Consider the following 53341-nt stretch of genomic DNA (forward strand, 5'->3'; position numbering starts at 1 on the left):
AGCTCACGCCAACGAGCAAACGCTGGCCCAATGTTGATCCTCGTCCTGCCTTTAAGTCGATCACTTTCTCGTTTTCTCTTTTTGCTTTCCTCAGACAAAACCTTTGCTTTCTTATTTTTCTGTGCTGCTTCGGCCATGACTATAACATTCGGCAAACAAATGATTTGCGAGCGATTTTTTTCACGCACGTCCGAATTTAAGGAAGTGGGGATGGTGGTGGAAGTGACGTATATGCCGTAAAGCAGTCTAATTTTGTAGTTCTTTTTGTTCTCGGGTTACTACCCGAAACCCGAAGTTTAAAAGTACGATTAAAAACGATACAGACCCCGTCAGGCTATGGCAGACGTGTCATTCAACCTATTGTAAGTCGATGTATCATCACAAGAGTTTTGAAAATATATTATGAAGGTTGAAAAGTTACCTAGTGCTGCTTTAAGGGAATCCATCCTGAACCTGTTAGTGAGCTGGTGGTGCAAAAGCCCAAAACAGTGGGCAAGAACGGTCTGAGGTCCACACTGTACAAGGCATATACAGGTGATACATTTGTTTAACTGTTTGATTTTTGCTTTGTGAGAGTAAGTTTTTATTTTATGTTATGACTAACATCATTATGGTTACCACTGATACAATAAAGAAAATGTAAATGTAGTTAAGCACTCATGTCTAACTTTTCTTTTGTGTGGCCAATAATCTTGTGCATCTCTTAGCTCTTTTTTTCTAGGACCACTGCCAGATCCATATATGATGGCATCTGGAAGCAAATTAAGCCAGGTGCAGCCCCAGCCTCTCATGGCTGTTGTATTGGATGGGGTTTCTGAGATGGAGCTGACGCCATCTAAATTTGGGTCTGTCCCTCGTGGATCCCCCATGTCCTATCACTGTCCACCCAAGAAGTCCAGTGACCTTATCCTACACCACATGGCTCCAGAATTTCCATCTCTTCCTCTGATGCAGCACACTTTTCCCAGGTTGCATTTCGTCCCGACCTTACATCAGTTAATGCATCTCCAGTCTCTTGAAGTGTCACCGCAGCTGTCCAGCGAGATAGCAAAAGAAACTCAGCAGCAGTCCAAATGTCCTGCGTGGACACTGCTACGGCGACCAAGGCTGACTGCCAGTCGTTTTTGGGATGCATGTTGTAGTAGGGCGTGTCGTGCAGAGCAGGAGTCTGCAGCTATTCAGATGATCAGAGGCTCCACAAAGCAAACAGCTGCAATGAAGCGTGGTCTGCTGGTGGAGCCTGAAGTGCTGGCAAACTATTCTGAACTGATGCTAGTTAATGTGCTACCAGCAGGATTCATCATTCACCCTGACGCACCACATCTCGGGGCCAGTCCAGACGGTAGGGTGTATGACCCTTCAGAGTCGCCTCCTTTTGGCCTGGTTGAGGTGAAGAGCAGCACAAAAAATGATCCTTCTCAGGTTGCTCACCTCAAGGTGCAGGAAGGCCATGCCAGTCTGAGGGGTTCACATAAGTACTACTGGCAGGTTCAGGGCCAACTGGCAATCACAGGACTGACGTGGTGTGACTTTGTTACCGATACCCTAACAAATTTAACTGTGGAAAGAATTTGGCGTGATGACTCATTCATAGCGGAAATGAAAGGGAAATTAGATCTATATTATTATGGCACATACATGAATGCATACCTAGAATTCCACTAATCTTGTCTTTACCAATCAGTTTTGCCCTCTGTTTTACTGTTGATAAACTTTAATGTTATTTTCTATTGTAAATGTTTGATGTTATTTATTGAATAAGTTGTTATTAATCAGTTGATGTTACACACACCAAAAAAATTAAAGGATGCATCATTTTGACCAAAATTGTTTTAATTGTTTATTCAGTGTTTTAGTGAAATCAGTCACATTTCAACAGAAAAATATTAAGACTATAACAATTACATTTAATTTGATGTTTAAGAATATGTGGGAACACTATTTACATACTATTAACACATTATACATACAAAAATATTAATTCATTCACTCTTCAAAACAAAAAGGTCCTTTATAATTTGCTAAAACACAGCAGTTAAGCCAGATCTGATTCACACTGCCAATCAGTGTGAGCGGCACAGGAGAGTCCCAGATGTGAAAAGACTTTACTCTACCGATCACTCTTTCCACTATGATTCTGAGGCGGGCAATGGCTTGGGTTTGTTCCGTTTCCTCCTTGCTGAATTGAGCTGAACGCTTAAAAGGTGAAATGATGAGATTAGCTCCAACGTCAGCAAGGAGGTCTTGAATGTGGAACCCTTTATCCGCCATGATATCGTCCCCTGGCTCCAGCAAGGGAAGGACTCCACTGATCCTGGTGATCTCCTCATCTGAGATGCACCCAGTGTATAGTGGTGAGACGAATGTCACCAAACCATTGAGAGCAACTCCAATCAGCCCTTTCAATAGCCGCGTTTCCACCGCAGGAACTTTACCCCGGAACCAGGAACTTTGGGGGGGAACTCGGTGTGTTTCGACCGCAGGAACCAGGGTCTAAATGAAGTTCCGGGTAAATATTTCCCCCTCCAAACGGCCCTGCTTGCGAGGTGGGACTTTTGAAAAGTTCGCGAACTTTCGGGGGTGGGACTTGGGCGCTGAACATGCTGATTGGTTGAGCTCTCGCAGCTATTTTTTTTTTCCACCGCCATATTTACAAGTCTTTTGCGAGGTGAGTTCTGTGGGTTTTGCGTTCAGTAAATATTTTTTTTGCAACAATGGAGTTCAACAATAAATTCGACCGATGGACCGACGACGAGGTTCAGGCTTTATTGAGCATATATGCGGAGGAGGACATCCAGCGGGAACTGGAAACGGCGACCCGTAATGAAAAGGTATAACGTTACCTGAAGATATCGACTCGGTTCCAGTCACACTGGAAAACAGTGCAGAGAGAAATTGAAGAAATTAAGACAAGATTACAAGAAATTAAAGGATCATAACAACCGGAGCGGTTCCGACCGGCGTATCAACAAGTGGTATGACCGCCTGGACGCGTTGCTGGGACACAGACCGTCCTTTTCTAGAGCAGCGGTAACGAAAGACTCGGCTAGTGCGTTGTTGGAAACCATCCAGGAATCCGAGTGGGTTGAAGGTAAATATATCATCTTGGTATCATCTATTAAACTCGTTGCAGTGTTTAAACACGTTGCAGTAACTTTTTTCAACGTGCTTTTCCAGACATAACGAGTGGCCCTGATGAATCGCAGGCAACGGAGACCAGCGTGTTTCCCCCCGCGGTCACCAGTACGTTATAAAGCTGACAAAAATGTGTATATATTTAAAAACTGATGTATAATCCTTAATGGTTTTGTTGTTTTTAATTGTAAACTTAAATTGCCCATGATAAAATTTGCACACTGGGCATTGTTCAAGCTGGCCAAACAATTGTTCATTATTTGTAGTAAAAACACTTTAAATAATTAATTGATGGTTTCTATTGTTTCATGGTTGCCTTGTGTATTAATTTCCATGTGTTTCTGTGCAAGTTTTCTACTTAGGGAAAAGGAAAAAGGACTGTGACTTTTTTGATGCACTGAGGGACATGGAGGAGGCTAACCGGGCCGTCCTGCAGCATGGACAAGAACAGCCTGACCAATATATGCAGCTGTTACTGGATAGCCAGGCCGAGGAGAGATGAGGAGGCAAGAGTTGGCATTCCACCAGTCAGAAGCGGAAGAAAGCAGAGGGACTTTCAGACCGGGTTTCTGTCTGTTCTTGGACAGTTTGTCCAGTCGTTCAAGAAGTAGCCACAATGACCAGCCGCTTGAATGAAGCATTTGCACTACCACACTTGTACTTTATATATTGTACATGTTGGCACAGCTCTTGGAAAGGTTACTGAAAAATACACTTTTTTTTATATTGTTGTTTTCACATTTTATATTTTCATTTTATTGTTCTAGTAATTTATTTGTCTTTGCACACTTTTATTTTAATTTTGTAAGAACTAATCTGTCTAAAATAAAGTAAAATGTGTAAAATGTCACTGTGTCTTTAATTTCCACATTCTAACTATATAACCACATTCTAATTGTATTCATATAGTGTAGGAAGCAAATAAAAGGGCTGCTGCTCGCAAGTCTTTCTGAATATGCACATAAACATATCTAGAAAACCCAAATATTATATTTTTAAATGTATAACTATGTGAATGTAGTATAATAACTTATAACCACAACTTAAGTGAAGCCATAAGTGTGGTCCTGCTTCATTTCAAATTTGAGGAAGAAGTCTCTAAAATTATGCATTTAATAAAGCATATTGTAATACTAGTCATGTGAAAAAATTTTTTGTGAATGTTAAGAGATGTTATTGTGATAAAAAATAAAATACTTGCAGTCTAGTACCTAATCTTTCAACTGCTTAATTCAGTCTATTGTTTTCATTCAATTAACTTTTCACACATCTGTCATGACTGAAACCTCATTATCCTTTTATAGAAAATGTTTTGTTTTGGAATTGAGCTATTACAACACATTCAGATTTTGGATTGCCCATCATCCCATTTTGCATTAAAATGGTCAAACCAGGTGAAAGTGCACGTTTAAATAAACAGTGTTGGTAATGTGTGTACATAATCAGCAAAAGCAGCGCTGCTTGCATCTCCTACACTTGTTATTGTTGCAGACAGTATCGCGCAAAAGTGATTACTGTCCGTCGGTAACTGGGAGAAGCAGTCGCGCGCATTCCCACGTCACCGGACTAATTTGCCTAATCTCCCCGGTACTTTAGACCGCGGTGGAAACGCAGATTGTAGCAGGTCTGGGGGAGAAAAAGTTCCTGGGAAAAAAGTTCCTGGTACAAATAGTTCCGGGTAATTTCGGTGGAAACGCGGCAAATGTTGTCCTGTTTTTGTAATTTGAAAATGTTTCTGACTGCAAGGTCAGGGATGAGGCTGTCTCCAGGGCAATTTCTGTGCAGTCCAGTATCACTCTGACATTGGGACATGACCTCTGGAATTTAAGGGGCATAGTGGACTTAACCTTTTCCCTGCTTATCCAGATGGGGAGTGAGCCCAGCATCATGAAAAGATAATTGGCCCAGGTAATGGTAACCCCGCTGACCCTGGCAATGCTCACATTAAACATGTCAGCAATGAGCTGCTCCTTCATGCCAACTGCAACCCGCATGGAGTACATCAAGAACTCATCTATTAATGGCATGATGCGTGGTGGGCTGGGATCTTGGCAGCCTTCCTCACCTGCCCTCTTTGCTTTGGTTCAGTACACCAGTCTAAGGGCAGATGGTGCAACCGACTCCCAAAAAATAGTAAAAACCCTCTCGGATGGAAATTTGGTGTAGAAACGAATTTGGTCGTCTGATGCACAATATCGGCTGAAGAGAGTAGGGGGTGGTAGGTCATTGTTTTTCAACATGGCTTCTAAGTCATGGATGTAATCTAAAGCCTCATCCAGAGCACCTGTAAAGATAAAGACATTAAAAACCAGTCTTAACATATTTATGCTACCTTTCAACACAGAACAGTAATCACATACACAGACACACACACACTCTCACGCGCGCACATTCACAGACACACACACTCTCGCTCACACACACACACACTCTCACGCGCGCACATTTACAGACACGCACACTCTCGCTCACACACACACACACTTTCACGCACGCACATTCACAGACACGCACACTCTCGCTCACACACACACACACACTCTCACGCGCGCACATTTACAGACACGCACACTCTCGCTCACACACACACACTCTCACGCACGCACATTCACAGACACGCACACACTCGCTCACACACACACACACTCTCTCTCACGCACGCACATTCACAGACACGCACACTCTCGCTCACTCACACATACGCACACTCACGCTCACCTACACATACACACACACACACACACACACACACTCTCTCGCTCATCAACACACGGTACACATAGTTGACAAGCGTTAATTTACTGAACACATTATGAACAATCTTACCTGCAGGTGGGTGTGTCACGTAGTCGTGATCCATCCTTACTGCCTTAGCCACCACGTCGCTATCTTCACAGCATTGCTGGATAGACTGACATTTGATGGTTCTTTCATATACTAACTCCCTTCTCAAAGGAGCAGTAAAATTGTTCCAAGGGAATAGACTCGGGACAACACCACTCTTCAGGCGACGAACGACGCAGCCACCAACGTAATCCGGAGCGAAGTGCCGGCTGCAGACATAGGTGCTACCTCTTTTTATATTAAAACTGTTCCCTTCCTCTCTTCGGATCGCCTGGATCCATTTGGGTTTCAGGTTTGGATCCACAGGAAAAGAATGAAATGAAAGGTAGGGCTGTTTTTGGGTGGAACACGAACAGCCTGGAACACAACAGAAACTGCGACTCGTTGACTCTGACATATTTCGTATCTGCCGCTATGACAACAGGAAGTTCTAATACACTTCACTGACGTATGTCCGGTCGTAAAATGCGGAAGTGCGTAAAAGGTCTATACAGGGCTCATTTTCTTGGACGCCAATGCCTCTCTGTGTATGACACAGTGAGTCCACATCACGTCGGGGTTTTCTTTTTTAATGCGCGCTATTAGTCCTTTCGCGCTGCCTGTCATTGATGCTGCCGCGTCTGTACAGATGCTGCTGCAGGATTTCCAACTCAAACCACAACATTAAATATATCCTCTCCTGTTGTTTTCCCCTCCAAACTTTTGCAGAATAGTATGTGCTCATAAATGTCGTCAGTATCAACGTACCTCACAAAAGCAACAAGTTGTGGATTTCCGCTGACATCTGTGGATTCATTCAGCTGGAGTGAAAAGGAGTCGCTAAGTTTTCCCACAACTTGCTCGACAATAGCCGCGTTTCCATTACAGATTTGCGCAAAACTTTTGCAATATTTTCTAAAAGTCGACAAAAAAATATTGCGAAATGACAGCGTTTCCATTAACTGCTGTTATGCGACTAAAACATTTTTTTTTTCCTCTCGTGATAAATCATTCCAAAAATCATGCTCCGTATGTTGATAGGTTTATGTATATCCCAGCCACCGCACGCCATTATTTTTAATGGAAAGAGACGTGCGTGTTATAGCACTGATGGCAAGGAAAGCACCTTATACTTGAGCGGCACATATGAGGTGTTATGATAAATTGTGGCATTTTATATTCTATTGTTTTTTTTATGAGTTTAATAAAAGAACTCGTCTTCTGTCCAAACATACCATAATCTGTAAAGAATGATCGACTTTTACATACGCCAGGTTATTGTGACGCATTGCCACATACAGAGACGAGCGAAAAGTTTGAATTTGCATGGTGGTAACTCAACGTTTTTTTTAAACACTTCGTTATTTTGGCTCGGAATTTCATTTTTTGGAAATATAAACTGAATTTAGAAATGCTTTTGAAATGAAAAACTTTGCATTTAATAAACAAAATATATTTTTGAAATGAAGACAGCGTTTGGAGTGGAGTGCAAAATAATCTGTTCCCTGAGTCCACGGCATTTGCTGTTATCGTGAGTGTACACAAATAAAAGTATACAGTTTATAGTTTATAATTATGTCTTGCACTTATCTGTATGGCTAAAACTGACGGAGTATTTTAAATTTCCGCTGGAATAGCCTAAGAAAAAAATTCATCAAAAGGCGACAACGACTTTGTCGGAAAGAGGGTTAAAGAAAATGTAGCCTATTTAGTTTCATATAGTAAGGCTATGTCTAAATATTATCTTTTAATTTCATATGTTGATTATGAAAAGTGAGCAGCATGAGTAAAGCACATAATCAGATGCGCATATGTCTGGAGACATGGATTTTGAGCACAATTGAATTGTGTTTTCTAGAAAGTCTTTCTTTAAAATTAATTTCGTTTTGTATAAATTGTATTTTAATTTTGATCAATGTTTAACAACTATTTGGCTGTAGGCTATGTAAGACCGCATGAATTCGCTCCAAGGATCGGTAGCGAACCGCGGTGAAGGCCGCACGAGTTCAGTGTTTCAGCTGTAAGAATGGATTTGATTATAATATTCTTTATCTGACTCCATTTATCATAGTTATCGCATTTAGAAGAGAATCCCAACCGGTTGTTTGGTCATCTATATTTGATAGTTAATCATACATTTGATCGTTCCGTTTTAACCCTTTGTTACAATTATACCGTTCCACATTGGAGATAGTTAATAATTACAGATTAATTCAGAAAGGATCAAATTTATTAACAATCAAGTAAATGTAAAATGTCAATTACTTCGTAGACAGAAATCACTTCTAAAAGGAAACACAAATTCTAGTTATGGTTACACTCTAAATAGTTTCAAATAGATGTAAACATAAACCATTAATTATGCTCAGTAGGCCTCTGCCTAGAATGTTACCTGTGAGATAGAGAGAAAGAGAGAGAGAAAGAGAGAGAGAGAGAGCTAAAGAGCCCTCTCAAGAGAAAGCAGAGAATCAAAAAGAGAGCGAGCTACAGATGAAATCCTCTTTTATCCTCTTCCCTGATGTCACCAAATTCAAATCTGACTCTTGTAAAACTGACCAATCAGACCAAACCGCAAGACATTTGAATGTAACCAATCAGACAAAACTTCCCCCATTGTATCAAAGGTGTTAACCATTTGGCCAGCTAGCCAGCCATTCTTTTGTTCTATCTCCAACTGGCCCTTCTGATGGAGTTAAGGGGGAAGGGGTTGAGTCAATTTCAATATCCTGATCACGACGATGGCTGCTAACAGCAAAGGAGATGATTTTGTTCCATTTCAAATATCTTTGATTATTTTCCACTTTACAGCTATATTTAATAAATAAGAAGCAAACCAAGATCGTCGGGAATGGATAGACCTATAGTCTTTGAGCAAGGCTGAAACTATAGCGTCTTTCTGTTTTAATACATTTCTCGAATATATGTCATAATTACAGTATAGGCCTATAGATAGTTATGATATTTGTGGTTGCACCAGGGTCCGTCATTATAAAGTTACGCCACTTTCCTTATTAGGAGAAAATATATGTCGTTTTAACGACATAAGATCTCGTACATTATTGAGTTGAAAAAAAAATTATATGTAGACCCTATGTGAGAGCAATACGTGACCGTACCAGGTGACCTGTAAATGCGAAAAAACTGTTTCCATTGCAGTTTTGCGAAAATTTCCTTTTTCGAATTGCCTGAAAAACCACCTCATGCGAGTGTAAAAACTTTTTTGCGATATATGGGAGTTTTTGCGAAATTGACGCGTTTCCATTGGGCGTATTTTCAATTCGCAATTTCAATTTGCGCAATTTGAAGGGTAATGGAAACGCGGCTAATGTCTGTTCCCATTGTATCTACTCTGCGGCAAATAGTGTCATTTGACAAAGGCACAGTCTTTAATTTCTCCACTGCGTTTTTGTCCAGCATAGTCTCAGCCAGCACTACAGCCACTGGAAGGAGTAGGTTTTCAGCGATAGTGAATGGCTTCTTGGCTTTAGCTATGAGCAAAGACACTGCATAAGAGGCCTCCAGGGCTTTGGCTGATGTTGTGGAGGCCTTCAGCATCGTGTCTTGAGATGATCTGATTTCAGACAGTTTCCTCTTAAAAAAGTCAGGTGGCTTACCAACGTGACATCCATGTTTTGTCTTAAGATGACGCTGCAGATGTGCTAGCTTCATGCTACTGTTAGCTAATTTCTCCCCACAGAAAAAAACACAGTGCCTTGGGTGGGTTGCAACTTGTGGACGTAAATCCAATTAAAACATATTCTTCAAGATACAGCCGGAATTTTGACGGCTCTGGTTTGGCCTTCTTTGCCACTTGTCCCTCCGTGTTTTCAAAAGAATTGCTGCTACGCTTCAACCACGACTTCATGTTTGATCCAAATGATATACAGGTGATGCCAGGCGGCATTTGACAGGTTGGGTCAAAACATCCTGGTATGGGGGTGACTAATGGGTTTTTAGGATAATGAAATTGAATAGCCTACTGAATATAAAATTCATTTTATGAACATATACTTATATTTTCCTGAAATATTTATAAAAAAATATATTTTAAAGGATTTTTGCATGCTACTTTTTAAATATATGAATATTTTAAAATCTCACGTACCCCCTGGAGTGCCTTCACGTACCCCCAGGGGCACGCGTACCCCCATTTGAGAACCACTGATCTAGATCAACCTTGAATCAGACACTGAGAGTAGTGTTGACTCCTATGAAGAGGATTGTCACATTTTGAGTTGGTTGTTGATCGGTTCGGTTCATGTTTGAATTTCCTTGTTAATCTTCTAGTCATTTAACTGGTTATTTCTCCTCCGTCCTCTCCCTAATTGCTTCCATGGTTACTGATTGAGTTAGTTGTGTTCAGGTGTGTTAATGTACCTTCTCTTGTTTGCTGTCTATTTAAGCCCTGAGTGTCTTTCAGTTCATTGTCAGTTCTACGTTGGTTGTTACGTTCTCGCAGCCCTGGGAGCGAGAACTTTTTTCTCTGTTCTTGCGGAGTATGTAGTGGCCTTTAGATCCTGCTTCATTTCTGCGGCAACCAACACTGACACGTATGCATTTCTACAGGGTATTGATCCTGTTGCTGAAAAGTAAGTAATAATTACCTTTATTTTGTCAAATCAAGTAGATTTATTGCAAAGTTTATTAGTTTACAAGTTTATTTTTTATAGTTTACCAAGTTGTTTTCATTAATTATTTTTTGAGAAGCTTACAGTGATTACAAAGTTTACAGATAGTATTCAGCAGTAACTTTTTAGGGAGTATTTTTATTGATGACTTTATACACTGTTACTGATTTTTCTTTTGTTGATAACTTTTTAGAGACTATTACTTTTTTTATTTGATTGATTAACTCACACGGACATTGACTCATTCACTTCCTCTGTATTGGATCATATCAATAGCACCATCGACAATGTTACAACCCAGAAACAGATCACCACATACCCTAATCAGAAGCCTTGGATGAACAGGGAAGTTCGACTCCTGCTGAAGTCACGCAATACTGCCTTCAGATCAGGTGATGCACAAGCCTACAGTACATCCAGAGCTAACCTGAAGAGGGGCATCAAAAAGGCCAAGCACTGCTACAAGCTAAAGATAGAGGGTCACTTTTCCAACTCTGACCCTCGACGCATGTGGCAGGGCATCCAGGCCATCAGTGACTACAAACCCCCCCACTCCACCCCCGCAGCCACTGATGTCAACTTCCTGAACGAGCTAAATTACTTTTATGCTCGTTTTGAAAGAGACAACAGAGAAACTGCCACCAAGCTCAAACCCTCAGCTGACCACCCACCAATCACACTCTCCTCCACAGATGTCTGCAAGGCACTGAGCCGGATCAGCGCACACAAGGCTGCTGGACCAGACAACATCCCTGGACGTGTGCTCAGGGCATGTGCGGAGCAGCTCGCTGGGGTTTTTACAGACATTTTCAACCTGTCTCTTGCCCAAGCAGCTGTACCGACATGCTTTAAACGCACTTCCATTGTGCCAGTGCCGAAACACTCTAACCCGAGGTGCCCTAATGACTACCGCCCTGTAGCACTCACACCCATCGTTATGAAGTGCTTTGAGCGGCTGGTCCTGGAACACCTAAAAGACTCTATACCATCCACATTGGACTCACACCAGTTTGCCTACCGCAGCAATAGGAGCACAGAGGATGCCGTTTCCATGGCACTGCACTCTGTGCTCACCCATCTGGACCATAAGAACACGTATGCACGCATGCTGTTTGTTGACTTCAGCTCAGCGTTCAACACTGTCATCCCATCCAAGTTAATAGCCAAACTTGGAGACCTGGGCATCAACACTTCAATGTGTAACTGGATTTTGGACTTCCTAACTGACAGACCCCAGAATGTTCGTTCAGGATTCACCTGCTCCACATCCATCACACTCAACACTGGTGTACCACAGGGCTGTGTGCTAAGTCCGTTTCTCTACTCCCTCTTCACCGCCGACTGCAAGCCTGTGTATGGATCTAATTCCATCGTCAAGTTTGCGGACGACACTACGGTGATTGGGCTCATCAGCAACAACGATGAGACTGCCTATAGGGAGGAGATCCAGCACCTGGCCACATGGTGCGCTGATAATAACCTGCTCCTCAACACCACCAAAACGAAGGAGCTCATCGTGGACTTCAGGAAGGAGTCAAGAGGCACACACGACACCATCCACATCAATGGAATGGCTGTTGAACGTGTCTCCAGTTTCAAGTTCCTGGGGATCCACATCTCGGCGGACATGTCGTGGACGACCAACACCTCCAGCCTGGTCAAGAAGGCTCACCAGCGCCTCTTCTTCCTGAGGACACTGAGGAAGAATCAGCTCTCCTCGGCTATCCTGGTGAACTTCTATCGCTGCGCAATAGAAAGCATCCTGACCAACTGTGTGGCAGTATGGTATGGGAGCTGCTCTGTTGCGGAGCGCAAGGCACTGCAGCGGGTGGTGAAAACTGCCCAGCGCATCACAGGGACTCCACTGCCTGCCATCGAACACATCCAGAGGAAACGCTGCCTGCATCGAGCTCGCAGCATCCTCAAGGACTCCTCTCACCCAGCCCACAGACTGTTTTCTCTCCTGCCCTCCGGCAGGCGTTTCAGGATCCACCGGACCAGGACCAGCAGACTAAAGAACAGTTTTTTCCCCAGAGCTGTCTCTTTATTGAACTCAAACCCCCGTTGATCCACTTCCCTCATAAACTGATAACTCTCCTACCTCACATCTTCCTTCACTTTGTTATTTGCACTACCGACTGTTTATCACAGTAACAACTGTTTACATATGCATCTTGCACTGCCATATCTTAACTGGATTATGCTCATTTGCACTGCCGACTGTATTTATAGTACCAATGTTTACATTTGCATTTTGCACTGTACTTCTAACTGTAATATGCAACCACTTTCCACTGCACTTTACACTTTTTTTTTTCCGGATAGCTCTGTCCATAATTTATTGCACTACCCTAATCCACTGCTATTCCTCATATTAGCCTAGCATATTATTGTATACCTCTATCTGTAAAATTCTGTTTATAGTAATAGCCATCTGTATATTGTATTCATAGTACATATTCACCTGTAAATTCTGTTTATAGTAATAGCCATCTGTATATTTATTCACTGTACATATTCACCTGTAAATTCAGTTCTGTTTATAGTAATAACGTCTCTCTATTTATACATATTCAGTACATATCCATGTCCTGCACTTACGCATCCATTGTATATCCTGCACTTGCTGCTATTGCACTTCTGGTTAGACCTAAACTGCATTTCGTTGCCTTGTACTTGTACTTGTGTAATGACAATAAAGTTGAATCTAATCTAATCTAAACTTTTTAGAAAGTAGAGCTGTATTAAAGAAAAACAGCAAAAGAAGTGAACGGATATATACGACCCTCTATACATTTTACCAACCAAATAAATATCCTTCAATGGATGAGAGGATGGTGGCAACCAAAGTCCATATTGGGTTCAAGCAATATATGATGGCTAAGTCCACTAGGTGGGGCTTTATGCTTTTTGTTCTGGCTGACTCAATTACCAGATACACATTGGAATTTCTTTGCATGTGAGGGGGAAAGGGCAACACACAGCAGGCTCACTTATGACTCTGTTATGTCCCTGATAGACTTTTGTCTGCTAGGCACTGGATACAAACTGTATGGGGACAATTCTTATATAAGTTCAGATCTTTTCAAAGACCTAGCAAGGCTATAGATGGGTACATGTGGCATGATGAGCGAGCAAGAAGGGCTTTCCACAGACAAAGGAAAATGACATGCACAAAAAAGCTGAAAGGGGAACTATTAGATGGATAAGGAAAGATCGCCTTTTTTATGGATGGATTGACACACGGTCATGTGTTCCTCAATGCACAAGCCATATGGAGGACACACCGTCAAAAGGAGAGTGATGGTGGACCAGGGTCAGTGGATGAGGATGGCCATTCAAATTCCTGAGCCTGTACTCCAGTACAAGTACATGGGAGTGGGTCCTATAATGTGCTACATAAGACCCAGAAATGGTACAAGAAGCTGTATTAGCATCTCTTGGACATTGCAATTGTTAATGCTTTCATCCTGCATAAAGAGCAAATGAAGGCCAAGCATTTGCTGCCACTGACAAAGAAAGGATTCACAGAGAAGCTCATGAAGGAGCATCTTGAAGCATCCCAACCAGACAACTCAACATCAGCCTTAACAAATGTGCATGCCTGCATAGGGACGAGAAGTTGTGTTAGCTGCCACAATAAAACACACAAAGTGTGGCACTTTGTTTTGTGTCCAGCAGGAACTTTATCCAGGACTGGCACACAAGGCTAAAAACCTTCTTTTTTTTGCTGTAGCTTATAGAAGTTTTGACTAAAGAAAACGTGTTAAAACTGTGATGCTAGTATACATAAAGCATTATAAATGAGTTTAAGTGCCTCATGATTCTCACTCTTCATCTTTTCATAAATAATTGTTGTACTTTAGTTATTATAATGTTATATATACTGTATATGACTTGCAATGTATGTTTCATTGTGGTGTTCATGTGTAAATAGTTACAAACGCATTCAAACATATTGAATTTATCAGTTGGAGAGTTTTATTGAACACTTGGCAAGTAAAATGTAAAAACCAGCATGGTTCTGTCTATTTGTGTCTTTTTATATAACTCATAAATTCCATTATAATTATTTTGTGATTTTTTTTTTTTTTTTTTGAGTGTGTATTTTGTGAATTTATTAAATGCCAGCACAGTGCAACAACAAACATACTGAAATGAGCCTTCACAATAGATGCTTTACAATGAACTCTGTTAGAGACCTACATATGGCAATTTATCTGTTCAGTGAAATACCTTACCTCACCTTTTCTGCATCACTTTTACAACATTACAAATCCCTCAGTTCTCGCCATTTCTGAAAAGCTAATGTTGATTCTTGTTTTATTACAAGCTCTGTTGCGTTCTCTTTTTGCCAGCAGACTCTCCTCTGTTTGGTGTTTATTTAAACAGGTGGTTCCCCAGAGGTTCAAGGTTTATCTGCTCCATGTCAACATTTCTGGCTCGTTGTGGCAACTAACCTACGCCACTCCCACACGGGTCAAAGTAGCTGGAGCAACTTTTCTCTATTTACAGATATGACACGACACTCTCTGACGAGTGATGCAAGTAAACAATTAACACTTACAACAGGCTTACCATAGTGAATTAGGATGAGACAAAAACAAATTTTAGAAGGATTGATGTGTATTGACAAAAGGTTACATAGTTCATCTTTAATCTGCATGTCAAATTATTTAATTGTGAGTGATGGGTCTGAACATGGACATTTGCTCATTGAGGCAACTTTGGGCAATGTTTTTTCTTATGAGTCTGTAGATGCGATATTTGGTTAAAACTCTTCCCACATGAAGAGCACTGGTGTGGCTTCTCTCCAGTATGAACTCTCTCATGATCTTTCAAGGATTTTGAGTAAGAGAAATTCTTTTCACAGTGTGAGCACTCATACGGTTTCTCTCCAGTATGAATTCTCTGGTGTGATTTTAAGGCACTGGACGTAGTGTAGGTCTTCCCACATTCAAAGCACATATGAGGTCTCTCACCAGTATGCACACGCTCATGCTGTTTTAAAGAGTGCAATTCTGAAAAACTCTTTCCGCAAAAAGAACAAATGTGTGGCTTCACATCTGCATGAACTTTAAGGTGTGCTCTTAAGCTTGATGCCAAAACAAATGTTTTATCACACTGATCACAGCTGAATGATTTCACTCCAGTGTGAGAGTGCAGATGACTGTTGAGAACGCTTTTGCGCTTGAAACTCTTTTCACACTGAGTGCATGTGAATGGTCTTTCTCCAGTGTGAACTCTCATGTGCTCATTTAGATGTCTTTTATGTATGAAACTCTTTTCACACTGGGTGCATGTGAAAAGATTTTCTCCAGTGTGAATTCTCATGTGTCGCTTAAGGTCTGATTTATGCATGTAACATTTTCCACACTCAGTGCAGGTGAAAAATCCTTTGACTCCAGATTTTCCAGCTTGTTTTTGTGTGACATTCTCTTCAGTCTTTGAAACGACTGCATTTCCATCTTCATTTTTGAAATCATGAGGTTTTTGTTGTTGTTTGTCTTCATTCACTTCCACCGAGTCTAAAATCAACATCACAAATGCACACAATTCAAAATAATAATAGTAATAGTACTATTAAATAGTATCAAGTAAATAGTAAAAAAAAAATACAAAAATAAAAATAACTGAACAAGTTAAAGTACGTTTATGTCAGTTTACATCTTAAATGTTCCTCAGCAGTCATTAAAGAGAATTAAGGAACACTTTTCAAGTTATGACTATAACCATGTTTCCCTGAGAAAACATTGATGCTGTGGGAAAGTCATCAACACACTCCATTTTCATTGGCTGGCAACAGTCTGTGAAATCATTAGTGGAAAACCCGGAAGTATAAGAGGGTGCCTATAATACACATCATCAACTTTTTTTTTGTCTGAAGGAGACAAGCAGACAGGCCCAATGACATGGCAATGAGATGCAGTGCCTCGTTCCCCTTCTCAGGGAACCACGGTTACAGTCGTAACCTGAGACATTCCCTTTCGAAGTGGAACTGAACACTGCATCTTGAATTGACGCTATGGGGAACAAATTCCCACTCCGTCTTGAATATGCATAAGCATAGTGGGACATAGCATACATCGACTGAACAGATTAATTTAGCTGGAGTCCAAGCATCAACCCAGGGCGCATCCATAAAACGAGTTACATAGACCATCTAGTGGTAGCATCACCTTACTCATTATCTCCCATAAATATAGAAGATATTCCAGCTTCTGTCTTAGCAAGGGAAGTCCTGGCCAATACAACATCCCTCCCTTGCAGGTTATCCTAGCCCTAAAAGCAGAACTCTAAGAAATAAAATGGCTTAGCTGTGACAGCCTCTCTACACTTGACACAGCTCTTAGGGAATGATTGCCTCAGGGAGAAAAGAAAATGGACTGCGACCTTGGCCATAACCATTTCCCCCGGGGAATGTAATTTCCCCACATACTTCATTCACCCTGCATCAACCCTAAGGGGGTACCCAAAGCAACTGTCCACAGGGGAGTGTACAATTTTACTTTAAACCCTAACACAGAGGAAAATATAGCTCAACCCTGGAAAAAAAAAAAAGATACTTCAGGGTTTCAGAGTGGAGCAAGAGAGCTGGAGACAGCCAACCTTTGCCCATAGCCACTGAACCATGCCACTGTCACTTTGGGGGGCAGGATATTCTCAGACATGTGCCTATCCTCCTACCTAAAATGAAGTATTTTTGCTGAAACTGCACAGACACGCATAAATCGCAATCAAGCACTGCTCAGCGTGCATCTGAGACAAACGACAGAGAGCGGTTTCCGATTCCCATTTTGCCAAAAACCTGCTCTAATACTGTGCTAAATTGGCTATGGTTGCTCTCCACAGGAGGGGCCATGAAGATAATGAAGGGTCTGAACTAGAGGATGACACGGGAGTGAATTTTCACTCCTGTCCCGTCCCACTCCCATAGAAAGAAATCTTGTCCCGTCCCAATCCCAGACCAAAGTTTAAAAAATAATCCCATCCCATCCCGCTCCTGGTAAATTGACTCCCACTCCCATCCCGCTCCTGTACCGCTCCCATATATTTTTTTCTTCAATTAGTGTTTAGTTAATACATAGAATTTGATTTAATCTGCTCTCTATCCTGTTTTAGACCAGCTGCTGAGCCCGTTTCTATATTTTCTCCAGAAAATAGAAGACAGCAAATAAAAGAAAAACAGTACATAGCTCACACCATGTCTACAATATTTTAATAAACCCAAACAGCACATAAAGCTGCATTTTACTCATTTATTGTTGAGTAAACAATACATTTAGAGTTTACATTTATAGTTTTTTTTAATTACATGTTAACGATCATCAATTATGCTTAATATTTCAGACTTTCCGACCAGTTCTGTGAACTTAATAGACATGTCATTAATTCTGACTTTGCACTGTAAATAATTTTTTGCCACATTGACTTATCCACGGCTGTTAGCTCCCTCCATCACTGCTCTTTGAATTCCGGCGGGAAGCCGTGACAAAAAGCACTGATGGCTTCTGGGACGGCTGGGTCGTGTAGTTATATTTTAATTGCGTTACATTCAGACATCCCAACCTGAAAAAAGTCATTTTATGGATATAATATGATATATTATATTATACTATACTATACAAGTAAAGTCATGTTCTAATATATAATTTCTATAGGCCTATGCAATTATTTGTAAAAAAAAAAATATATATATATATATGTAAAATTATGTAGTTCACTTTTACTATTTACATAAGCTGCTTATACTATTTATGTAAACTGCTTTTATTTATATTTCATTGCAACTTTAAACAGGTCTAAGGAGTTTGTTGTTTTCATGTAGCCTTGGCAACTAGCCGACCTGAAAAATATGCACATGAAATGAAACTTGTTTAACTCAACCATAACATGTCAGTAACAAATTGTACAGCGTGCAAGATTGTCATTATGTTTATACTTTATACTTTAGTTTTTTGGGGCACTCTCCCTCTGCAATGGCGCTCCAGTTTCTAGATACACTGAACTGATTAATTCGGTTCGGGAGAAGAGATAAAAGCCCGCCCACACTGACAATTGATTGGTTGACTTACCGAAACAAGCCAATCAGGATGCTCTCCGTCTTACATGCGCTTCATTATTTGCACACCAGCACACACACGCAAGGTCTCTCCCTCTCTCTCCCTCTCTGCCGTGCGCGCGTGCACAGTTTGTGTCTCGCATGTGCGCTCTTGCTGGCTCGCTCTAGATTGCGGGAGAATTTAACTAATTGCGGGCATCAGGGAGCCGCTATAAATATGCGGGAGACTCCCGGAACTTCCGGGAGACTTGGGATGTCTGTACATTGTAGGCGTATTAAAAGGAAACTACAAAATGGTGCATTTACTTTTTTCTTTTTTTGTCGTCTGTGCTATTGGTTGATTCCCGCTCCCGTCTGCTCCCGTTAACCATTTATCCTGTACCGTCCAAATCCCGTGATTAATAGCAAAGATGACTCCCATCCTGCAGGAATCCCACGGGAATCCCGTGACCCGTGGGATTCCCGAAAAAATGTCAGCCTCTAGTCTGAACATCAAGGACCTCTACAATCTATCAATCCAGCCCTGGACCGAGGCCACAGATGAGCATATCGAACCACAGCATTGCTCTAGATTTGGCAATATAACAGAATGCAATCTTTTTTCTTTTTTTGCGACTAACGCTCTTAATGTTAGTCCAAACTCTAGTGCCTATCACAGAAGTCCATGAAGGTAACCTCAGAATTTTTCTCGGCTAGAGGGAGAATGAGGGAAGGGGGGTGATACGTCCCACCCTGGCATTTTGAGGGCATCTCCTGGAAGCTGCTGACTGAGACTCAAAAGATCTAAGATTAAAACATCAAGGAGAAATCATTTATTTTTCTCCTCTTCATAGATACATTTCCGTGGCAGCTAGGCTTGCTGCTATAATCGGTGTAACCAGTGTTCAGCCGTATCATCAGTTACATCACTTGCCCACTGCGGCACTGCCCGCCACCATCGTTTAAATTTTTTTATAGTAATAAAAATAAATTAGGTAAGTTAAAGAACAGACTACACTACACTTAAAAACTGAATGCATCTGCTCAATTCAGCATGAACCAAACAACAGTTGCAGCCCAGAACAGCAGCAGGAGTCCAGCAGCAGATTTCACTTCACCCATTTTGCCTCACTCTTAACTGACAAGACAATGGCGAAAGATTTGGTTTCAAAGTGAAATGTAAAAGCGTCTATTTAAGCAAGTTTGTCATTATACCATTTGGTTTTTGACAAAAAATTACACTCCCACTGGTGTAATATTGGAGAATATGGCAGGAGGAACCGATATTAAGTCAGAGGATGCCGCCAAAACAAAGGGGGTGGTTGCAGGAGATGAAGACCGAGAATACGGTTCGTTTCCAACATTTCATGTTGGACTACATCACCATATTATCTACATGCAGTACTGGTTTTCAACATGACAACTTATACATCATGCAAACCAGCCTTGGACACAAATTTCACAGAAAAAGTTGATGGTAGCATGTGCTACTGGGCAACTCGGCTCACAAAAAGTCAGCAACCTGCTAGAAGAGGTGAGGGCACAGACTAAGACACCATTGGTGCAGAGTTTCACAGGATTATTGATAATACAGGTAAGTACATGGACAGCAGATTTACAAATCTGTCTGAAAAACCTCTGTCTTGTTTCAAAGTTTTTGACCTTTCTACTCTTCCCCACTCCAGAGAAGAGCTGGCAAATTATGGGGTTGAAAAGGTGGATTATCTTGTCACACAGTAGCAAGCAGGGTAGCAAGCTAGATTGCTTGTACAAAGATCTCCTCACTGAGAATCCAGAACACCTCTCTCATGTCTTGTTGTTGGTGAAATTAATGCTGAGACTAAGTCCATCGACAGCCATCTGTGAGAGAAGATTTTCCTGCATGAACCGAGTGAAAACATATCACACTTCTCTACAGTCTGAAAAACTGAATGATCTCATGCAACTCTCCATAAATGGGGAAGCGGTTGAATATTTTTGTCCTGACAGAGCAGTAAATTCCTGGATGTTTTCTGGAAGAGGTTCAAGACACCACCTGGAACATAAAACCCCAGCAAGAACAAAGAGCAGAGAAGTTGAGACTGATGGACAGGAGGAGAAAGCTGATGGAGACACTATGCCCTCAATATCGAGTGGCATTTTCTTATCTGTGACTGCAGTTGATATCTGACAGACTGATTCATGTTCCATACTGTTGATGCATATTTGTATTGATGATTCTAATTTAATTATTTTATATCCGATTGTTGATATTTGTGTTTTGAAAACGTTTTTAACTCCTAACCAATTTTCTACATTAAACATTTTTTTTTTTTTTAGGCTAGTAAAATTAATTTCGGGCTACCAAAATCTGAAGAGTGCCTGCCTGAAAGGCTACCGGCGATTTTGAAATTTTGTGAGCCCTGATTAAGAATAATATAGTTAAGCTAATGACTGTCATCAGCCAATGAAATTGGAGTGTGTTCACACATGCTTCAGACATCGGTCACACTGATGACTTCCCCCATAACATCAATCCAAGACAGTGTTGAGTTCAAATGGGAACACTAACCTGTTTGTTCCGCTGTATCTTCATTTCTCATTCTGCAGGGTTCTTCCTCAGTCTCCATCTTTACAATATGTCAATTGTTTCTCCTGGAGTAATTCCTACTAGTAATACTTCTTCACCTGTAGGAAGATGGGAATGGGGTTATGCAATACAAACTTCCATATTCTTTAAAACGGGTTGTATCATTACTAATTCAGGTCTTGTGTAGTGCTTTGTTAAATATAAAGGCATTTTACTCAAGATGCCTTCAAAGTAGCTACCAAAGTTTGGTATTTATCTGACTTAATTAGATACCCGCAATCAAACGGTCCTGAGCGTATTCGGTTTGAGCACTGAAGAGAGTGTAAAATATAACATTTACAACATTTCTATTTGCAACATTGAACTGTAACCAAAATCACAGAGAAGTCTATTGAGCGCATGAATACAGTGGCCAATAAGAGGTGTTTATTTTAGTCAGGAATCGGGATCCCCTTTTTTCTTTGAGGGCAATCTCACCGAGATCTGAATGCTCACAAATCCTTTCATTATTACCAACAGTGCAATGTAAATAAAAGTTTAATTGTGCTGCTTTGATTATAACAGGAGTTTTCACAAGAGTCCAAAACTTAACTGAAGTGATTGATAGGGAGGAGATGCCAATCTGTATAGGCCTATCCCATTCATTATTTCAGTAAAAGTAGTGTTTTTCATGCTGCTAACACACTACACACTGTTTCAGGATTGCATTGCCGCGCTCACACACCCTTTTGGAGGGATTCAAACATTCACAAGAATTAACAAGAAAAACTCACGCGGTGAGTTGAAAGGATTACAGTTTATGAAGAGCAATATTACAGACATGTTAAACCAAACATGAGATTCTTAGTGTACACCGGTAAATTATTTGTGGGATTCATCGTAAATGAAATCGGGCGAGCAGACCACAAATGTGCAGTATGTTGACCTTTTTCATACTGTTACAGCGGAATACAAAGGAAATAATCAAGAGAAAAAGAATGCAGCGAATGAAAAGTGCTATTGCCATGGATTTTCTTGTTATACCACCTCACATTAAATAAATCAAAGCGTAACATTATTCTCAAGTCTGAACATGAGAACATAAAGGGAATTTTACAGCTAATTTAGTCAAACTCAAAATTACTGAAATAAATCATTTCAAATCATAAGGCTGTGCTACGAATAATCTTTATCCTTCATAAGGATTATTTGCACCGGACATGATCAGTTTTTTGGCTGTGTCGGCTGTGTCTGATAATGACAATGAGTCAGCTTACCGCGGAAACTGTTGATAACGGCTAGACAGGCGGTAGAAGATAGTGTCAAAAAAAGAGAGTTGAGGACATTGAAAAAACAAACAACATGGATAAAAAACGGTGGAGCAGTGGAGCCACAAAATGGAAAGCTAGAAAGGGAGAAGGAGAGCAGAAAGGATTTAATTAGGAGTAATATTCCAAGTTTCCAACCATCTCCACTTTTTTTCAAAAGTCGGCTCGACGTAAATAAGCACAACATCCAGCCTCGCTATTGTTTAGCACAACATCCAGCCTCGCTATTTTGGATGAACCTGAGCATCCGTGCTAGCACGACTAGACAGAGAACCCCAGCCCGGCTGGAGTGACCTGTTCAAGTGCCCCCCCACCACCAGTCTCTGACTCTGCTTGAGACCGAAACCGAAGCAGGTGCTTCGGAAGCCGCTGAAGCGGCAGAGACCCAGCGGTGACGGAACTGGACTCTAATTTTCTTTTGCACTTCAAAACAAAAAGGAAAATGATCACTTGTTTTTTTGTTCACACTGGAATTTTCTTGTGTAGCACGTGTCGCCTATTTCTTTCTCACGTTGAGTGCGCGTATGTGAGAGAAAACAACAGAGGGCGCTCTCAGCTAAGAGACTGTGAGTCCAGTTCCGTGCAGACAGAAGTCAGTGAATGCGTAGGCGAACCCCAGCCAAGCACGTCAAATGGGGCAGAAAACATACATTCTGAATCAAAAAGTGTCATGGAAAAGAGAAAGTTCCAGATTGATTGGCTTTTGTATGATGATGAGGAAGATGTGATGATGTGATCAAGTACTGCAGTAGTGCTGAGCTCATTTCAAACATTTACAGGGAATTGAGGTAAATAAAGTGAAAGAGTCCAACTACATATCATTCATGATTGATGGAGCAACACATTATTCTGTGACAGAAAATTAAGCTATCCATGTCAGGTTTGACATGCTCATGCTGATGGTGTGACTGACTGCATTCCATCCTCAATGTCAAAATTTGGATTGGATGACTGAAAGCAAAAGCTTGTTGGATTCTGTGCTGATGGTGCAAATGTGAACATAGGCCAAACCACTGGTGTTGTTGCAAAATTGAGAGAGGACAGTCTGAAACTGATAGACATTCACTGTATGGCTCACACGCTAGAGCTGGCACTTCTTGGGATTTTGAAAGAGGTGACCTTAGTGAGTCGTGTAAATCAGTGTTTCCCAACCGGGGTGCCGTGTAAAAGTCCTTCAAATAATAGTTTTTTTTTTTTTAATTTTTCAAATAATTCTCTCTTTGTAAACTTCGTGGTGTAGCGATCGACGTCATTCTCGCATGAAGAAGAAAGCGACACAGTAAACAACAATGGAAGACATACAGCAGATCTTGTTCTTACTTTAGACAAATAAAGTCTGGTGAGTAAAATAAAAAGATTACTAGCCAATGGCAGCTCAAGCTTCATTCCATAGAGGTTTGTAGCTAGGGGTGTAAGGATTCATTAATTTTCTCGATGCATCAATTACAAATCCTGACGATCGATCTTGATACATGTATTTTTAAATCGTGAATCGTTGATTTCAGTCAAAAATCGATGTAAAATGCTAAACATACACACCAAACTTCTAAAGCCAAATGGCGTGTTATCTGTACGCATTTTGAGCTATCCGCGTGTATGTCTACGCTATGTGATTCCGCGTGTATGTGTACGCCGAAACGAACCATCATCTCCGCGTGTATGTCTACGCCGTGTGATTCCGTGTGCATGTCTACGCCGTGTGATTCCGCGTGAATGTAAATGGATTTATAAACATCCTAAATTATGTTTTTTTGAAAATATAAAAATGCAGAATGTTTCTTGTGATGGGTAGGTTTAGGGGCAGGGGCAGTGTGTGTGTGTGTGATGGGTAGGTTTAGGGGTAGGGACAGTGTAGGGGGATAGAATGAAACGGCGTTGATAAACACGCTAAAAAGCGATTATGCGCCTTGATAGCACGCCAAAATGGCATACGAATTTCCGTGTCATACATACGCCATTTCATTAGATCATTCTGAAGAATCGAATGAATCACGATACGATAGCAATTCGGTGCTTTTAAATAAACATTAGATTATACTACATGCGTGAATTAATGGAGACGTTGCGCCACCAGCCAATGGCAGGTACTTTTTCAAAGTGGCAGGTGGAATGTAAAACATATTTTTATTGGTTACTACTTAAAACATTCCTTGTAACGGATTGGAAAGCTTTTGTCAAAGAATGCTGTTGCTAAGTAACAATAATGCACTTTTGTCGAGTAACTAATTTGATTTGTTTTGGAACGGACCGTGACACATATAGCTGAGCTGAGGTAACGTAGACTAACCATGTTCCATAGACTTTTTGCCATTCACCGCACGCCAGCGACCACTCCTCCATTGTTGAGAGTCAGACAAGCATGTTTGTGTGTCATTCCCTGGGTGAATACCCATTGGACAGTCCACACTTTGATTGATGTCTTTTGGACCAATAGTATTTGAGGAAAGTGGGGAAAAGTACCTCCTCTGCACGTGTATGGAAGATGATGAGCGTTAACGGTGTTCCGTACTGGCTTACAATGGTGTTCCATACACAGCGCATAACTTGATTTCAACGGCGAAAATGGACATTTAATGGATACATTTTGAGCTGTTCATTCGAAGAAAACATAATTTAAAAGAATAATAAAGGCAAGTACCTTTTTATTTGGTTAAAACGTAAGTTAATTGCTGCTTTAATAACCTAGAAGACCATGCGAGTTAAGCATGATTGTGTTGTGATATTAATTATGAACCATGTGAAACGTTAGTGAATAACGTTACCATATCTTTCTGAAGACAAAGAAGAAGGGCAAACAATTTGCATTGATTTAAAAGATTTAATGATTAACATTAACAAATTTGAGAACTTCAAAACATAAATAAGGATGTGTGTGTGTGTGTGTGTTTGTTTATAACTATTTACATTTAACGTTAACACTAAACTGATTTAAAAATACCTTAACTAGAAATTAGTTTACACTATTTACATTGTGTGTGTGTGTGTGTGTGTGTGTGTGTGTGTGTGTGTGTGTGTGTGTGTGTGTGTGTGTGTGTGTGTGTGTGTGTGTGTGTGTGTGTGTGTGTAAAATGTTTTTATGTGGAAAGACAACATTTATGGCAAAGCCTGTCAGTGTCTGGCACTTCCTCCACCCCTGCACACTCCACGTGGAACCACAAATGGCACAGCTCACACTGGACCCATTCATCAGTGGCCTCATCTTCTGAGCCAGGTGGGACCACTCTACAGCAGAGAGCGCTGTTCTCTCCACCATCTTCAGTCGGAGGCTTGACGCTTGTTTTTTTTTTGCTCCGCACTCGCACCACCTAATAAAGTAAAACATGAAAAACTAATTAGCACACTTAAAAATAAATACAAGTAGCTTAAAGGAGGAATTATCATTGTATTAATGTTAAAATTACCTGGGTTGTGTCCACAGCACCCCTGGACAGCGGAAAGATGCCAGCCTTGCGGAACCCAGCCTTGATGTTCTAGGCTGTGACAGCAGTGGGGTAAACATTTGTGAGGAGAGGTGAAAACCTCTTCTTCCCCACGACAAGATCCCCTCGAACCAGACCCATCCTGGAAGCCATGGTGGAGAAAGCATTCTTCAGTGGATTGAAGATAGCAATATCCAGGGGCTGAAGGATGTGTGGTGTGGGCAGGTAGGCAGATAATTTCAATATTGTTATCCCACGTGTGTCTCGTGTTGGTCCATGATTAAAATAAGGGGACTCTCTACAGGAGCATATTTAATAAAATGCCGGAGCCTTTTCAGGAAGAGCTCCGAGTCCATGTAACCTTTCTCCTGGATGGCATAGAGGGCGTTAGGGGCCCATCCAGCCTATAGGCACTACTTGGAAGACAGCCGGGCAAAACGATAAAGGGTGGAATGCGGTCACATGCATTCACACAGCAGTGCGCAGTGATGTCTTTGCTATTTTGCACATTGTCAAAATATTTGTATATTGTTATTTTATTATCTGTGTCTTGTCACTGTCATTCTGTTGCACTGTGGAGCTTCTGTCACTACATCAAATTCCTAGTATGTGTAAACATACCTGGCAATAAAGCTCATTCTGATTCTGATTCTGATGTGCTCCCTGGTCATCTGCTGCTGCTGCTGCTGGTAGACATGCTTCCTCCCAGTCTGGCACAGGACCTTTTCCCTGGACCGAGGCTTGTCCCCAAAAGCCAGTCTCATCGCAGTTGTAAATGATGTGGGGCTTGTCCTCTAAACCATGTTTGATATAGAGGGCCTAATACAACTGGAAGGAACCTTCAGTGGCCTCTGGTGTACCACCGGGAACTCTCACCACCAAACATCACTTGGCCCCTTCTCCAGCTTTACAGTGGTGCTCTGGGATCTGCCACTCTCTTTTATGATTCCAGTGGTGTGGGGAATACTATATTTTTTGGCTGTTGCCCTCAAACTCGCTCCTGCCTTCACTTCCTCAACTGCCTTCTCTAGCATCTCCTTTGCGTACTGCCTTTTCTTTCCTGAGATCTTTATACTGACTTTCCTTTGAAATGAAATATTATATAACGTTAACTGTTATATTTTAACTTAATCATGCATCATTAACTTCAAGTTATATAATTACAAAATCATTTGATGTATAAAATCTTAAATGTGTCAATTGATGTATGAAATCTTATTAAATATGTGTGAATATCCTATCGTGTTTAAGTTAAATAACGTAATGTTACTTTTTATGAAAAGTTGGCTATGAAATAACATCAATTGAGTTATGTTAGATCATGTTTAACTTTTTTTAAAGAAAGACAATTTAAAATGTAAAAATATTCAATCCATGTAACTTGCACGCAGGATGATGGACAAACCTGTCTCAGTCATCGCCCGCAATTGACGTTTACAAATTCAAATTTCAAAGCATTTATTCAACAAAAATTTAAATTTTGTGATTACATAATATTCATTTCATAAAGATTGTAATACTGTGAGAAGCATAATTTAAATCGAAATGTACATTTTCGCTGCACTAGTTGTCTCCCCACATAAAGCTGCAGTCTGGGCCAAGCTTGCCCATCATGTATTTTCAACGGCATAGTAGGGTAGGAGGGGGGGGGGGGGGGGGGGGGGGGGTTCACCTCTAACCGAAAGTAGGGATGCACGATATTGGATTTTTGGCGATATCCGATATTTTCCAACTAATTTTGCCCGATGCCGATATCGATACCGATATATGTTTATTTTTTCCCTTTGTTTGGAAACCACCATTTTGAGCAAAAAATGTTTTTTTTTTTTTTTCATTCTGGTTTCAGATTTCTGAGGTCTCCTTACTAAAAGGATACTTGTTAAAGATAAATAAATGTTAATAAAGTTCTTTTTATATTAAGAGTATATTAAAAGCGCTGAAAATAACAATAATAAAGTCAGTAATTTTTTAACCCAGACAGATGCAGTTGTAATCTAAATATTTTATTTTTGGATTTAATGTTTGTGCACATGAAGTGGGGGTGGAATGGGATCAGTTGATGCTGTATTTAGCTTCAGATAAAAAAAAATTAACAATTATTTTAGAGCTCCTTGGATTATTTTTCATCATCAATTTCATATAAGTTTATTTATCTGTAATAAAATGTTATGTAAAAGTATTTAATTTACAAGTGCCATGCTTGTGCTTTGACTTCATAACTGCTTTATTTATTCAGATAAAGAAGTAACTTTTTGTTATTCGTGTATTCTACTTTTCATTTTATTACTGTAACAACATCGCCCCCACTAAATAGGCTATATATAACATTTTACCGTTCGGGCACTAGGACCTGGAGGAGCTTCAGCTGCTGTAGAGGCTGCATATAGAGTGGGGAGACACGACTGTGCTTGTTTTGGGCTAGTTTTGTTGTGAAAACCTGGCAATCCTGCGTTGATTCACAAATTCAAGGCAGCATTTAAAAACTCTCAATATAAATCACCATACATGCAATGCATTTGCTTGTTTTCACTTGAAGAATGACCACACGGCTGACGTGATCTTATCGCTATAGAAGTCCTTCCTTGCACACGTGAGTTATTGCAGGCGCATATCAACACGTTATCATATCGGCAAGGCATATCAGCATAATTTTTTCATATCGGCCGATGCCGATTTTTATATTTTAAGCGTTTATCGGCCGATTCCGATGTCGTGCAGATAATATCTTGCATCCCTAGTTTTAGCGCTAATGAGGCATAACAGTTAAAGCCAGAGGCGACATGCTCTCATCTCCCGGCGGCGCACGCGATCACGTGGTTCATGGAGCGCTCAATACTTCTAGTGCTGTATCAATACATTTGAATGGCTTTAGCTGTGGATACACAACAGCTTCACAATAGAGATGTTTGCAGCAATTTTTGGTAAACCGTACAGCATAGTGTGCATTGATTATTACGTCAACCACATTTACAGTATCACCTTATTACGGAGAGTGATGGAGATGCAACATTGTTAACATTAATGTTTTTCTTGTATTTAGCCCTCAGGTATTCCTTACTAATTGGTCACACTCATACTCATTGGTGGTCAAATGTGACCATAACTTAACTATTTTTCAATTAAATAAATTTTCTATATTTTAGTTCAATAATATTTATTGAATATTTTGAGGAGATCTTTTGGTACTAAATACTATTTGTGAAATAATTATTGTCAATTAATGAGCACTTTAAATATTTTTCTTCTAATATTTGTATTATTTATATTACAATTAGTGTAGTAATTACGGTTAAAATAGAGAATTCCAATTCAAAGAGGCAAATTAGAGTAATTTTGTGGCTAGAAAAATAATAATTTTCCTTTGTAATGCCATTATTTGTAATACCCAAAAGGTTCCTTTATGGCTCTTTAATCAATATACATGTATCTAATCTAGTTGCTCAAAAAAGTATTGCAGTTTTGCACTTTAATAAATATTTAGATATGATTTAAATGTGAAATTTTAAAACGTTAATAACTTACATCCTAATATTTTTAATGATCAGGGGCGTCAGACTGGGGGTAAAACCAGTAGGCTACTGATTACCAGGGCCCCAAGGGCAGAGAGGGCCCTTGCAAATATATTTTAACATGGAACATGGGGGCCCATCAGGACTGCCTATGCATAGGGCCCGGGATTTTGTTCTAGCCCCTGTTAATGATACTTAAATAAGCACACACAAGTGAATGTTAATGAATGGGAGCACATATAATTTAACCCAAGAAACGTTTAAAATAGTGCTAAAATAGAGCTACGGCGAACTTATTTGAATACTTACATATGAATTGATACTGAATCAAGATCGATTGAATATGCAGACAAAACGGTGTATGTTGTCAAAGAAATTCACTAAACTATAATGTCCTCTACAGAGGCAAAACCTCTATTCTGCGTCTCAGGAGGATATTTCTGTCTCATGCAGAGTGAATCCAGTATATATATTTAGATGTCACTTCCGAAACTTTGCAGCATGCAGTTGGCCGTCAGTCCTCTTAGCAGCATGAAAATCAATAGTTTTATTCAATGGATTTTATAGACTATATAGCCTCGAGTTTTTGCGAGCCTGCATTAACTCAGCACTGCACTGCAAAAAAGGGGTGTCTAAAAACATAAAAACACTAAATCAAAGGGAAAAGATACTCAAAATAAGTTAAATGATCTGTCCATGCAGCAAGATAATTTCACTTGACAAGATTTCTTGAATTAAGATTATAGTGTAAAGTTAAACACTTAAAATAAGAAAGAATTTCACTAAATTAAGAAATTCCAAAAGAAAGAACCAAATAATTTGCAGTGTGAATAAAAACTCAAGAGATCTGGCTACATTACTAACCGCTGCAAAAACACGCAAATAGATGGCGCTCTCACAATTGGCGCTCTCCAGAGCACGAACACAAATCTGCACAATCTCGACTGAGGGTGCTTTTGCTTGCGTTTGAGGGTGTTTAAGCCTTGTTTATACTTTCGTCTGGCTCCGCAGCGCAAGCCTCCGCTGACTGCGCCCGAGCCTTGTCTGTTTGGGAGCACCTAAACCTTTCCTGGTGGGCCGCTCGCCAAACCCCACCACACCCCACATATTAAAGGTGCTCGAAGCGATGTCACACGTTTTTTAGGGCAAAACATTTTTTGTCACATACAGCAAACCTCTCCTCGCTATCCGCTAGCTGCCTGTCCCCTGAACACACTGTAAAAAAATGCAGTCTCTGTAGTCCGCCTAAGCTCCACAAACTGCAACAAAAACAAACGTGGGCAGTCTGGACCACGAAACTCAACAAACAGTGCTCCAGCCAAAAGCCGCAAAGAATGAATTGGGGTGGAAAATTTTAAATGTACATGTATAGATCAGAGAAATCAAAATTTTCGTGGGGGACCTCGCCCCCCAAACCACCCGCAATATAGCAAAACAATTATTTTTGTGGTAGAAAACGTTGTGGCACCAAGATCGGCTACTATGGGGGCCCTTGGGTTTGTTATAGCACCAGGGCCCTACGCATTCTTAAGGCCTGTTCACACCGGGACGATTTTCGCACGCGTTTATCGCCGACGTTTAACGCCTCGGGACTAAACAATGGGCGCCAATGTGAGTGTTCACACTGACGCGCAAAACGCCAGGCGTAAAAGCGTCATTTTTAAAAAAACGCCTCGGGTTCGTTTTTTTATTTTGACGCGGCGCGTAAAAAACTGTCCGACCAATGAGATCGGCGCTTTTGTTCACGTGCCTGGAGCTGCTGAAGTGACAGTAAAACACGACTTGGTGGCGCTCAAGCACAAAACAGTCTTGCCGAGCACACATTGATACGACGAAGAAGTAGTAAGTAGACAAAGAAGAAGATGAACTGCTAATGCTGCTTGCCAGTTAGCAAAAAGTGTGTGAATGGTTTTGTCCATATACATAATATGTCTATGGTTTTGGCAAGCATGTAAATACTGTCTCTCTTCTCCTTCTGTGTGACAAGCGAGTGTCAGAGGCTTAAAGTGCCGCAGCACCATCTTGTGTACCGGGAGCGCATCTACTGAATGTGCACGTTCACTCGGCGCAGCGCCAGTGAAAATCGCTTGGGTGTGAACACTCAAGACGCGCCGAAAAACGGCACGAAAAACGCTGGCGATAAGCGCGCGCGATATTCGTCCCGGTGTGTACAGGCCTTTAATCCGAGCCTGTTGTTGGCTTCACTGACTGAAGGTGTGAATTGTGGCTCATTTAGCAGATGATCATCACACTTACCACTCTCAATTATCCAGCTTTAAGTGTTTTGCTCAAACAGATTAGAAACAATTCAACTCCTCTTGCTGATTTAAATGGTGCTAGACATTAGATTTTAATCATTAAAGACTGTTCACCAGGTTTAATTTGTTCGTTCCATAAAATTAAAACACAATCCATAATCTTAAAAACAAGTGTAGTTTGAAAAAACAGTCAGTACGAGCTCACGTTTCACGCACATAATGTACAACATCAATCGGTTCATTTCTGAGTGATTCACTAAAATAAACTGAATCGTTTAGTTGTTTGGATTTAGATCGTCCCTGATAAATTATCAAATGAATGTACTTACAGTCTGAAACACAACAGATTTAGAGCAGAATGAACGGCGGTGTTCCACTTCTCATGTTTACGTCCCATTCCCTCGCTCACTTCTCTTCTCTTCTCCAAGACTCGGGTGTGTCTCATTGCTTCGGTTACACGAGCGCCCTCTAAAGGCGAACACCACATCTCTATTAAACCATCTAACCATATATTAGACACAAGACAACCAAGATAAGATGTTTTCTTATACAAGCAATCTCTCCGAATATGTTTGATTTGGGATAAAGATTCAAACATCAAATATCTGCTAATGAGTTTGTATTTGTATAAGATGGTAGAAGCTATTATTAATAAAAATGTGAGATATTAAGATATATGAAGATTTACCTTAAACTCCCCACAACTCCAGTTCTGTCCAATCATGCAAGTGTAAGTTAAATTTAGAATTGTATATATTACAAGTCAGTTTTAGATTTCTCCCAATAAAAATAAAATGAATGTCCTCACACAGCGGTTTGAATCGGTTAACTTGTTCTATGAATCACAATGGACTAGTACAAAACTAGTTCAAAATCTGCTCAAAATAAATTTAAGCAAATTCATTTTCATTACTTATTTATTAATAAATTGTCAAAATATAACATTTAACCATAATGTAAGAGCCTAAATGATCTTAAACCTTGTTTTAAATTTAATTAGATAGCAGCTGTAAGTATTTCACTGCTCAATGCAACAATACTAATTTTGTTGAATTAACTCGGCAAAGTGATGTTAGTTCAATATCACTTTTGCACCCGCAATAATGTTGAAACAATAAGATTTCAACAAAAAATCAGCAGTGATGTCAACGTTACACTGTGATGTTGAGTCTACATCACTGCTGATCAATGACACTATGGACTTTTTACAACAGAATTGAATTCTGTTTGCATCATTGATCTTATCATTCTCATGTTTATCACTGTGAAGCTGCTTTGAAACAATCTGTACTGTATAAAGCACTATATAAATGAAGGTGACTTGACTTTTGTTGAAACATTAAATATAATTGAAATGTATGTAATCAGGTCAACATTAAACATTCTTGCAATCGGATGTACCCAGAGTTAATTTTGAAACAACATTAATATTTCATCACAAATTCCTGACCATTTAAAATTTTGGGGGAAATCATTTTAAAATTTAAATAAAAAGTTTGACATTCTTGCATGTCACTTGCATTTTAAGAAGTCTGCTAAATATTGTTGGAACTTTTTTCATCAGGAAATCCCTAATAAATATTACTAAAGCAAGAAGCACATGCAGAACCAAAATGGGTTAGTAATTATGATTATGACAGAAACTCTTTCCGCACTCGGGGCAGGTATAATCATTTATAAAGGTACAAGCTTAAATCTTAAACCCAGATAGCAACATTGTGTCGGCCCAGGGCTGTATGAATGACACAAACAATAAAATATAAATATAAATAAAAAACACCAGAAAATTGCAGTATTTTTTTCTTTTATTAGCTGAAAATAATTGCTTTTCCACAGGCGAAGTGTATGATGAGCCGAGTCTGACAATCACACAAGCGAAATGGTAGCAATATTTGTGTGCTATCAAGGGGCAAATTACAAGGACTTTGATGTAAATCTTAATGAATATCTATCTTCTTATTTACTTAACGGACTGAATATTTATATTTACTGACAGATTTTAAAGTGTTATTTGACTGGGTCATACCATTACAATGACCTGAGCTGCTGAAATACGCTAAAAAAATATAAAAATGCATTTAAATGATAAGATTTTGTGACTGCATTGTCACATGAATGCAGTGTTGGGGAGTAACGGAATAAATGTAACAGGGTTACGTAATTAGAATACAAAAAAATTGGTAACTGTAATTTGTTACAGTTACATAAAAAAACTAAGTAATCAGAATACAGTTACATTTTGTAAAAACAGGAATACTATCAGGATTATAATGGTTTTATTTAAAACTATCCACAAGTTTCCAACACCCCATGAAGCCTTGCGTCAAAAGTGGGAGCGTCTTCCGGTTCTAAGTAAACAAGCGGGACTTTATGCATTTCCATCGTAGTTTATGCGCACGTTTTTGTATCGGATAGAAAATGTATCCGACTCAAACGAGCGCATATGTTTTTTATACTGATTTTTTAGGTGGATGGAAACATAGTTTATTGACATTCAACAGTTAAAGAGCACCTATCATGGCATTTAAAATGTTCCAAATATTGTTTTAGAAGTCCCCAACAACAGTTTTGCATGCATGCAATGACAAAAAAGACTTTAGTTTTCTTATAATATGCATTTATTTTTACCTGTTTTGACAGCGATTCTCAAATGATTCCTTTAGGGATTCACTTTTCAAAACCCCGCCTTTACGTGACGCTAATCTGCGGTGATTGGTCCGATGACCCAGTCAGTTGTGATTGGTATAGTCTGTGCAGATATTTTCAGAAACGGAACGCCCATCAAAGTCTTATAGTGACAGTAATTTGTTAATATGTGTCAGGAGTTATGAATATGAAAACCGCGTCTGTACGTTTGATTGTAATATGAGCCTCAGCTGATCTCATTCATAAAAAAACTCCTCTATTCTCCTCACGAAGACTCGCGACAAATCAACATCCCTCAGGGCTTTTAGTTCAAAAGTGTGCAGATGAGGAGACATATTGATAGATTCTCATATGTCTGTGTCAAATTTCTAAACAGAGGAGTATTTTTTATTCAATACTTCCTCAAAATGCGCAGATATAGCCTAATCATGAGCGATTGAGTCTCTTATATGTTGTTTTCAATTCATACTGGCAGCCGGAGGGCGCTCTGTGCACATGTAGTCTATGTACAGACAGACGAAGAAGAACCGTGTGCCATAATAGAAGTCCATAATAAAAGCTTCCTGAGATCGCGAAACATACATTTGACGACTAATAAACACTCAATCGCGATGATGTATGGTTTGTCTTCAAGTCACTTAGTCTTCAAATGCTCATCCTTGGGCAGATGAAAAAAGTTTGCTTTTAAGTCGCACTTCAGAACACAGGGTCTCGTCGCCATGATGATTTCTAGTTTTCACTGGCGTCTTGGAGCGCAATAAGTGGGCGTATCGTATTCAAATAACTTGACAAGTTGACGTCATCTAGTCAGAGAAAAAGCTTCGGTCTTCTAACGATTCTAAAAATGACTCAGAGTCGACTCTTACTTTTGAAAGAAAATAACTATATATACGGTGCACTGTCATATTTCAAACTATACAGGATGTTTTTGTTCACTTAGATCTATGTTACACACTACATGAAAGGTAAATTTCAAAATTCCATGATAGGTGCTCTTTAACAGTCATTCAAGCTATCCAAATTTGCTAACGATGTGGGAACACAATCTCAACGAATTTTCAAAAGGGTGAAACAACAGTACCTTTACCCTCCGCGGTAGTTGGTTAGGAGGATGACGTGAAGAAGTGGCCTCGTATCATGTTCTGTAGCATTTTTAGCTATTTTCTAGATTCAGTAGCCTGTGATAGTAAGGCGATGAGTAATTTGAAAAGCTCAGAGGCATATCAGTATGTCAGAAACGATCTAAAAGCGGACAATGAGCCGAGCCTGAGCCTACACGTATCCCATCACAAGGCATGGGTGCTACACTGTTAAATGTCGCTGTAGATTTAGCAGCACATTACTGTAAAAAACTACATTACAATACTGCATTTTTATATTACAGCAAACTGCTGTAATTTGTATTGCATTCTGGGTAATTTTGTTTGAGTGGGAATATATTATACAGTATATTTTAGTGTTGCTGTAATCTAGCTGTAATTTGGCTGTAATATGCCAGGCAATAATACAGGACTGCCTTAAACAGCGAAAGCGCGCCACCTGACTGACGTCAGAACACAACTGCAGCAGCTCACTCATAACTTCATGTCCCAGTCGGTGGATATTTGGAAGTTTGGTAAGTTAATTTTTATAATTTAATAATTAGGTTTAAGGCTTTTATGTTATAGTGTACATAGCTTTTAGTGTGAAATGACAGTGGGAGTTTAGAGACTGGTGCAAAAACCCCTTTACAGAGTTAAAATATTAACATTAGATGTCTAACGTTAATGTTACCCGTTGTTTCCCGCTGCATGTCCCATCATTTTCAAATATAACTCAGTGAATTACATGGTTTATTGCGATTAAACCAGACCTGGTGATTGTTGGAACGGTGGAAAGACAAATCGAGATTTTGTTGTGCGTTTTACTTTGTTTCTGTCGAGTTTGAATGTAGTGTGGTCTGCAAGGTAAAACTACTGCATTTTGCTAATGGAGTCTACAAAAATGTCTATCTCTGTATGGATTCTTTCCATAATGTCCGATCAGCAAAAACTTATTGTATTATAATAGATGTACATTGACTGCTCAAATAATGGATAATGGCTGCAGTGGTCGCGGTCAATACTGGACCAATTTGAATAAGTCCTTACACAAAAATATGTGAAAACAAGTCTTAAAAATACAGAAAGTTGCTTTGCAACGCAAATAGGTGATTTGGGCTTAGAGAGATTAGCTATTTGTACAGTTTAGCCTTTTAAGTTACTTCATTTCATTTAGGTGGGAGACCCAGTTGTGTGGCGTTGAGATTGTAATGACAAATAATGATGGTAACACTTTACAATAAGGTTTCATTAGTTAATGTATTAATTTTATTAATGAGCAGTACATTTGTTACTGTATTTATTAATCTTTGTTAACGTTAGTCAATATAAATCCAGCTGTTCATGGTTTGTTCATGTTAGTTCACAGTGCATTAACTAATGTTAAAGGACAACTCCGGTGAAAAATGAACCTAGGGGTAATTAACACATGGTTACAGAGTAGATCATTCTCTGGGATGTGTTTTCATGAAAATCTAATGTAAAGAGTTTTATCTCTAAAAGCAGATTAGCTTATACGCGAGTGCATGGGGCACAGAGTAAGTAAAATTAAATTGCTAGTTTATACCACTAACAAGGCTCAAAATAGCCTCACACTAACACGGTAGCATATGAGGGTCCCTACATGCAAACCGAAGCATTGAGAACTTTGTAAGTGTACAAACAGTTTAATAAGAAGATACTTTATAAAGACAGAATATTATGCGTACACAGACAAGAGCCATCTTCAAAAACGACAAGTCTCGACAAGTCGAGCCACGAACGCTGTGCTAAGTGAGCTGGTCGATAGGAATTATTGCAATTAATAAAAGCAAAAGAATTTTAGCAAAAGCAAACACTTTTGTTGTTACTGCTTGATAGACCGAGCCACATTTCAGAAAGAACCTGGAAAATTAGGCCCCAAAAGGACAATTGAAAACAACAGAGAAAGTGTTGAGCATCAAATTTGATTCCATTTTCAACAACCTGAAACACTTTCATGTGTGCAGTCCCGGTCTCCCACCTTGTTTGGGCCATGACCTGTTTGAGGGGGTAGTCACTTATGACTTAGCAATGTACATTAGCCATCTTGTAAATGTTGAGAAACACTTTACATACGTCCAGTTAAACAGTTGCATTTCACAGCTCACTTATTCAGGGAGTGATCTGAACAACAGGCCATGTGAAGTTAAGAAAGATAGGGAGAACCTTGGGGGTCACGCAGCGCAGAACTGGTGCTTTTTACGATTGCTTCCTCTTTACATTGGGGATCGTATTAAGAATCCAGTTGACAACCAAGTTTGGCAACTGTGTTTAAAACTGATGGAAATTGTTGAGCTGATTTGTGCACCAAAAATCAGCCATGACCAGATTGCGTACTTGAAGATTCTCATTGAAGAATATATACACTTCAGAAGTACCATGTTCCCTGACTGTCCACTAAAAGCCAAACATCACTACCTAATGCACTATCCAGACCTCATTCTACATTTTGGCCCTCTGATTCGACTCTGGACCCTACGTTTTGAAAGCAAACATTGCTATTTTAAACAGTGTGCAAGGAGACTGCACAACTTCAAAAATTTGTGCAGCTCACTAGCAGAAAGGCACTAATTACTGCAGGCATACTTAAGCACAGGGAAGCTGTTTTTTCCAAACATTCAAGTTGTCGGACTAGCAAGCAACTTTGAAGAGAGGCTGTACAGTCATGGGATTCAGCAGGACATTGGCCAACCCAGACAGCAGCTGACTCTGTGCCGGATCCGTCTCCGAACCGGCAAATCCGCGTTAAAATCACCTCCGTTTCACTGCTCTAATACGGATTCAGCCCGGGCCGGGTTTTTGTGGGCGGGAACAATAGTCGCAAAGCAGATTCGGGCCGTATCCGTGGCAATTTTTTTCTGGATTTTTGAAGAGGAGGCAGCCACAGTCGATCGGTAATCGGTATCCTACTACTATCTCAAAAACAAAAACCAAGATAAGCCACACAGTGTTCTCAAATCTATTCATTAATTAATTTCTTGATTATGATCGTTAACTTGGAGGCTTTTGCTCCTTAGATCGGTATTGAATAGTATTAGCTAATGTTAACTCCTATGTTATCAAAAGTGCATGCTAACGTGAAGACGGTCCAGAGGACTGTAATTATATGTAACGTTAATTGACGGATTTAACTAAATCATTAACTATTATTCATTTTACTTTTAAAATGTGCTGCGTGGTAATGTTAGTGATGATAATCTAGCATGAATGTTGTGTGTGTGTGTTATCTGTCAAAAGCTCACTAAGGCTGCATTTATTTAATCAACAATACAGTTAAACAGTAATATTGAGAAATATTATTTCAAATTAAAATAAGTTTTCTATTGTAATACATTTTAAATTGTAATTACTTCCTGTGATCAAAGTTGAATTTTCAGCATCATTACTATCGTTACTTTCCTTTCCAAATCATTATAATCTGCTGATTTGCTCCTTAAGAAACATTTATGATTATTAGCAGTGTTGAAAACAGCTTTATATTTCTGTAGAAATGTTGTTTTTTCAGGATTCTGTGATGAATAGAAAGTTAAATGAATTGCATTTATTTGCATTCATTAAATTTATTAAAGCATTTATTAAATAGAAATCTTGTGTAACATTATACATTTATTCACTGTTACACTGTCATAATAATCAGAAATATTTAATGAGCAGCAAATCATCACATTAGAATGATTTCTGAAAGATAATGTGACTGAAGAGTAATGACGCTGAAAATTCAACTTTGTCATTTCCTGCTGATCACTCCCATTTTTTTTTTATTAGGATTAAATTATCAGTATTGTCTGTCTGTAAACTATAGTAAATAATTCAGCATCCAGTGTCTTGATCTCACATATCAAGTGCATTACCATGTATAGCTTTGCTGTGAAACTAGAGGGCTTACTTAAAAGTGATAGTACATGGATTTCAGATTTTTAAAAAATATTTTTTGGCACCTTAGCTGTGTGTGCGCAACTCTGCCTAGGTTTTTTACAGCGGACATTTTTGTCTATAGACTAGGCTACGTACATTAACTATTATTCATTCTTCATATTTTACGTAGCAACGGGCCAGCCCACTTTGTCCAGCGGCCCACCAGGGAAACTCCCGGTGCTCCTGATGGCCAGTCCGCCCCTGCCTACATCTTGAATGGCCTGAGAGTGAATAAATCAACAGCAAATTGTCATTTTTGGGTGAACTATCCCTTTAAATTATTATTTAAATCCCTTAAATGATTTACATTACAGAATAACTCAACCAGGAGCTTATTAGTCTGGGGAAGTTGGAGATGTTTATTGCACATATTTTTTTCTCAACAGGAGCTGTAAGGAGTAACCAGCCCTCCCTCCATCAGTGCAGCAGATACTGAAATTGATTCTTATGCCATCCATTGGTTTAATCTAGCCTCTGACCGTGGCGGTGGCCGGAAAGAACATGCAAGAGTCAAAGAGGCATTAACTGAGGTAAATTTCAGATAGAAGAAGCATAGTGGAAGTTTGTGTTTTTAGCTATTACTGTTTTTCATCAGCATAACATTACAACGAGTAATAGTGGCTAACCTCACTGCATTTAATATGTTAAAATTACCAGATAAAAAAAAAACATTATTCTGGTCATGGTCACTCGCTGGTGTCTGAACACTGGTATTTTGAGTGGAAAATTGTTTTAAATGTCTTAAATATCGAGGTTAGCCTGATGTGAAAACATTGAAAATGAACAGTCTTGACCGTCTCCTGACTCAGGAAAACTTCGCCTTTGTTCATGACCGCACCTCAAAGCCCCAGTTGGCCCACTTTGGGTGGGCAAAAAAATCCCTGGCCGTTGGTCTCGAGGAAGCCCCGATAGTGACAGTGGGATCTCGACTGACCCTGGCACACACTAGCACGCTCGACTTAACTAAAGAATAGTTTACAGAAAAAAACATCAGTGTCATTGGATAATTTGTACTAGATTTTGTAAAATAGCTTAAATACAGACAATAAAACTCAACTTCGGCTAAATAGTTCTATTTACAGTCAATCAATAGTCCTGCTCTGAACGCTGCTTCAGTGGAATTCAACGAAACGAACAGTTTTCTTCTTGGTCTTTTGTTTGTAGATGCCTCATGGGAATTAGATGGCATGTGTGAAGTGACTTGTAGTTCCATGGATTTCCTACCCATCTTGTTTGGTTCTTGGTGTGTTTGCAGTTCATAATATGAATTTTTGGGGGATTTTTTTGGTGTTTGCTTTTTTGTTTCAACCTTTCACTGCCTCTTTTCTACTCGAGACAAAAAATGTTGGGACAAATAAATTCACAAGACTTGTCACTACACAGCACGAGTCACCATTCAAATGTATTTTAAATATACATTGAGAAAAGTTCTGAGATTGTTTAACTATTTGTGTAGCACTGTTTTAAGCTTTGTGAATGTTATGTAAGCACAAGAAGTAGAGACTTTATGAGGTTTATATGAACTTTGGTTTGAGTTCCTGTGCAAGATCAAAATGAAAGAAAAGATGCACAGTGGCACTGTTGCATTGTTTTGTGTATTGATTTGTTTTAATATGCTTAATAAATGGAAGTTGGATCAAGGTATAAAGACTTTGAATATGACATTCACTCTGTCCGATTTTATTTTGAATGTATGTTTACTGGGAAGTAGTGGCTGCTGACTTAGCGCTAACATTATCAGGTGGTATTTTACTTTAAATAAAAGTGTTTAGTACAGTATCTTTACATCTAAATCAGTACTTTAACTTTTTGTAAGAGCTTCATGTTGAAACCTAAGAGAAAATATCAGTAGCATAAAACAATAAGATATTTCATCATGCATATGAGATGAAGATGCTTGAAGGAGATATGAATGCTACTTTGTGTGTGTGTGTGTGTGTGTGTGTGTGTGTGTGTGTGTGTGTGTGTGTGTGTGTGTGTGTGTGTGTGTGTGTGTGTGTGTGTGTGTGTGTGTGTGTGTGTGTGTGTGTGTGTGTGTGTGTGTGTGTGTGTGCGTGCGTGCATGCATACAAAATGAGCTGGCCCAGGTATGGAATGATACTGGACCAGAGCTGGACCAGATCTGGCCCACATTTGGGCCAAATCGCCATAAAGGAATTTACATCTAGTCCGGAGCTGGCCCAGTGCTGGTCCGGATGAGTAAAAACGGATCCGTGCCGGTATTGGCCCGTTGTGCCAAAAGACACCGGCCCAAGTCCGATGCACGGATCTAGCACAGAACTTACGAATGGTCTGGGCCAACTCTGGGCCAGATGATTTTTGCTATCTGGGAACAGAAAAAAACACTACAGAGTTGTCTGCTGTAGTGTACAAGAATACTAAATATTCTAAGGGTCTAGTTGTGCCAGTGGCAGACATTGACAGTGCAATTTTGTTTGGGAAAATTGTATTGATTTTACTCAATCAAAGCAGAATTCACCTGATAGTGGAGAAGTACCAGTCTGTTTTACTGGTTGATGTTGGTGTTCATTATCTGACTCTACAGGGGGACTACATCTGTGTGGACATAGACAGTCTAGTTGACTACTACCCACTACCAATTTATGATTTGTGTGCTGTTTCAGTGGTTGCCCTTCATCACTCTATTTGTGTCTAATTTTGCAGGTGTTACAATGCCTGAAACAATTGTGGACACAGTCATGGCAGCACTGGATGAGGATCGATTGAAAGCTTTGGTTGAGCGCTTGCTTTTGGTTGTTGGAGTTGAAGAAGTTTCAGATCTGAGTTATGTGAAGGAAGATGACGTCAACGACATCTTGACACCCCCTACAGTGTTGATTGTTGTACATTGTTGATTTACTTAACATACAATGTTTTTAAATAAAAAGGTTTTAATAGTTTGATTGATTGAATAAAAAATATATTTTTGAAAAGAACATTGTTTGGATTGTCTTTTGATTAGCAGGTATTCTAGCATTATTATAGGAGTAGTAGTAGTAGTACTTTATTGATCCCAGTTGGGAAATTAAATATTTATATTTAATATTATTACTTGCTATAGATTTATAAACTGTAATAAGTACATACTGTATACAATATTATCATTATTAGTAATTATTTTGAAAAGTATAGTAATATTTAGCAGTAATGAATCAATATAGATATTACAGTACAATACCGTATAATTAATTAGAGCATAAGCAGACTAAAATGGCAAAACAATGTAAAAATACAGTAAAATACTGTTTTGAAGATTTACAGTACCGCTCATGTGTACTGTAAATTGAATTACAGTAGTTACTGTAAATCAAAATACAGTTACTTGCTGGCAACCGTGCTGCCAGTAATGTACTGTAAAAATACAAGAAAATCGTTAAAAGTGTAGAATCAGTGACAGGTGAAGTACAGACAGCAGGTTGATCATGTATTAGGGTCAGGACCCTGTTGTAGTCATGCAGCAGCACTTTTGTGAAAGGTCAGTAAAGTAAGAAAGGACAATTAAGGACACAAAATTTGTATTGATTATTGTATTGTGATACTATTAATTAACTGATAAATGTACTAAACTGAAATGAAATGAGTGTCTGTCATTCATGTTGCAAATGTTCCTTCACAGTAACCTTCACTTAACCCTTGTGGCACCATCTGATAAAAAAAAATGGTAAAAATGATCATTTTGAAACCTTGCCAATGATCCGAAAAACACTTAGCCTCTTCACTAACTAGCACACAAAATACCATTGGTATACTACTTCCGCCGCCTCACCGGAAGTTTTACCCACGTTCTTTTTTACAGCGCCCCCCGGAAACAGGTGGATAATAAATTAGCATTTTGACATCATAATGTTGCTATATTAAGCGCTGCTTGATTGTAGTTCCTGTTTATGTCACCAGTCGTGACTCACGTGAGTACGTGAGCTGGTACATGCGCAAATAACACCCGTCAATCATTCTCCAGACAGGTTGAGACTCAGCTAATGCAGAGTTCTGACTACACGATTTTCAAACTGGTCGGATCACTGCTCTTTTCACACTGCATGACTATCTGGGCTAGCATTCAGTCGCTGCTGTGTTCACACTGCACGATGAATCAGCGACAAGAGCTTTCACACTGCATGACTTTACAATAGAAAGAATCACTGACAACTCTCTCCGGTGCGCAAACGAAGTTTCACAACCAAACACTCGTAAGATGTGACAAGTAAATAACGCAAGATCGCGCGTGCGTCAGACCGCTCTTGCGCAAGACTGGAATTGTTATAAAAAATGATAAACTGCAGAGAGTTTGCAGTCCAAATAGTATGTGCGCTGATTTGCAGCGAAAAGGAGAGGAAAAAAATTATGGCGGAGGAAATGGTTGGGGAGATACAGGGAGCAAGGATTGTGTTCTGCAAAGAGAGTTTAAAGGTCCCATGACATGGCATTTTTCTATTATTTTATAATGTTTCCTGAGGTGTACTTATATTGTTAGTATGATTTTTACATCATAAAATGTCATAATTTAGAAATAAAAGGCATTTTTTCTATACTGCTGTTTGCCCTGTGGCTGAAGGCCCTGTTACAAGAGGCGTGTCTGCTGTGAGACTTCAGTAAAAACGCCCACTGTTGTGATTGGCTGACATCTTTGCATTTGATATGAGCGGAGGGGGCGTGGTTTAACGAGGTCTACGAGCCACGAGCAGGCACGAGCTGCTGCCAGAGAGATGGATGGACCGGAGTTCACTTCACATCGGTTCTGTCAGTCTCAGTTCAGTGAACTGTTTTAGTTACAGCATATACTTCAGGTTATTAGTCTATTTCTAGTCGGAGGGGCTGTCACTCATGTCAGAAAGTTAGTAACTTTAGTAAATTATGGATCAGCGCTGACTGGAGACGCGAACTGTTTAGAACGATTCAGTCCGATTTGGTGAACTGATTCGGTTCACTAAAAAGAACCGGTTCAAAAGAAAGATCGTTCGCGAACCGGACATCACTAATGTACCAGAGACTGAGCTCAGCGATTGCAAACAAAGTTATTTATAGTAACTACTGAGTTATGAGAGCGCTGTCAGTCAGCGCGAGTTTATTGTGTTTGTATTTGACAGTTCTGAATAAACACGAGTCCCAGTCACGCAGAGTCCGTCTTCATCATTATTACCAACTTTGTAACACATGCAAAGTACCATTACAGCTGTCGAGATGAACGAGTTACGAGTAAGTGTTGATAATACCATTATTTTTAGATATGTTCCTATCATATGGAAAGCGTCAATGACGCGCATTGAGTACACAGCGCAAACAAAGACACAACAGCAGTAATCGAATGTAATCAAGTTTATTGTGGGAATAGCTGGCTAGCCTAGCCCAGATACCCTCACGCTTACCCCCCTTCTGCTTAATCTCGCGCCGCGTTTGGTGCCTCCGCTGTGGGCCAGATGCAGTACTGGGGGTCGGGGATGTTGAAGGCCGAGTCAGTGCAGCCCGAGCCTCGGCGTGTGTGAGGTTTATCTCTAAAGATGTTACTCTGCTGATGTTGAGCAGAAACGACTGTATGCACATTGTAGAACAGATAGACGCGACGAGGACGTACAAAAACACTGACTCACAAGATAGAAAACACGAAAACACCGTTCTGTCGGGAGAGAGAGAAGCCGCAGTGTGTGCACGAATAATAAATAATTAGCTACACATAAGAAATCACTGATCACAGATCAGAAGGAACTGAAAAAAGACTTCTGTTTTCATTTGTACATCCAAACACTGAGAAACTGCCAGCGTTCACTCGTTCACAAGCAATGATCTCTCGAGCGCTTGCATGGGCGTGCCAGATTCTCTGGGCGGAGGAAAGGGAGGTAACCGTTCCTGCTTGGACGTCAAACCAAGAGACTTCAGGATTGGCTCGTCTGGCCTGTCATTTTCTCAAAGGCAGAGAAAGACAGCCAGAACTTGGGTTTACACCGATCAACATTTCTATCCACTTGGGGACAATATTCAGGCTAGGGGAACTCATATTAATTATGAAAAACCTCATAAAATGAAAATTTCATGCCATGGGACCTTTAAGGTAAATAAATAATTTTGCAATGTGCTACTTCTGCGGCTGGTCAAGCAAATGTTTGTGCTTTGTTTCTGTTTGATATAATTATAAATATATCTATTCAAATACTGATATTCTGGTCTATAACTCCTTCCTGAACCTCCCGCTGCCCTGTATCTAGCTCTCTCATTCTAGCTCTAGCTCTCGGTCATCGCAGATGTAATTGTAACACAGTTGCTTTGTCACCTACATTTGCATTTCTTCACACACTCATTGCAGTACATTTCATTATTTGATTTGATTTACAATGTCTTTTCAAGACTGCCCGATGTGCCTTTGTGGCTGCCATCAGCTGAGCCACCACCTGATGGTGACCCATGGGGTCAAGAACCAAGAGGAACGCAAGCTGCTGCTTTCCATTTCGTCCGGGAGGGTGAACATTCGTGAGGGCACCTGCCCTGTGCTCGCCTGCGGTAAGACAACCAACCGCATGGACCGCCACCTGAAGAGCCATACGGAGCTGACGGTGGCGGTCCGGCAAAAGACCCTGCAGGCTCTGAAGAGGAGTAAGATCCTGCACAACCTCGCCTGAAATGCCGGTGAGCGAACCGGCCGTACCTATGGCCTCGACCCTGGATCTCAATGAGTCTCGTGGCCAGGAGGAGGAGGATGGGGAAGAGGAGGAGGATGAGGAAGAAAAGGAGGAGGATGAGGAGGAGGAGGAAGAGGCCATAACCCCCACTGCTGAAAGCTCCAGGCTCAGGTGGCGGAGCTCAACAGGCAGATGGACACACTGAGCGGTGACCTCAGAGACGTGATCCGCTGCTACTTCCTGTTGAGGAGGAGAACACCCTGGTCACGGGCAGACTCCTATCGGCTCTTCGCTCCCTCAAGAAGGAAGTGGAGGAAGAAGCTGTACTATAAGCTATAAGTTTACTCGTGACAGTTGTCACCTTACCATGCACTTCACGGATGATCTGTTGTGAATGTTTGCGGCGCAGCATGACTCTGGCTGGATCAGCTGTGATGCCAATCTGCACGTTGTAGAGCGCCCTCTGGTGGACAAACTATGAAACGCCAACACTCATAATGTGGTTGAGCGGTGTTTCGTCCGTTTATTTTTATTTTTTTGAAATATTCATTTATCTGCCATCATAAATACCGATAGTTTGGAAAATGCCTAATATCGGCCGACAATATCGGCCCGCCGATATATCGGTCGGGCCCTACTGTCGGTCATCGCAGATGTAATTGTAACACAGTTGCTTTTTAACCTACATTTGCATTTCTTCACACACTCATTGCAGTACATTTAATTATTTTATTTTTTATTTGATTTACAATGTCTTTTCAAGACTGCCCGATGTGCCTTTGTGGCTGCCATCAGCTGAGCCACCACCTGATGGTGACCCATGGGGTCAAGAACCAAGAGGAACGCAAGCTGCTGCTTTCCATTTCGTCCGGTAGGGTGAACATTCGTGAGGGCACCTGCCCTGTGCTCGCCTGCGGTAAGACAACCAACCGCATGGACCGCCACCTGAAGAGCCATACGGAGCTGACGGTGGCGGTCCGGCAAAAGACCCTGCAGGCTCTGAAGAGGAGTAAGATCCTGCACAACCTCGCCCGAAATGCCGGTGAGCGAACCGGCCGTACCTATGGCCTCGACCCTGGATCTCAATGAGTCTCGTGGCCAGGAGGAGGAGGATGGGGAAGAGGAGGAGGATGAGGAAGAAAAGGAGGAGGATGAGGAGGAGGAGGAAGAGGCCATAACCCCCACTGCTGAAAGCTCCAGGCTCAGGTGGCGGAGCTCAACAGGCAGATGGACACACTGAGCGGTGACCTCAGAGACGTGATCCGCTGCTACTTCCTGTTGAGGAGGAGAACACCCTGGTCACGGGCAGACTCCTATCGGCTCTTCGCTCCCTCAAGAAGGAAGTGGAGGAAGAAGCTGTACAATAAGCTATAAGTTTACTCGTGACAGTTGTCACCTTACCATGCACTTCACGGATGATCTGTTGTGAATGTTTGCGGCGCGGCATGACTCTGGCTGGATCAGCTGTGATGCCAATCTGCACGTTGTAGAGCGCCCTCTGGTGGACAAACTATGAAACGCCAACACTCATAATGTGGTTGAGCGGTGTTTCGTCCGTTTATTTTTATTTTTTTAAAATATTCATTTATCGGCCATCATAAATACCGATAGTTTGGAAAATGCCTAATATCGGCCGACAATATCGGCCCGCCGATATATCGGTCGGGCCCTACTGTCGGTCATCGCAGATGTAATTGTAACACAGTTGCTTTGTCACCTACATTTGCATTTCTTCACACACTCATTGCAGTACATTTAATTATTTTATTTTTTATTTGATTTACAATGTCTTTTCAAGACTGCCCGATGTGCCTTTGTGGCTGCCATCAGCTGAGCCACCACCTGATGGTGACCCATGGGGTCAAAAACCAAGAGGAACGCAAGCTGCTGCTTTCCATTTCGTCCGGGAGGGTGAACATTCGTGAGGGCACCTGCCCTGTGCTCGCCTGCGGTAAGACAACAAACCGCATGGACCGCCACCTGAAGAGCCATACAGAGCTGACGGTGGCGGCCCGGCAAAAGACCCTGCAGGCTCTGAAGAGGAGTAAGATCCTGCACAACCTCGCCCGAAATGCAGGCGAGCGAACCGGCCGTACCTATGGCCTCGACCCTGGATCTCAATGAGTCTCGTGGCCTGGAGTAGGAGGAAGAGGATGGGGAAGAGGAGGAGGATGAGGAAGAAGAAGAGGAACTATGAAACGCCAACACTCATAATGTGGTTGAGCGGTGTTTCGTCCGTTTATTTTTTTTTTTTTTAAATATTCATTTATCGGCCATCATAAATAGAGATCGTTTGGAAAATGCCTAATATCGGCCGACAATATCGGTCCGCCGATATATCGGTCGGGCTCTACTGTCGGTCATCGCAGATGTAATTGTAACACAGTTGCTTTGTCACCTACATTTGCATTTCTTCACACACTCATTGCAGTACATTTAATTATTTTATTTTTTATTTTTATTTAGAATGTCTTTTCAAGACTGCCCGATGTGCCTTTGTGGCTGCCATCAGCTGAGCCACCACCTGATGGTGACCCATGGGGTCAAAAACCAAAAGGAACGCAAGCTGCTGCTTTCCATTTCGTCCGGGAGGGTGAACATTCGCGAGGGCACCTGCCCTGTGCTCGCCTGCGGTAAGACAACCAACCGCATGGACCGTCACCTGAAGAGCCATACGGAGCTGACGGTGGCGGCCCGGCAAAAGACCCTGCAGGATCTGAAGAGGAGTAAGATCCTGCAAAACCTCGCCCGAAATGCCGGCGAGCGAACCGGCCGTACCTATGGCCTCGACCCTGGATCTCAATGAGTCTCATGGCCAAGAGGAGGAGGATGGGGAAGAGGAGGAGGATGAGGAAGAAAAGGAGGAGGAGGATGAGGAGGAGTAGGAAGAGGCCATAACCCCCACTGCTGAAAGCTGCAGGCTCAGGTGGCGGAGCTCAACAGGCAGATGGACACACTGAGCGGTGACCTCAGAGACGTGATCCGCTGCTACTTCCTGTTGAGGAGGAGAACACCCTGGTCACGGGCAGACTCCTATCGGCTCTTCGCTCCCTCAAGAAGGAAGTGGAGGAAGAAGCTGTACTATAAGCTATAAGTTTACTCGTGACAGTTGTCACCTTACCATGCACTTCACGGATGATCTGTTGTGAATGTTTGCGGCGCGGCATGACTCTGGCTGGATCAGCTGTGATGCCAATCTGCACGTTGTAGAGCGCCCTCTAGTGGACAAACTATGAAACGCCAACACTCATAATGTGGTTGAGCGGTGTTTCGTCCGTTTATTTTTATTTTTTTTTAAATATTCATTTATCGGCCATCATAAATAGAGATAGTTTGGAAAATGCCTAATATCGGCAGACAATATCGGTAGACAATATCGGTCCGCCGATATATCGGTCGGGCTCTACTGTCGGTCATCGCAGATGTAATTGTAACACAGTTGCTTTGTCACCTACATTTGCATTTCTTCACACACTCATTGCAGTACATTTATTTTTTTTATTTAATTTTTTTATTTACAATGTCAAGACTGCCCGATGTGCCTTTGTGGCTGCCATCAGCTGAGCCACCACCTGATGGTGACCCATGGGGTCAAAAACCAAGAGGAACGCAAGCTGCTGCTTTCCATTTCGTCCGGGAGGGTGAACGTTCGCGAGGGCACCTGCCCTGTGCTCGCCTGCGGTAAGACAACCAACCGCATGGACCGCCACCTGAAGAGCCATACGGAGCTGACGGTGGCGCCCCGGCAAAAGACCCTGCAGGCTCTGAAGAGGAGTAAGATCCTGCACAACCTCGCCCGAAATGCAGGTGAGCGAACCGGCCGTACCTATGGCCTCGACCCTGGATCTCAATGAGTCTCGTGGCCTGGAGGAGGAGGAAGAGGATGGGGAAGAGGAGGAGGATGAGGAAGAAGAGGAGGAACTATGAAATGCCAACACTCATAATGTGGTTGAGCGGTGTTTCGTCCGTTTATTTATTTTTTTTTTTAAATATTCATTTATCGGCCATCATAAATAGAGATAGTTTGGAAAATGCCTAATATCGGCCGACAATATAGGTCCGCCGATATATCGGTCGGGCTCTACTGTCGGTCATCGCAGATTTAATTGTAACACAGTTGCTTTGTCACCTACATTTGCATTTCTTCTCACACTCATTGCAGTACATTTAATTATTATTATTTATTTTTTATTTACAATGTCTTTTCAAGACTGCCCGATGTGCCTTTGTGGCTGCCATCAGCTGAGCCACCACCTGATGGTGACCCATGGGGTCAAAAACCAAGAGGAACGCAAGCTGCTGCTTTCCATTTCATCCGGGAGGGTGAACATTCGCGAGGGCACCTGCCCTGTGCTCGCCTGCGGTAAGACAACCAACCGCATGGACCGCCACCTGAAGAGCCATACGGAGCTGACGGTGGCGGCCCGTCAAAAGACCCTGCAGGCTCTGAAGAGGAGTAAGATCCTGCACAACCTCGCCCGAAGTGCCGGCGAGCGAACCGGCCGTACCTATGGCCTCGACCCTGGATCTCAATGAGTCTCGTGGCCAAGAGGAGGAGGATGGGGAAGAAAAGGAGGAGAATGAGGAGGAGGAGGAAGAGGCCATAACCCCCACTGCTGAAAGCTCCAGGCTCAGGTGGCGGAGCTCAACAGGCAGATGGACACACTGAGCGGTGACCTCAGAGACGTGATCCGCTGCTACTTCCTGTTGAGGAGGAGAACACCCTGGTCACGGGCAGACTCCTATCGGCTCTTCGCTCCCTCGAGAAGGAAGCGGAGGAAGAAGCTGAGCCCCGTGCCGGGACCCCGGGGAAACCGGAGAGCCAGGGCCACCTTTTGGCCAAAGGGGCAGCCAGCCCATCACCCTCCCGGGATGGAAGAAGGCCAAGAGTCAAGAGAGTCCACATTGGTAAGTTTATTTTCTTGTCAGTTTAACCGTTTGTGATGTGTAGGGGTGTTCACTGACTCTTTGGCTTTCTTGTTCTTTCCAGGATGGACCGAGCCCGGTGAAGTGGTGCCGGCCAGGGGATAAACCTTGGGGGGGTGTGTCCCCGAAAAGTTCCCCTCAAAATAGTTTGGTTTTATTTTTTTTATTTATTTTTTTTAACTTGATGTTGTTCTATGTTCTAGTTCCGAATGTGTGATGTTGTAACAATGTGTTCTTGTTTAATTAAAGCTTTGTACAGTGCCTATTGGCTTGTCCTTTTTGCTGCTGCTGCTGGTTTAATTAATAAGAAAATATATTAAATATGAAATAGCTTCTATAATGGCAGTGTCCACAAAGCTACTTTTTGGTGGCCGCTAAATAAACTGGCACTGGGATGTTTCAGAAAGGTCACAGATCCAGTTTATTTAGTAGCTGCTTGTTACATTCTTGTGTTGGTTCTTTTCTTCTCTTCCCGAGTCTTTCTTACTTTCACTTTTTTAGTCCCGTCCTACTGGCCCGCGATGCTCACCTGATCCCGTGTTCCTGGGACGTCTCCGACAAGCTCTCCAAACAGCCGGTGCCCGTGGCATAAAAGTGGAGAGAAGACGCCACTCGCGAGGCCCAATCCGCGTGAAATGTTGTTTTGTGTGACTGCCCATGTGTAATGATTTTGTATGTCCCCTGTCTCGTCTCCATCGGTTCTACCTCTGGTATGGCATTATATGTACGAGGTTGGAGAAAGGGACAGGTTAGAATGTTGCGCGATATACACTGTGCACATGTAGGGTTTACTCTGTATTAGACACACTAGATTAGGGGCGAGTTCCACTCGTTGTATTTCTATGTTTTGGGTAGTTAGTGTAGGTCAGGTAGGCGTCTGAGACGTGAAGATGTTATTTTGTTTCATACTTTCTTTTGGTAGTTAGGTTAGAGACTGGCCCGTAAGTTAGTATTGTGTTTTGTTTATTTCATTTATTTGGAAGCTGCCCACGTTCCTTCTCCAACCCTCTCACTTTGTCTTTTTGTGATTTTTGTTTGCCAGCTGTTCTTATTTTGTTATTATTATTATTGTTATTATTATTATTTAATTGCTTTTGGCAATTTCGTTAACTGTCGTCACTGTGCCTTTACATCGCAACTGGTTTTGTTGTATGCCTGCAGAAGTGGAATTCTCTTCCGTTAGTGTTACTCCCTTTGTACCCCTTTAATTGACCATCTTAGGGGTCGTAACACTGCTAAAGAGTAAAAACACTCATTTGAACACTCACATGACTTGAAAGTTAGACAAATGTGTCCAGTTGAGTGTGCTTAGTACATTAAAGGTGGTTTAACCAATACAAATGTATATTAAATGTCAAATATCATCTACACTATAAAGAATGATTTTATGGCCAAGCAAATAAAACAGGAAACCATGCATCTTTTGCCAAATTGTATAAAAAAAAGAGAACTCAAGAATATTAAGTAAAATCTAAATAAATACTCAATTTTTACTTGTAAATGTTTGACATCCAACAGACAAGTAGATTTGACTTGTGACTCTCTGGCATGAATAAATCAAATAAAGTTTACGCTGTCATGAAGCGATTAATTCATCTGCGCATTAGCATGCCAAATATCTCACGGGCATCGTGTCTTTGATCATTCACACGGTGTGATTGTCACTCGCGCGCACAAGCACCGATTTACCTATGATTTCGGGCACTTGTCAGCGATTTCGCAAAACCTGTGGGCAAGTCAAAATCAGGGCCTTAAATCGGGCAGTGTGAACTCGGCATAATTTATTAATCACGATCTCAATGCTGATTAATGAAGCTATGAAGACTCTTTCTTTATCAGAGGACTCAACATCCAACTTACACATTCACAGGTACGATTAGCACGGATATCATGTTAGCTAAAATCTAGTGTGTGTTAGTGAATTAAAATTCCATAGTTTAGGGGGAGAGTGGGGACAGTTGAAACGTGGGGCAGTTACAATATTGCTTATTCCTTCAATCAGGAATTAGCTAGAGTGATGATATTCATACTGGATATGCTCATATAGCCCCTCATGTGACAAGCCACATGTGACATTCCACTAGAACCGCCAGGGGTCGCTGTATACATAAAAGGTCAAATGTACCCATGCAGATGATTTGATAAGGCTAAAAAATTTAATATGTCACTATTATGCCACTGTCTTCACAAAGTAATGTATAGTGTCATGAAAGGATTCATTTTAGTCATCAACTATGTTTTTGCCCTGTTGTTTTATGCTATTTTAAGCAGCTACACTAATCACTTTTTGGTGAATGGCTAAATCAGCCTGCAATGACAATGAGAATTAGAAGGAATTAAATACATATTTGGGTAGTGTAATATTATAATAAAATGGCATTAACACTAGAACCGCCAGGGGTCGTTGTATACCTAAAACCGCCAGCGGGTATAATTTACACAGGCAGATGATTACTG

The 53341-nt window shown here is 40.9% G+C and overlaps 1 long non-coding RNA gene across 1 annotated transcript; it reads right to left on the reverse strand.

Annotated features, from left to right (window-relative positions):
* Positions 1–14546: 14546 nt before the first annotated feature.
* Positions 14547–32123, reverse strand: LOC307128035. Its single transcript, XR_013816726.1, has 3 exons — positions 32019–32123; positions 21179–21294; positions 14547–16114 (listed from the first exon to the last, which is right to left on the reverse strand). It is a non-coding gene; the product is annotated as an uncharacterized lncRNA (long non-coding RNA).
* Between the last annotated feature and the right edge of the window lie 21218 nt (positions 32124–53341).

Source organism: Gobio gobio (genome assembly GCF_949357685.1).
Source record: "Gobio gobio genome assembly, chromosome: 6".
Taxonomy (NCBI): domain Eukaryota; kingdom Metazoa; phylum Chordata; class Actinopteri; order Cypriniformes; family Gobionidae; genus Gobio; species Gobio gobio.